The 72,089-nt window shown below is 36.2% G+C and overlaps 1 non-coding gene across 1 annotated transcript; it reads left to right on the top strand.

Annotated features, from left to right (window-relative positions):
• Nucleotides 1-41,444: 41,444 nt before the first annotated feature.
• Nucleotides 41,445-41,551, top strand: LOC131169639 (small nucleolar RNA R71). The gene has a single exon (XR_009140525.1). It is a non-coding gene; the product is annotated as a small nucleolar RNA R71 (small nucleolar RNA).
• The last annotated feature ends 30,538 nt before the right edge of the window (nucleotides 41,552-72,089 follow it).

Here is a 72,089-nt window from a genome sequence, read left to right as displayed (position 1 = left end):
GCTCGAGGTGTAAGTAGATCAGGTTACGCAATGAGTATGGGATCTGACAATGCACGATATTCTTCCATAGTGGGGACCGTATCAATGTCATTGAAAGAGAATACCCGTGCTTAGGATTCCAAGCCGACAACATGGCTTTTAATGCGGGATTTGGACCTTGACTTGCATTAAGGTTGCAATCTTCCCGTACTTCTCTTCAAAACGTACCTTGGCCGGATCGGGAAGCGACCTCCATCCGTAAGACAGACCCTCTAGACTGTTCATTCTGACCTCTATTTTATTAGGATCTAGCGAAGGTAGCGAGCTAGCAGGTGCCTCGGAAGCATCATTTTGCGAGTGCAGGACTATGGTGATTTGGACCAAAACTTAGCATTACAGACCTTTTACGCGGTGACTCGAGGATGCCATGATAAAAATGATGCCTATCCTTTTCTGGACTCTTGGTTTGGTAATGCTGTGAGAAAATTCGTTAGTAAGACAAATTAGGGTAATTTTGAATCATCTTATTGTGAGTGACACGTACACATTTATCAAAGTAGGAAAATGTGTAGGTGTTCTAGTAGGATTCAAGATTACCCTCAAAAAAATGAACAAAGGAAATTAAAGCGAGAATAGGGTAAGAGAAAGTATGCCCCTTTTGTCCTATAGTAGGAGACTCTAACAGGGTGGCGCTACCTACGGATAGTTCTATCTTATGAGGTAGTTTACTACGGCCTTCAACTATTGTGATAGTTTAGCTCGGGAACTAATTTTCTAAAAGCCACGGGTTCCCAAATTGCCCCTCATAGCAGTAGAGCCCCATTCTACCCACGTGATGTTATCGGGAAAATTCCACGAGTATCACGGTGGATAGAGCGAGTTTCAATTTGGCGAAGCCTTCACGGATACTAAAGGGGTAAAACCCACGAATGCGCTACATGACTCCCTCCTACTTTCCTAAAAGGGTAAGAAAGCCGGGTTAGGACCATAGTGTGTGAGGACATTGTGTGAGTGTTCGGTGTGTGAAGGACACCTTTACCTCTTCCCAATTTAGGGGATTTTATTTTTCCATTTTTTCCTTTTTTCTTTTTGAAATGAAGAAACCTTTGTAAGAGATAGAGCAGGCAAAACAAAATAGTTAGCGATAATAATAATTAACATATAAGACATCGTGAGTGAGCCCATCTAACTATAATTTGATCGGACAAAATTAAATCTACTTTTGGACCACTAGGCCAGGATAGTCCCGGTAGTCGCCAATGTCATGCAATAGATTTTGCGATCGCACAGACGATCACTCACGAAGTGGGAAAAAGTGAGAGTCGCCACCTTAGTTTTGAGGAAACTAAAGAAAACCATTTGAGAAGTTAAATTAAAAATGAAACCACTTCAAAGCAGAGATTCTAAGTTAGAGTCATGTAGCGGGTGGGGAAGGTGTTAGGCACCCCACCTCGTCCCTTAATAAGGGTAAGTAGATTTAATCTGCGTCCTTTATAAATTAGTTAGGAGGGCTTAGGCGGCAATGTTAATCCTTTTGGTAAAAGGAATATTTGATTTTCACTAAATTTGGATCACCCGGATACATAAGTAAATGAGACAACCTTAGTATGCGGGTGTGAGAATCGGATAAGAACTCTCCTCAGATATCTTTTAAGTTGTTTATTAAAATTTTGAGGGTAGACCGGATAATAACACTCCTCAGATCTCTTTTAAGTTATTTATTAAAATTTTGAGGAGGAAAGGATAAGAAACCTCCTCAGATCTCCTTTAGAGTTATTTATTAATGTTTTGAGTTGAGGCAGGATAAGAACTCTCCTCAGATCCCTATTTAATGTTTATTAAAATTTTGAAGGAGACCAGGATAAGAACTCTCCTCCGATCTCTTTTACGTTTATTAAAATTTTGGATTGAGGCAGGATAAGAACTCTCTTAGATCTCTTTCAGTTAACGAGGAGCACGGAAGGGATTTCTCCGATCTCGGATTTTTAATTTCAACTACATGACATAAGAACCTAAAGCTAAGGATTACGGCGTTCTAAGATCTTTGAGGATAAGGCTTCTCGATACCTTTTGACTAGATAGGAAAACTAGACTTGATTTACCGACCTTCCATGCGTTCATTTTACCGATATCTATTAATGGCCGATCTACTCTGTTTACGTTTACTTTGGTCTTATTCCACTTTATGACATCTTTGTCGAATTCTTTGTTCGTCGGCCTAATAGTTTGGCTATCTTCTGACGTGTTATTCATGTTCTCTCTTTTAAAGAGACCCTAAGTTGCGATTACCTCGTTTACCCAACCACTTACATACTACTAGGAGTTAGAAAACTTGCTTTCAAAAAAGATGAAGATTAATAAAATGGCTGATCACTAAATAGATGATTTGGGAGTGTCATTCTTTGGGGATCGTTTGTGCAAAAATAGTCTTGAAGAAAGTTGCGGATGTAAGAAGAACACGGAAAATGCGGAAAGTAAATGTAGACACTTTCGATAAAGCAGTGATATGAGCTCTTACGGTAACATTCTTTGGGGATCGTTTGTGCAAAAGTAGGAAGTCACGGATGTGAGAAGAACAAAGAAAATGCAGAAAGTAAATGTAAGCACTTAATAAAGCAGTAGTATGAGCTCTTACATGAGAGCCAAAGCTACTAAAATAACTATGGGGTGTCAAATAGTGATAAGGCAAGGATTGATTGGCACGAGGGTGGTGTTCCTCGTGGCTGGAGGGTGCTTAGCTAAAATGCGATCAGATCAAGATGAAAAGAACCGAATGGAATGAAGTTGAGCTTGGATGAGAGATGATAAAAGGCGAGAAAGTGAGAGTGTGACGGATAATGAACAAGCTGGAAATGTAGAGTTCGATGTATTGAATCTTTTCAAGAAAAACACTTGAGAAAACTAGTTTCAAAAGTCTTTTTGATTGACACTTCTAAGTAGCGAGTAGCAAACTAAATGAAATTTGAGTTCCTCTGCTATAATATGACCTCTTGTCTATTTTTTCTTGCAGTCCTTTTGAGCAGTTTTTATGCGGTATTTATAGGAATCGGGTGCTCTTCGTGAAGGGTCGAGATTTATTTGAGGAGATGGAGGGTCGAGATTTGAAGGACATGATCGGAGGTTCGGGAATTAAAGAGAATCAAAATGAATGGTTGAGATCACTCTTCATAATATTTGTCCTTTTCTTCTTTCCATCAGCGGTCCCAAATTTCCTTGTCGGAACGATCCAGAGCTTAAGAGCGAAAAGCATTTGTCTTGTCGTCTTCTCTCTTGATCTAAGGGTTAGGGTTTGTCCTTACAAGTGGGATCAACGGTGGAGATTGGGATGTCTGGGTGTCATGACATACCACGGCACTGTCGGCATTGCGAGGCGATTCTTAGGCGTGCGGTGAGATCTCGTGCGCAGCGCCTTAACTACCTCGGCTCACGATTCGGCGGCGGTTATTGGAATTTGTCTTATTCTTTTGCCTACCGATCCCTCCTCTTTCCGATCTCTTTCACATGTTCTTTCCGACCTTTCATGCTGGTCTCCCACCTTAGATCTACTATTAGATCTTTTCCCTTCTTGGTCGATGCTGGTCAAAGTATTAATTGTCCCTCGATTCGGCGTTAAGCCGTTTTACGCTCGACAATAAATGCTCATTTTCCCTATATATACTCCTGTCAGAGACATTTCTTTCATCGATTTTCCTCTCTTCCTTTCTTACTTTCCACTGTTCTATTGCTCGGTGGAAGTTACGGCTATAAGCGTGGCTTTGATCTTTCCGATGGACTTCTTTACTCACCAGTGAAAATTCACGATCCGGTGATCGAATGACCTTAGCGGCGATGGTGAGAGGGTGGATTTGACCGATCTGTATTGCGGACCTTGGTTGTACCGATCTCGAGTCGCTCAAGCGAGTTCATTCGGTTTCTCATCACATTGAGTGTTAAACGGCGGTTTTCCTCCACATTGGGTGTTCCGATAGTCGGTTTGGTGGTAACATCGGTGGCGATGTCTCTCATCTTCATGGGAGTCATAGTCACCCCATCTGCTGCACATCTATCCAGATGCCAGCAGTAGGTCTCTGGTCAAACACGTCTTTGATTGACCACGAGACTAGGCTTTGACATAGGCCTTTTAGATAGGATGTTCCACGGTCTCTAGAGATCGCCCAAATGATGTAATCCTAAAATGTAATCGGATCTCTAGAGATCGCCCAAATGATGTAGTTAGACCTTTATTGTAGTCAGATCCTAGAGATCACCCAAATGATGTATTTTATTTTCAATGCAATCCGATCTCTAGAGATCACGAAATGATGTGATCAATTTTAGTGTAATCCGATCCTAGAGATCGCCCAAATGATGTAATCCGATCTTTTGAAAATAAAGACTTTATTTTGTCGGTTATCATCTTATTATTTTGCATTGATTGTTTTCCGATCTCTAATGTGGTTATCCGATCTGGTTCTTTACGAATGACACTTAAGCGATCCTTTATTCAAAATATTTAACTTATTATGCGATCTCAATTAACCGATCTCTGAACATTCGGATATTTGAGAGAAGTGTCGAAACATTTGTCGAGTCCCACCAATCGATCTGTTGCCTAGAACCTCGCGAGCATTAAATGCTCGGACTAGTATAAATAGGGGTGGGAGGGTTAGCAGTTGTTCTCTCATTCGATTTTCAATCCCCTTCTCACAACTTCGAAGTTCTCTCGGTTTCACAAGTTCTTCTGACGCCGATCAGACTCCGGTAATGGCTTTGATCTTCTTTTAATTTAAATTCTTTGTTTCTTTTGAAAATGAGCGGTCAGAAGGTCGAGAAGCGGCGAGCCCTCCTTCCATTCGGTTCTCGTGGTCATCGTCGATGAAGAAGAAGCGATCGGCCAAGCGTTCAACAAGAACCTCCGAGCCTCCGCTCCAATTGGCGGGTCATACCATCAAGGCTCGCACCTTCTTGAGGAGAGACTCTCCTATAGACGAGCTACCGTCGGTTCTTAGAGAATCCGATCTGCAATCGTTTAGACAAGAAGATAACATTCGGCCTGCTTCATACGAGCTAATCAAGTGCCACGGCGATCTTCGTGTCGATCACTCCATTGAAGAGAATGACATGGTTATGGTGTACGAGGAACGATTAAAGGCGATCGAGGTTCCCTCTAGGCGATTTCTACAAGGAGGTCTTAAAACTTCACCGAGCATGCATTGTTCAAATTCACCCCAACTCGTGGCGGATCTTGGTAGCCTTAGGGTCTATGCCGAGCTAAGGGAATCGGACCTACGGCTAAGGTGTTCGCCGAGCTGCCTGGACTAACTCGTGAAAGGATGGCGAACACTTTGGTTCTTTCGGTGAAGCCTCATTGCGAGCTCTTTTCAGATCTGCCCTCATCCAATAAGAATTCGAAGAACAGTTTCTTCATTACGAGGAGCAAAGATCAGATTTGCTTTGAGGACTTCCCCGTGGTGGTGGTACCGGGGCCCTTGCTTCGAAGCACATTACCACAGTCGGGAGGAAAGTTTAATAGTGATGGATCTGAAGAGTCAGGCCGCCACTCAAAAGTATTCTTGTTTGGATGCGGTGACTGCCGAGCTGCACCATTGGACTATTCAATTGCTCACCGGCCAAGACCGCGAACTTCCGCTCTCTGACCTCGGCATTGGTATTTTCTATATCTCAGTTCTCACGACCTTAGCAATCTCACTAACCTTTTCTTTGTGCAGGTATGGCGGGTGGTGAGGGTTCTAGGAAGTGGAAGAAGGAAAGGGAGATCTCCCGGAAGATAAAGGAGATGAAGCGTTCGGAAATGCTTCGAACACCTGGTCGTGAACCTGGGGAAGTACAAGGAGACCCGCCTCCACCTTCGGATCTACCGACCACTGAAGCTGTCCGATCTCCTCCTAGATCGGAAGAGCAGCCTCCGACTCTTTCAGTTGTCCTAAGCACGGAAAGGGGGCCTTCTCAATCTTCTGGGAGGACCTCCTCTCGTGGCGCCCAGAAGTTAATGGAGTCTTTGAAGAATAACTTGGTATGCAGGAGAACCCGGTTTGCCCAAGTCTTGGGGTCTTCCATCTTTCTTCGGGAGGATCGGGACAGGCTATCCTCGAGCAGCCTTGATGACATCTTGACTCACTCCATGAGCCTGAATGTGGAGTGCCTGGTGAATCAGACCATGGTTTGGGAAAAGGTCCAGCGTCTGGGTAAGGAGATCGGGAAGAAAAATCAGGAATTGGCTTCCCTCCGATCCCAAATCTCATCCGCTCGGGATTATATATCTCAAGTTGAGGGATGGCAAAGTACTATGTAGTCAGTCTGGCCGAACAGACTCGTGTCCTGGCTGAAAGGGATCAGGCTCTCTGAGAAGTCCAGCGCTTGAGGCCATGAAGGCTGCTCAGTCGCCCAACTCATCGAGGAGCTTAAGGAGAAAGGCGAGGAGCTTAAGGCGAAGGATGAGGAGCTTAAGGAGAAAGACGAAGAGATGGTGACAGGATGGCGGAGCCTATGTGAATGCTCACAAGGACCTCTTGACCGAACTCGAGCGCTACCACGAAGAGGACTTCTCTGGATGGCCGACACGGCTCTGAGGCGGCGATGAGGGCGGTGAGGAGGAAGCCGAGGTGAGAGAGAGTGAGCGAGAATGTAAATCAGGTGGGGTGATCCCCAGTAGAATAACTTGTACAAATTATGAAATGAAATGGAATGCCTCTTTGTTCAATGAAGGGTTGTGATCGGAACATTTTAAACCATTGTTTATGAGTATTTGATTGTATGAGCACTGAAGACAAAAATGCAATTATTAATCTAAGTATAAGAGATCGGAAAGCACAATAAGCATGAGATCGGTGGGAAGAAATCTTTGAGCAGGACTTGATTAAAATTGAAAATTTAACTTGAAAACTTAAGATCGGAACCTTCGTTAAACCGAACCAAAACCTTAGCTCTTGATCTTCATAAAAGGAGATCGGCTATAAAACTGGTAAGAAAAGATCTAATGATAGTTCACTTCATTTATCAACAGAGATCGAGGATATACCAGTCGGAAATTCGACAGCGGGTTTGAGAGATCGGTAAATGATTTGAGAGATCGGCAGGGCTTTAACGAATGTTAGGACTTAGCATTGATTCAATTCCTTTTAAGGAGAGTCCGGAAATATGGTCATCTGGTAAAGAAAAATGAAGAGAAGTCGGAAATGTCATTGGGTGGCCCAGGGAGACCTAGTGCTGGGGATCGGTTTCAAAGTCTTGTTGATTTTGGGGATCGGCCAAAATATGGTGTCGACAGACACCAAAACTATAAATTATCAAATTTGCCTAAAAGACTTAGAATTTGAATAAACAACCAAAACCAACAAATTTAGTGACCAAAATGTGGTATGTGGGTGAAGTTGGAATTCCCATACCTATTAAGTCTTAGAAAGTCAACAAATTGACTTGAGTAGTACCATGAATAGTAACTCTAAAGTGAAAATTTCCAAGAATGTTAGTTTAAGCATATTTGTGCTAGAATTAAGTATTTATGAATTAATTATTGGATTTACTGTGAAATAAGATACTGAAACACTATAAATATTGTGTTTCAGCTGAAAAAGACCCAGAAGGTATAAGGGACTGAGTCAAGGCCTAGAGGCGACTCACATCAGGTTTGTGCTTAAAAATTTTAAATTATAGTTTTCATAATGGAAATTGATTTGTTATACATTATGAATGTGTTTGTTCATTATGAATTACGAGAATGTTGTGTTGCCTATTCTACAATGGAAATTTGGAAGGAAAATTAATTATTGATTTGTATGAAATATTTCAACAATATGGTTTTGAATTTAGTTATGGCTTTGAAAATCTTATTTGAAAAATAGTGTGTTGCCTACTTTGTAAATGAAAAGTTTGGAATGAAATATGATTTGTAAATTGTATGAAATATTTGAATAACTTGATTTAAATTGTTTTTAATTCACACTTGGCATGGCAATACTAATATGTTCCTCCTCCACTTGGGGGGTGAGTTTGATATTTGATCACTTTCCTCCCTCTCTAGCTTTCCAGTCTGAGGGGCGAGTTTGGATGAGTACTCATTAGCTAGCTAGCCACCTCCCTCATTGATTTCGATTAGTGGGGTGAGTATGCCTTGTCGTGATGTACACACGACATGTTTGAAAATTTTGTGTCATGGCCTAAGTTGTGTTATTGTTTGGCAACACTATGTTTATTAAATTGTTTGATCAAGTTGTGCTATATTAAGCTTTGAAAATTATGACTTGTTATAAATGTGATTTGAAAAAAAAAAATTGTGAAATGCGATTATGAGATTTTTGAATGATGATTTGTTCATAAATGTTTTATATTATGCATTTTATAATTTATTGTGCACCACTGAGTATTTATATACTCAGCGATAGCTTTAACTTGCTATCGCAGATAGAGAAAAGGACATAGCAATGAAGCGGTACTCTGATTAGAGAAGAGCACAATTGAAGAATTTTTGTACGGGTATTTGTCTATACCCTGGTAGTTTAGTTTGATGTAAATATGATAGTATGCATATGTATCTCTGTAATTTGAGCAGTTGTACAGATAAAATTATAATAATATTATTTTTGAGATTTTGCATCTGTAAATTAACTTATGATTGTACATTAATGATTTAAAATGTAATGTGCATGAGTTATGAAATGTTTTGAGATATTAATTCTTAATATGAAATTTGGATTTTGAATTGAAGTATTACTATTGCTGTTGATTTGAAGTTTGGTGATTGCAATTGGAGTTGTGATTGAAAAATATATTGGGAGTGTTTCTGTTTCTATTTTCAGGTTTTGAAGAACTGTTTTCTCAAAATATAGACAGCACTTTGCCAAAATTTTTACAAAAATTGCGGAGATTTTAAATATCTAAGAATTTCATTTATGTTTGGACTTTAAATAAAGGTTTTTAAAATTTGGAAAAAATTTTACCCACAAATTCCAAAATGAACGAAAATTGTTTTAAAATCCCTTGTAGTATATTTAATGGGTTACCGGTAGGTGAAGTACGGTAATTCATTAGGTGTACTACGGGAACATGTTACATCTTACGAGGAGTAGGGTGTGACATGTTTAGTGGTATTAGAGTAAGGTTTTAAAATAAATTTTGAACTGTGAATTTGAAATATTTTGTCAGTAAATACAACTGCTCAAATGTTTGATATATATGACATATTTACATCATGAATATGCACTAACGGAGGTCAACCTCCTTGTGTTTGTTATCAGAGAGTAAAAAATTTCTGGAAAACGGAATGGAAGAGGGAGATCATTCCGTAGAGCAATCTGTCAAGGCTGTGGCCCGAGGAGAAGCCCCAGCACTCTAGAATGTGAGTGGGTCAGCCACTCCAGCTCCTCCTCAAGCACTGCAATTCCCTGCTCAGTTTGCATAGCAGATGGCTGCATTCTTTCAACAAATGGCGGGAAATGTGCCACCTCAAGCATAGACACAAGCACCTGTAGCACAACCACAGCCTCCGGCTCAGCAATATGAGAAATTAATGAAATTTGGGGCTACAGAATTCAAAGGAACAGTGGATCCACTGGAAGCAGAATAGTGGTTAGAGAGGATGGAACGGGTTTTCAGAAAACTATAGTGTGCTGAAGAGTTGAAGTTCGAATATTCAGTATCACTTCTCTAAGGGGATGCATATAAGTGGTGGAAGACCATCCACTACAGTCTGGTAGAGCCACCAGTCCTCACATGGGCAGACTTTTTAAGGGAATTTTGGCAAAAGTGGGTCCCCAATACTTATGTAGACATGAAGCTGCAAGAGTTTTTAAATTTGAAGCAAGGGGATAGAACTGTAGCAGAGTATGAACGGGACTTTTCAAGGCTAAGCCATTATGCTGGAAGCTTAGTCTTCACTCCCAGAGACCAGTGTAAGAGGTTTGGGGCTGGGTTGAGGCCTAGCTTGAGAATGCAAGTGGTAGGGTTCCGACACCAGAATTTTTCTGAATTGATTTCACAAGCCCTGGAATTGGAAAGGATAAAATTAGAATAGGCAGTGAAAAAGAGTACACAAGAGAAAGAGAAAACTGAAAAGATTACTGGTCAAGCTACTGAGAGTGGCTCTAGGAAAAGAAAACATTTTGGAGGATCTAGCTTGCGCAAATCGGGTAGAGGTATATCTTCTAGATAGAAATCATCCCAATCCGATCAGCAAACTCAACAGAGACGCAGCAATACGCTATCGGATCAACTTTGTGAGACTTGTGGTAAACCACATAGTGGAGTATGTTATAGAGCTATAGGAGCATGTTTCAATTGTGGAGGGACTGGTCATTTTGCTAAGGATTGCATAAGTCCACGCCGTTATGGATCATTTACCACGGCAGAAGGATCAGCCCAAGTTTCTACCCCGAAGAGTTTACCAACAGTTGGTAGAGGCAGAGGTAGAGGTAGGGGTAGTATGCCTGGAAGTCAGAGTACTGTGAATCAACCAGGACAAGGTGATGCTCCAGTGAGAGTATACACTATGTGACAGAAGGATGAGGATGAGACTTCTAGTATGGTTGCTGGTATTTTCTCAATTCTTAACTGAGATATGTATATGTGTAAAAAAAAAAAAATCAATTTTGATATGTTAGTGACTAGTCTTTTTAAAATTAATTTTGGAAGAGTTTGTTAGTGAAAAGTATTTGCTAGCACACAAGAATTTGTAAAGTTAATTAGTAAGCCTAATTATGTAAGGAAAGAGAACCTAAAAGTAAGTTATAGTAATAAAGCTACCTTAGATGCGGGTAAGGGTATTACTGCTAATAGACGTCAGTGGGTACCATAATCAAAATAAGTTCAAGATATTAGTGAATTTAAAAGAAATAAGATATAGGGAAGTTTGTTCTATTGGGATGTATCATAGTAACTATGTAATATTCTTGATGTTTGTGCTGTAAGCTGCAGATTACAGTACTGACTTGGGATTTATTGTGTAGAGCTACGTACTACCCAATAATACACAAGAATAAGAATAGTTGCAAACGGCATCTGTTTTGGTATAGTTATGATAAGATAAAGTTTTCTTATTGGAAAGGAGTTTGAAAATCGTAACCTGGGATTTAAAACTCTGAAGTTAAAATATTGAAAGGTTATAGTTCAGTACAAAAGAAAATAATGACTACACATCAGTGCAAAATAAGCTATAGAATATCGATAGATAAAAATAAATAGAACAGTAAGAAATGAGAAAAATACTAGATGAGGAATTGCCACCAAGGCAAGCAATTTACTTAAGATGCGTAACGATATTCCGAATTGTTTTATCAAGAAAGAAATAAGTTAAACCAAAGCAAACAAGATAGTGCAAAATAACACATAGGCCTTGGTCATAAATGGAGATGGTAAGATAATGGTTATGGACCTATGGCCAAGAAAGAAAAGACTACAAAAGAAAATAATTGCTAAAACAACAACAAGAAAAGAGTAAAACTAAGTTCTCACCCATAGGATCACACGAGGTCCTAGAAAAGCGGATCCATTAGCACACAGATTTGCTTACCTCTAAAATTGAAATGAATTTGAATCTAACTTATGAAAGAAGCTCATAAGAAACTTGGCACACGAGGTAAGCAATCGATGAGTAAATAATATTGGTTAAAGTACTAAGGAACCATCATTCAGGCCAGGAAGCTACTTAGGAGCGTGAATAAGATATGAGGAGACAGCACCCACAACTGTTCAGAGACTGATACTAGGTAAAATTTCGAGGACGAAATTATTTTAAGGGGGGGAGAATTATAACACCCTTATTTGCATAGCACAGTATATTTCACATTAGGTGACCGAGTCGATGCAGACAATTAAGGGGATTAGGACCACATTTAAGACAACTAGATAAACCATAAACACAAATAATTAGTAATTGTCAATTAGTTAAGTATAAATAAGAAAAACAGAACATAAGAAGTTAAGCAGTAGGAGATTACAATGATGGGTGACCTTCTCGGGAAGGACTCCGAAGTCATTTTAAACTCAAATTTCAAACCATAAAATGTGACGCTGCGGTCCTTAGGACCATTACGAACATAGTGGAAAAGAGAAAATCATGGAAAAAGGTTGTTAAGCTTAGGTCAGGGATTTGGAAGAAATATTGAATCATTTGCAAACTGGGTTGAATCGGCGAGGGGCAATTTGGTCAATTGACCCCAAGAGCTTACTCCTGATCTAACTGTCAAATAAAATCAGAGAAAAGAAAATTTCAGAGTCGGGAATTAAATTAAAGAACTAATAGAAAAAAAAAAGAGAAAATGAAAAAGGTGTAGGGAGATGACATCATGCATGAAGCCATAAAGATTATAATTAATAAATTTAATTAATTTGATTTTTGGGTCATCCATAAGGATAAAAGTCATAAAAGAAAAGAAAAAAAAATAGCAAAAGTCTTCTTCTTCTTCCCATATTGCCGCCTCACCCTCTCCCTCACTTCATCCTCCATGAAAGCTCATCTTTGAGCTAGAAAAACCAAAAATCTCACCATAGAAAATTATTTTACCATGGTTAAAGCTTGTTTTGGCAACTAGAAGAGGAGAGTGAAGAACAAAGAGAAAGAAAAAAGAAGAGAATTGAAGAATTGGACATCAAAGATTGAGGTTAGTGATTTAAGTTGCAAAGTTAGTTTATTAGTTGTGCTTATAGCTTGAGTAACTTAGAAATAAACTTAAAATGAAATGAAATAAATTATTGAGGGACCATGAGTAAATTTCAGCCAGCATGTTGTGGAGGTGTATTTGCATGGGTTGATTGAATTTAATATGTTAAGCAAGCTTGTATGGATGTGGTAATGAGATTGATATGCATTGAATTGGTTAAATGCAAGAATTTGTGAATTAGCGTTTTGGACCCATAGGGTTTAGAGACAAAAATTTAAAAAATTGGTAAATGTTCTCTTTGACCTAATTTGAAGTAAGAAATGGTCAATGGTGACCAAATGAAATGTGTTGAAAGTGTTGGAGTTGAAACCAAATTCGGATTCGGTGTGGTCATGCTGCTGGCAACATGACCAAGGTCCCTTTGAGGGACCAAAAATGAAAATTTATAAGTCCAATTGGGAATGAAAATAAACACTGAATGACACAATTTTCATTTGGGAAGCATGCCCAAAAAGTGACCAAAACCTACTGAACAAATTGACCAAACTTGGAAAATCTCAGTCTGCCCTGTACAAACTGACCAAATGAATCTGTTCATTTGGCAATAACTTGAGCTAGGCAGGTCTAAATGACCTGAAATTCTACCAGTGGATAGTTTAGATATAGAATTAAAACTTTCATGAAGAACACAAACCCAAATTATGCCAATAACCAAGTCATTTGGCCACCCAAAGTACGTGACCTAAAACTGCCAAAACCAAAATTTGCCCAGAAAATTGGGTTAAGTCCAATCCGGAAGCCATGGTTCAAATGGCTATAACTTGAGCTAAAAAACTCCAATTGGAGTGATTCAAAAAGGAGAATAAACTTAAGGCAATAGGGAACATTTTCTAAGAAGAAAGTTTTTCCAAATTCTAACAGCAAGATGACCAATGGAACAGTGCAACCTTAGACAACAAAACTGAAAATTATCAAATTTGCCTAAAAGACTTAGAATTTGAATAAACTACCAAAACCAATAAATTTAGTGATCAAAATGTGGTATGTGGGTGAAGTTGGAATTCCCATACCTATTAAACCTTAGAAAGTCAACAAATTGACTTGAATAGTACCATGAATAGTAACTCTAAAATGAAAATTTCCAAGAATGTTAGTTTAAGCATATTTGGGCTAGAATTAAGTATTTATGAATTAATTATTGGATTTACTATGAGATAAGATACTGAAACACTATAAATGTTGTGTTTTAGCTGAAAAAGACCCAGAAGGTATAAGAGACTGAGTCAAGGCCTAGAGGCGACTCACGTCAGGTTTGTGCACAAAAATTTTAAATTATAGTTTTCATAATGGAAATTGATTTGTTATACATTGTGAATGTGTTTGTTCATTATGAATTTCGAGAATGTTGTGTTGCCTATTCTACAATGGAAATTTGGAAGGAAAATTAATTATTGATTTGTATGAAATATTTGAACAATATGGTTTTGAATTTAGTTATGGCTTTGAAAATCTTATTTGAAAAATAGTGTGTTGCCTACTTTGTAAATGAAAAGTTTGGAATGAAATATGATTTGTAAATTGTATGAAATATTTGAATAACTTGATTTAAATTATTTTTAATTCACACTTGGCATGGCAATACTAATATGTTCCTCCTCCACTTGGGGGGTGAGTTTGATATTTGATCACTTTCCTCCCTCTCTGGCTTTCCAGTCTGAGGGGCGAGTTTGGATGAGTACTCATTAGCTAGCTAGCCACCTCCCTCATTGATTTCGATTAGTGGGGTGAGTATGCCATGTCGTGATGTAGACACGACATGTTCGAAAATTTTGTGTCATGGCCTAAGTTGTGTTATTGTTTGGCAACACTATGTTTATTAAATTGTTTGATCAAGTTGTGCTATATTAAGCTTTGAAAATTATGACTTGTTATAAATGTGATTTGAAAAAAAAAAATTGTGAAATGCGATTATGAGATTTTTGAATGATGATTTGTTCATAAATGTTTTATATTATGCATTTTATGCTTTATTATGCACCACTGAGTATTTATATACTCAGCGATAGCTTTAACTTCTTTGTCATGAGATAGAGAATAGGACATAGCAGTGAGTACTCTGATTAGGGAAGAGCACAATTGAAGAATTTTTGTACGGGTATTTGTGTATACCCTGGTAGTTTAGTTTGATGTAAATATGAAAGTTCGCATATGTATTTCTGTAATTTGAGCAGTTGTACAGATAAAATTGTAATAATATTATTTTTGAGATTTTGCATCTGTAAATTAACTTATGATTGTACATTAATGATTTAAAATGTAATGTGCATGAGTTATGAAATGTTTTGAGATATTAATTCTTAATATGAAATTTGGATTTTGAATTGAAGTATTACTATTGCTGTTGATTTGAAGTTTGGTGATTGCAATTGGAGTTGTGATTGAAAAAAATATTGGGAGTGTTTCTATTTTCAAGTTTTGAGAACTGTTTTCTCAAAATATAAACGGCACTCTGCCGAAATTTTTGTAAAAATTGCGGAGATTTTAAATATCTAAGAATTTAATTTATGTTTGGACTTTAAATAAAGGTTTTTAAAATTTGGAAAAAATTTTAACCACAAATTCCAAAATGAACGAAAATTATTTTAAAATCCTTTATAGTATATTTAATGGGTTACCGATAGGTGAAGTACGGTAATTCATTAGGTGTACTACGGGAACATGTTATATCTTACGAGGAGTAGGGCGTGACAATTTGCATTATTATTCGATTAAAATTTGGTAAGATTTATTATCATTGCCTGAGTAACCCATACTAATTGACTGGACTGGATAAACAGGTAAATTGGCACTGGGTACTAAGTACCTCGGACCATCACAACATCGGTCACATTGTGTCTCCCGGTGTGCAACAGAACAACTAATAATCTGTAATAATTATTGGGGTTAAAACCCAAGTATAATAATTCAAATAACATAGCCAAAGGTTATTATGTCACAGAATGGCATGAAGCCATTTGCAGTACCGCTAACAGAATCCTATTGGCATGCCAAGCTATCCAAACCAATCTTGTTAGGTATACTAGGGTATTTTACACTTTTAAGTTTCACAATTTTTTGAAATTTAAGTTTTAGTGTTACTATTCCATTCATTGGTCAACAAAAATGTTGACTTTTGCATAGGCAATAGGTACATTGGTTCCAATATCATCAACATACCACATTTTGCATTCAAAATTTGTTGGTATTGGTTGCCATTACCATTTGTAAGCTTAATATTAGTTGGGCATAATTTTCAGTTTTTATGCTTTGTGTTTACTAGTCCATTGGTCAATTTTGCAGTGGGAATTTGGCAAACTGATCAACATGAAAGTTGTTCCTTATTTTTTCTAGTTCATTTCCTTTTTTGAATTACTCCATTTGGAGTTTTGTATCTCAAGTTATGATCCAAAAACCATAACTAGCCGGATTGAAATTACATCGAGAATTTACGGGTGACTCATATCTCTGATGTAATGAACAGTGAATGCAACTCACCTTTTGAATATGTTCTGGTCATAATTTGGGTTAGGTTTCTTCATGAAAGTTGTTGGTCTATATCTCATCTTGTTGATGGTAAAATTTCAGGTCAATTAGACCTTTATACACTGATTTATGGCCAAATGACCAAATACTATTCATTTGGTCATTTTGCCCAGGCAGACTGCAGGTCACCCGGATTAGGGCAAGCTTTTGGTCTACATGGTTTGGTTTTATGGGCATGGTTTCTTCACCAAAATTGTGCCATTATGTGTCTAGTTTCATGTCCAATTGTCCTTGCACCAATTGAACCTCTAAAATTCAAGTTATGGCTGCCCAAACCTGCTAGACTCATGTCCAATTCTGCAGGTCACCTAGGGCAGCCACACCAAACCTAAATCCCATCACTCAACACACTTCATTTTTGGTTTAAACAGAACTAAATGGTCACTAATTGACCATTAATACCTACTTTCATCATCACATAGTCAAAGTCCCATTTCTCCACCCGAAACCCTAACTCGACATTTCAAACCATGCATTAAGATTGCATTTCATCAATCTACATAAAAGAGACATATTGTGGGCATCCATACTACCCTTTTAACTTCATTAAAATCATCACCATCTTGCCTAACCAAGGCTGCCAAAACTTAGGGTTTACATGCAAATGGTATTCCATCAATTTCCTTATCATTTGCACTCATTCATAATTATTAAACATGAATTTAAAGTGAAATTTAAGTTCAAGTCATTAACCTCTATGGAGTGAGATTTTTCCCACTTGCTAAAGCACTTGTTTTCCTCTTCTTTTTGCTCCCAAAATACTCACCAAGTTGCAAGAATACTTTTTGGTGTTGACAATTAGGGTTTTTGGTGGAAGAAAGCTAGGGAAAATCAAGCTTGAAAAAGCTTGCAAATGGGTAACAATGGTGGAGGTTCACGGCAAGAGGAAGAAAAAAGAAAGAGAAATCTGATTTTTTTCCATTTTCCAGACCATTTGACCTCTTTTAAGTAAGTTTATGCCATGTGTCAACACTAGATTGGTTGGGAGAATCTTAATGACATCATAATGATGTCATAAGTCCATTTTATTTCATTTTCTCTCCATTTCTTGTCTATTTAATTTCAATTAAATTTTTAACAACATTTATTCATATTTTATGTTATATAAATTATTTATTTAACTGGACAAGTTGGCCAAAAATCATCTCTAAAGACGAAATGACCAAAATGCCCTCCGTTTGGCTTAACTGGCCAAAATTGTCTGTACCGATTGAAAAATTTTTCTAAGCATTTTCTTGGCATTCTAATGCCATAAGAACCTCAATGACCCTTCTCTGGAGTCCCAATAATTATTTTATAATTTTTCCCCCGAGTCTAGGGCTCCTAGTTGCGAGAACCGCAACTTCTCACTAGGTTACCCATCGTTAGGGCACCGGCTCATTTAACTTGGATGTATTTTATTTCAAAAATTTTTCCTAAATTTTTCTTATTAATATTTGAGTTAATTATGGTTCGTCACTTTAGTTTAAATATTTTTTCGAACGTTCTAGCTGTCCGGACAGACATTGGTCATAGGAACAGTAGACTGTACGGACTAGCTAAAGTGAGGACGTTACAAAATTGATGGTTTATTTTATTTTATTATTGCATTATTTTTTGATCTCTTATAACTGTATTCGATCTAATCTCATAACTCACACTCATCGACCGATCTCTCCTAATCGCTATTTAAATATCTGATCTCCCTGCCATGTTTCTGGAATTCTCCTTTAATGAGTCATCAAAACAGCCCAATCCCATTAACCAATGCGTCTCTTAGGGCTGCGTGAGTGTTGGCCATTTTCCTACTTATGCCATTTTGAGATTCCCTGAGCAACTACTACGTTCTTTCCTACCTTCTAAAGTTTTCCGGCATTATTTTACACTCCGATAAGAGCTTTAATCTTTTTTCCGATCAATTTTATTTTTATCTTTGAAAATGAGTGGTACAGACAGTCAGAGAGCTGCCAGTCCTCCTTCTATTCACATATCATGGATTTCGGACGAAGGTAAAGTAGCAAGACCGAGTGAGCGACCTGAACCTTCTACAACTACTGTCCCGGTCCATGATTGAGTGACCAAGTTAAAACAAGCATCGTCTTCAAGGAAAGAGAACTTACCCGTAGAAGAGTTGCCATTGATTCTTAAAAAGACCGATCTCCAGTTTATTAGCCAAGAGTACAACCTTTCGACTGACTCCTTTGAACTTATCAGATTTTATGGCGATCTTCTGGCTGAGCTCATGAAGCACTATCCTAAGGAGGACTTCTCTTGGATGGTGGATCTCGTCCCAAGAGCTGAAGAAGACAGCAAGGAGGAGCCTGAGAGAGAGAGAGGGAATGACGAAACTGAAAATGTACCTGAAGAGTAGGTTAGGAGAGACCATCCTGCCGAATGACTTATATATTTTTACATTTTAAAATGAATCTAAGTCTTTTTCATGCTCAATTTTTTTGATGAGATCGGAAAACATCCAAACCAAATTGGCTGAGTACTTGAATACAATTGAACATTAAACCTGAGACTGGTTATTAATCATAAAACATCAAGCCACTTCAAGAGATCGGAAAACCATTACACGTGAACATGAGATCGGACAGTGCTGTGACCGAATATCGACTGAAACCTTGAAACATTTCAAGAGTGATTTGGTAGAATTGTGAAGATTTGAAAATGACTTGAGCTTATTAGGGTTGGAATCATTATTTAGAGATCGGATAAAACCTTAGCTTTACTGAGAAATGTTTGGACAATTCGAGCGAGATACCTGATCACAAAACTATACACAGATTTGGAATTTTGAGGTATTTAAACATAGTGAGAGCGGAAAACAATAGCATGAAAGATTAAACGGTTCAGAGATCCAATATCAATCCGAACACATTGTGTAACACCCCTATGTTCGGTAGTGCGTTCTATTGTTCCGGTGACCAGTGTTGTCCGGACAGCTAGGATGCCTAGAACTACACTTCGATATGAGTGAGGAGACATAAAATAATGAAATACAAGAAAAGAAAATACAAGAAAAACAAAGGAAAAATAATAGCAAAGAAATGTAACCAAGTTAAGCGAGCCGAGAACCCTAGCGATGGGTGACCGCACCGGGAAGTCACGATGTGGACCGTTGACTAGCCCTGGACCGCGGGGAACCTTGAAAAATAATTTTAGGACTTAAAGAGACATCACTTGAAGTATAAATATCATTAGAAATATCAAAGAAAAATTAATTAATTAGTACAAAGAAAAGTGAGAAATCGAAAAACGGACAAAACCCGGTGTTACCGAAAAATCGCGAATGCAACCCGAACAGGGGCATTGTGGTCATTTGACACCCCGAGTTGTCTTTTGACCTAAATGTCCATTAAAAATACATGATATTATATTTGGAAAATATCATGAAAAAATAAATTAGTGGTACATAATGTAAATAGCAAAAATAGGATATAAATTGAGTAAATAACTCTTTAAAACATATATATAATTAATTTGTGGTGAGTGGAGCATTATGGATTAAATTAAACATTAAGTGGGCAGGTGTACTTCCACTAAAACTTCATCTTCTTCATTCCTCCTTCCATGCCGAAATGAAGAGCTTGAAAATCCTCCATGGCCGATTTGCTTGAAGCTTCTTAATCTCCATCATTTCCACCTCCACACACCAAAGTCATTTCACTAATTTTGATCTCCACCTCACAAGGAAGAAGTAGATACTAAAATCAAGGGAGTTTGGTGAAGATTTAACAAGCCTCATCAATAGGTAAGTTTATTTTTTTGATTTTTGTTTTATTAAAATTTGTAAGGATGTTATGGGTATTTGATTTATGGAGAGATTTTTGAGGTTTGATGTTTAAAGGGGGATGTGTACTTTTGGCAGCCATGGAAACTCCTTGAAGACAGTTTATTTTTTCTTGTAAATGGTGGATTAAAGGATTGATTAAATGTTTATGTGTGTAGGAAATTATTTGGGTGATGTATACTTAGTATATGTGAATGTGTATTTGAAATTTGAAGCTTGGGAATTAATGGAATGTAAATGCATGAATTGGCAGCCTGGTTTGGTGAACCATAAGGATGTTATTTTATGTTTGGATTATGGTATAATAATGTTGAATTGTGATGGTTGTTATGGCAGCTTGGGTATATGTGTGATGGTGTGAGGTTGGACATGTAAATGAGCATGAATAGGTGGTTAAATTGTTGTAATTGAGTTTGAAAAATTCTACACTTTATGGTGTATGTTGAATGTGATTATAAGATGCCAAAATGATCAAAAATATGTGGGAAAATATGTTTAGGTTAAGGTACAAACCAGAATGGGCATGAATGTGAAGTTTGGTAAGTGTTAAAGGTGACCTTTGATGAGTATGAACAAAATACAATAGGGCAGTTTGTGTTTTGGGCTTAGAACCTTAAATGTGTAGCTCCAATTGGTATGAGACCAATTGGAGGTTAAACTAGGCACAAAATGTGCCAACTTTCATGAAGGAAGCTTGCCAAAATTCTGCTTGTAAGGTAGCTTGAAAAATGACCAAATCCGGATTAGTGCGATTAAGGCCTGAAAATTGACCAATTGGGCAGCAGTTAGTTTTTAGGCCATAACTCACTCACAACAGGTCCAATTGATCTGAAATTTTGACCATGAATAGTTAAGACCTATATCTACAAGTCTTATGAAGAAACCAAAGCCCAGAAATGACCATAAGCAAGTCAAACAGCTTGCACAAGTTCGGGTCCAAAAATTGGCCGAACCTAAAATGACCTAAAATGACCTAAAGTGACCAATTTTGATGCATTTTGACCAGCAATAGTAAAATGACCATAACTTGGTCTACATAACTCAGAATGACCTGAAATTTTGCCCCGCGTGCAATAAGACATAGATCTACAAGTTTGTAGTTTTGACCAAAACCCGAAAACTGAGGGAACTAGGTCGTCAAGTTAGGTCAAACTAGTATCCCAGAATCCAGCAAATTGCAAGAAAATGCAAGATATATGGAAATGAGTTTGGTAACATGTACCAACCCTAAAAGACTATTGAATGTGACATATTAGTAATATTAAAACCTAATTTACCGAGAATGCATCGAGGGTTGACATATTAGGTTGACTAAGCAAATAGTAGAATTCAGTGAATTAATTATCAAGCATTATCATTAGAGACAGTTTAAATGAGTACTGAAACACCTCAAATTGTGTTTCTCAGTTAGCAAAGACTCAGGGAAAGGGAAGGAAACACTGAGTCAAGGCCAGGAGACAGTTATCAGAGGTTTGTGCACAACAATTATTTCTTTTGAATTTTTCAATTAAAATAAATTATGACTACTTGTATATTATTGTTTTCAATTATGGAAATGTGTTTGAATGGATACTTATTGCTTGAAAAGCATTGTAAATGGTTTGAAACTGTGGAAAAATTGATTTAGTGTGATTTGTGAAAATTGAAGTTAATTATGAATTGTGTTGCCATTTTGTGAATGAAATTATGACTTTGGAAATTTATTGGTTTCTCACGAATCATTTGAATAAAATATTTGGAATTGATTTTGTGTTCAAACTTAGCATGACAGTATCACATCATTCCTTCTCCATTTATGGGGTTGTGATCGTTTATTTTTCTCCCTCTCTGGTTTACCAGTTGAGGTTGTTGATCGGATAAGTACTCATTATATAGCTAGCTTCCTTCCTTATTGATTTCGATTAGTGGGGTTGTGATTGCTTTGTCGTGGTGTACAACGCGGCATTGATCGGAAAATTGTGTCATGGCTTAAGTTGTGTATGAATTGGCAACACTGTATTCTTAAATTATTTGACTAAATTGTGTTATTATGAGCTTCGATAATTTGTGAAATGGAGTTTAAATTCTTATTGACATTTACTGTCTTTTGAATTTAACTATGTTTTGATTACTGAGATTTATTGTGATATTGTGTTAAATTCCTTATGACATTCATTGTCTTGAATTTAACTATGGTTTTACGTATCCATCATTTATATGATTTATGAATTGTGATTTAAAGTTGTAATTGATTAATGTTATGTACCACTGAGACATTGTCTCAGCAATAGCTTTTCATTGCTGTCGCAAGTAGACAGACGGACAGGGCAGCAGACTAGGCTGCTAGTGCATTCAGCGAGAGATCATCGGGTATATTGAGTATACCACATTTTGCATTTTGTACTGTAATGTATGTTCACTGTATGTATATAGTGTTCTTGGTTTTGAGCAGTTGTAAATTAAAGTTGTACATTGAAGTTGTAAAATAAATTATGAATTATTTTGACTTGTAAAATTTGTACTATATTTCTTTTATCTCAGCCTTTGAAAATACTGAAAAATTATTGTGGATTTGAGTTGAGAGACATATTGAGTTGATCAAATATTGGAGTTGAGATTGAGAAATATATTTGAAGTGCTTTTTACAGGTTTTTAAAGAACTGTTTTATTCAAAATATAGATGGCACTCTGCCAAAATTTTTACAGAAATTACTAATAATTCAAATGTGTTAGCTGTTTCACTTCAGTTCAAAAAAGTTTTTAACACTTGTAAATAGTGCTCACCACTGTAAAAAGAAGTAAGAAAAGTTTTAAAATCCCTTGTAGTGTACTTAATGGGTTATCAGTAGACGAAGTTGGTAATTCATTAGGTATACTACGTGATCATGTTATGCCTTACGGAGGGGTAGGGTGTGACACATTGAATAAAAATGAAGAGATTGGAAAACAATCTAACTTGAACGTGGGATCGAGTTATTCCGAAGACAAACCATTGTTGAGTTCAGAAAGGCAACCTGTGATCGGGTCATTGGTTGAGAATGGATAACATTAAGATGGATAATCCATTCAAGAAAACATAATGAAATTTCAATCTCATTACAACTTTAAAAGAAAATTGTATATTAAGTTATGCATTTGAGGTTCGACCAAAATATGGTGTCTACAATAGTGATGCTACTCACAATGGGCTAGGCTGTGTACTGATGCAAGACCGAAATGTCTTTGCTTATGCATCTCGTCAGCTGAAAACCCATGAAAGAAACTATCCTACACATGACTTGGAGCTTACAGCCATTGTATTTGCTCTGAAGATCTAGAGACACTATTTGTATGGGGAGAAATGCTACATCTACACAGATCATAATAGCTTGAAGTATTTAGGCACACAGAAAGAGCTGAATTTGAGGTAGAGGAGATGGTTGCTTTTGGCGAAACCCTTTTTCTACTAGCCTTGCTTTATAGGTCTCTACCTTTCCATCAGAACCAATTTTCTTCTTGAAAACCCATTTGTTTCTTATAGGTACAATACCTTTAAGTGGGTCAACAAGAGTCCAAACTTGATTCTTATACATGGAATTAATATCAGATTTCATAGCATCAATCCATTTTGAAGAGTCTATATCTGATATAGCTTCTTCATAGTTAAGTGGATCATTTCCATGATCTACTTCTTTATGAGTAGATAACTCTTGTTCTTCTTCATGAAGAAAACCATATCTCACTGGTGGGTGAGATATCCTGGTTGATCTGTAAGGAATATCTGTAGATGTTTCATTAATAGGTATAGGTTGACTAGATGGATCCATACCTATCTGATCTGTTGGTTGGTCAGAATTCTCCAATTCTAACTCTATTGGCCTTCCTTTGCCTCCTTCTTGAACAAACTGCTGCTCAAGAAATGTGGCATCTCTACTTACCATAACCTTTTGTGATGTAGGCAAATAAAAATAATATCCAAAACTCTCTTTTGGATATCCAACAAATTGACCCTTTTCTGATCTAGTTTCCAATTTATCAGTGTTCAGCTTTTGGATATAAGCTAGACAATCCCAAATCTTAACATGCTTAAGACTTGATTTTCTTTCATGCCATATCTCATAAGATGTGGAAGATACTGATTTTGATGGAATCCTATTCACAATATACAAAGCTAATTCTAATGCAAATCCCCAAAACGAGATTGACATATCAATATAGCTCATCATACTATGTACTATATCCAATAGGGTACGATTTCTCCTTTCAGATACACTATTCAGCTGTGGTGTTCCTGGAGGAGTCAGCTGGGAAATAATGCCATGCTCTTTCAAGTATTCATCAAATTCAGTACTTAAGTATTCACCTCCACGATCTGATCCAAGTCAAGTATTCATCAAATTCAGTACTCAAGTATTCACCTCCACGATCTGATCGAAGAGTTTTAATACTTTTTCCTGTTTGATTTTCTACTTCAGATTTAAATTCTTTGAACTTTTTAAAGGATTCATGTTAGTATTTCATCAAATACAAATACCCAAACCTTGATTTATCATCCGTAAAGGTAATGAAATAATAAAAATCGCCTCTAGCCATTTCTTTAAATGGACCACATACATCACTATGTATTAGCTCAAAAATATTTTCAGCTCTTAGTCCTTGTCCAACAAAGGGTGATCTAGTCATTTTGCCCTGAAGGCAGGATTCATAAGTTGGAGTAGGTTTACAACCCAACGAGGATAGAATCCCCATTTTCTCTAGTTTTGCAATCCTATCTTCTGCAACATAATCTAATCTTAAGTGCCAAATATATTTTGAACTTGAGTTGATTTTCACCATGGCGTTGCATTCATTTAGATCATTTGCATTCAATTTGTGTTTGTAATTATTATCCAAATAATAAAGACCATCATGCATATAACCCGAGCCAACATATTTATTTTCAAAATAAATATTGCAAACATCATCTGTGAACTGAAATTCATAGCCATTTCTAGTCCAACTAGATATAGAAATGATTTTCTTAAAAACATCAGGTACATATAAAATATTATTCAAACAAAAAACATGTCCAGACATGTAAAAAGATTTAGATCCTATGGCTAAAGCTTCAACAGTTGAGCCATCACCAATCCGGAGTCTAACATCTCGAGAACGCAAGCTGCTACTGTTTGCTAGTTCCTGCATATCATAAGAAATGTGAGAACTGGCACCAGTATCTAAAACCCAAGGTGTATATGAACTATGAGCATCATCAACATCTAAATAACAAGATATATACGTACCTTCTGAAGGTGTATCCTTCTTGTCCTTCAAAGAAGCAAGATACTTTGGGCAGTTCCATTTCCAGTGCCATCTTTCTAGCAGTGGAAACACTTTCCTTTGCCTCTATCAGCTTTGGTCTTCCCTTTCTGTTTAGCTATCTTCTTGGAAGGACCAGGAATTTGAGGTTTCTTTTTCTTATTGCCCTTCTTCTTGTTGGACTTTCCAGCAGAAGAAGATGCAATCAAAGCTACCTCTTTCCCTTTATTGCCTGGCATATTCTTTTGGGCAATAACTAGCATGTTAAGTAGACCAGCCAAGGTGTATTCCTGCTTAGTCATATGGAAATTTATCACAAAATTCTCAAATGACTCAGGAAGGGACTGAAGGATCAAATCCATCTGCAGTTGGAAATCCATGTTAAAGTCAAGATGTTCCAGCTGCTCAATAAGCCAAATGATCTTGTGGACATGATCCCCAACATTTTGTCCCTCAAACATCCTCATACGAAATAGCTGCCTAGATATCTCATACCTGGCATTCCTGCTATGTTCACCATACAACTCTTGTAGGTGAAGGAGGATCTCATTTGCATATTGCATGTTCTCATGTTGCTTCTGTAACTCATTACACATAGAAGCAAGCATGTAATACTTGGCTCTCATATCATGCTCCTTCTACTTGTCCAAAGTTTCATGTTCCTCTTAAGTGGCCTCTGGAGGTAAGGGACCAGGAACCTTTGAGTCTAGAACATATCCTATATGTTCAAGGTTTAAGACATGTTTCAAATTTCTTAGCCAATCAGAAAGATTAGGTCCTGTCAACTTATTATGATCAAGTATGCTCACAAGAATATTGGATGGTGGTGGTTGTGGTGTGCTTATTATTATCAAAAAATTAATTGCAGAAAATAACCAGATTAATTAGTAAATGTATCATGTATTTAACCAAAATAATTGTGGTCTTTTAATCAAATTGGTCCTCCCACTAACTTAGCGAATCCTACACTTCCCAAGTAGAAAACGAAAATCCTAGTTGGATGGATTTCTAGTGGGTGATTGAATTCTTATAATCTTATTGATCATCCTCAGGCACATCCATTATTGGAATTGCAATAAACTATAAGTGAGCAACTCCTTGCTCATCACATCTCATGTGAGGTTCAATCATTTACCTAGGCCCCTAATGCTCAAAATCTCAGGCACATCCATTATTGACTTATCTTGCATTAGTTAAGTTGATCCCATTGAGCGAGTAAACATTCAAATAATTTTAATATCCTCAGGCACATCCATTATTGGCCACCAAACCATTTACATATTTACAACATCTCATGCTTAACAATTATTCTTAAAAAAATCTCTTAAATTAATTGCATCATATGCAAGTATTTAAAATTTCTTAAAATAATTGCCTTAATGGAGGGCCCATGATATAATTACCTTTAATTATACCATTTCCAACTTAATCATTTGTTTGGAAGATTTTGTGGTCAGCCTAATTACTATTATGGTCTCACTTTGCACATTATCCAATTAGAATGCATATATCATATACTTGCATACATTCCCATACATCTCATGCATTCATGGATAAACATATAAATATGGTATGATCATGGACTTTCTAAGGGATTGAATTCTGAGCCACCAAGAATTGAATCAGGGCATTCCTAGGTAGATTTCATTCATTCATATTACAAGAGTTGCTGAAGGAGTACATAATCAACACTTGATCTTGAATTCCTCCCACTAGTCCCACCAATGCTCTTGACCTCCTTGATCTTTTTGCAATCTAATTACATAGTAATCCTTGGCATACCAAGGCGAATTTACAAGAACCAAATAAATGAAATTACAATCCAAAAATATTACAACCTTTATAATACATACCAATAAAATAAATTAATTAATTTACAACCCAAGGAAACATAAAAGAAATAAATCCAATCACATTGGTCTTTTATTGTCCATGATCATCCATCATGCATGTCACTATTTAACAATTAAATAAAACATATACACTAAAATTAAATTGAATATCTCATATTCAACTTAAAAATTCAGATTTGAATATGATTAAAACAAATTTAAAAATTCAGATTTGAATCACATTCAAACAAATTTAAAAATTCAGATTTGAATTAAAATTTAATTATGTGAATAAAACTCCTAATTAAACATTTTAATTAGTCATGAGTCTAATTATCGATCTTGAAAACAAGCCCACACTCAAGCCCAAGTCATGCGCACCCTAGGTTTGCACAACCATGCAAGCCGCCACCATGGTGACTCTAAACAAGCACGTCGCCATATATTTCTTTGCAACCAGCAATGAATCAATCATCTTATGATCAAATCACACAATTAAATCATATATTAAATAATCTAAATGGCAAATATAGTGGCTTTGATACCAATTGAAGGAGTGAAAGCATGAAAATTATTAGTTTAGAACATTGAATTCAAAAATTTTCTTCTAGGGTCTCATGCATCATGCAAGATTCATTATTTACCTAATTGATTTCAATGTTCAATAGCATATTAAAACACTTTTAATATGTTTTTGGATCTACCTTTGCTATTTAAGATTTTAAAATTAATAGATTAATTCATTAGAACCCTAGATTAATTCAAGAACCTGTGCACTAACCTTTTGATGCACTGTAGATGTGTTTGGTACCTTTAGGAAGCACCTAGGACCCCAGATGTTATCCCTCTAGCTTGTCCACACCAAGATCACCAATGGAAGCCCCTTGAATAGCTTCTCAAGCCTTTGCAATCAAATAGAAATTAAGGATTTACCTTTAGTGAGGTTGTAGATGTATATAGGACACTAGAAACGATTTCTAGCAATTTTAATTCAAGAAAATATGGGCAATTTTCTTTGAATTGGTGAGAGATGAAGAAGAAGAGAGGAAGAAGGATGAGAGGTGGAGGCACACTTTTGATAAAAATCAGAATGTTTTTCCATTCTTTCATAACATCACATTATATAATTAGGTCATCACTTAAAACCCTTGCCACATGTCATCTTCTGATTGCCTCTTAGTTTAATTGACCTAATCACATTGTGCCAAGTGTCAAACCTCACTTTAATCTTGACTTTGATAATCTTACATGATTAAAAGACAAATGGCAAGCTTATATGGTGCCATGTGTCACCATCTCATGGTGCCACATGTCACCCTATGAAATGACCAAATTACCCTTACGTTGTAATTTTGAGTTCTTAACCCAAAATAATTATTTCTCCTCTTCTAATCAATTTATATCAAATATAAATTAATTAATTAATCTCTTTTAATTAATTTCTCATAATTAAATTCATATTTAAATACTTTAAATATAAATTTAACTTATACTATACATCCAATAACCTAGATTTGGTTTCAAGCTATGCTAGGGACTTTGCAATCTAATTGCAAACCAAACCTACATAATTAATCAATTAAACTCTTTAACTAATTAATTAAATCACATTTAACTTGGTAATTACTTGTGCATGTGTGTGACTCACTAGGCTCATCACTAATTAGCAATGATATATGATATTAACTCTTAATATCATCATAACTCTTTCTTACCATAAATGATTTCTCTAAATCATTTTAGGCACCTCATAGACCATGGTTAACACCTAGCATAGCATGCCATGGCCACCCAATTAGTAATAAGGAATACCTTAAATGAACCTTTAATCATATGTTACCATGCACAAGAATCTCTCTGTTATAAAATGCCTTTTATTAATAAAACATGTACAAGATGCATACTACTAACACAATGTTGATTGATCAAATTAAAATGGCAGCACTAAATGATGAAAAGTATTAGAAATGGATGGAGGAAGCTCGAGATACCAAGAAACCTAGACTTTCAATGGGTGATGATGGCTTACTATTACACCAAGGCAGAATGTGCATTCCAAATGATGTGGAATTGAGGCAAATTATTATGAAGGAAGCACATGACTCTCTTTTTGCTATGCAACCTGTTGGAACCAAAATGTACAAAACTGTCAAGGAGAACAATTGGTGGATGGGTATAAAGAAAGATATAGCTGAGTATGTATCCAAATGCCTGACTTGTCAGCAAGTGAAGGCCGAACACTAAGTGCCAGCTGATTTGCTGTAGCCATTACCAATTCCTGAGTGGAAATGGGAATGGGTCACGATAGACTTTGTGATGGGACTTCCTAGAACACCGAAGAATCATGATGCAGTATGGGTCATTATGGATAGATTAACCAAGTCTGCTCACTTTTTGCCAGTGATAATGGACTATAGCCTAGACAGATTAGCTAAACTGTACATTGATGAGATAGTGAGACTTCATGGAGCGCTAGTATCAATTATGTCAGATAGAGATCCAAGGTTCACTTCTAGATTCTGGGGTAGTTTGCAAAAAGCCTTGGGAACTAGATTGAACTTCAGCACTACATTCCATCCACAGATAGACGGCCAGTCTGAAAGGGTAATTCAGATCTTGGAGGATATGTTATGGGCTTGTGTGATTGAATTTGAAAGTAGTTGGGACACATACTTTCCTTTGATTGAATTTGCTTACAATAATAGCTATCAATCAAGCATTGGGATGCCTCCGTATGAAGCTTTGTATGGCAGGAAGTGCAGAACTTCTTTGTGTTGGGATGAAGTGGGTGAAAGAAAACTAATTGGCCTAGAAATTGCTCAACAGACAAAGGAGAAAATTAAACTTATCAGAGATAGACTCAAGGCTGCATCTGATCGTCAGAAGTCCTATATTGATCTAAAAAGAAGAGATATTGAGTATGCAGTGAGGACAAGGTATTCCTCAAGGTTTCCCCTTAGAAGAAAATTATGAGATTTGGCAGAAAAGGAAAATTGAGTCCTCACTTTATTAGACCTTATGAGGTTCTAGAAAGATTAGGTCCTTTGGCATATAGATTGGCACTACCTCTAAAGTTAGAAAGGATACACAATGTCTTCCATGTATCTATGTTGAGGAGGTACAGATCAGACCCCTCTTATGTTCTACCAGTAGAAGAAATTGAAGTGAATCCAGATCTCACATATGAGGAAGAGCCTATAGAAATTCTGGCACATGAGGTGAAGCAGCTGAGAAACAAGCAAATACCACTAGTTAAAGTGCTGTGGAACCATCATTCAGGCCAGGAGGCCACTTGGTAGTGTGAGGAGGATATGAGGAGACAGCACCCAGAGCTGTTCAGAGACTAAAACCAGATAAAATTTCGGGATAAAATTTGTTTAAGAGGGGGAGAATTATAACTCCCCGATACTAAGTAGTATATACATTCGACTGTTCCGGTGACTAGTGTTTGTCCAGATAGTCAGGATGTGTAGAACCATATTTATGTCACCTAGAAAAGCCATAAATAAAAATTAATAGAAATTATATGAAGGTGAAATGGAAATAAGAAAAATAAAGCATAATCAGTTAAATGAGCCGAGGTCCCCGCGATGGGTGTCCATACCAGGAAGTGACTGCGAGCTCAGTTGCTACCCTAATTTCGTGTGGAATCCTATGACACCCCCAAGCCTAGGGAAAATTTTGAAGCTAATGGTGTTGTGAAAACCACAGAAAAGAATAGAGAACAAGCTCAAAAAATTAAATCAGAGTTCAGGAAGTAACTCAGTGTTACTAGAAAAATTGATCAGACCAATAAGGGGCAATATGGTCAATTCACCCTTAGAGGTGGCTCTTGGCCAAAATTTCCATTAAAATGTAGGAAATTAAAATTATCAAAAATAGATTAAAAGTGAAGAGGTGTATGGAAGAAATGAAGAGGAAAAAGAAAAATTCAATTTTAAAGTGAATTATGACATCACTTACATGTAAGCATGACATAATAAAAAAATTTATAATTTAAATTTTTGAAAATTTGGGATAATTGTCTACATAAAGAGAAAAAATAAAAAGAAAAAAAAATTGTTGTCTTCCTCATCACAGATTTCCGCCCTCTCTCTCTCTCTAAAGTTCTCTCTCATTTCCACCAAAGCCAAGCCAATTCAAGCTTTCAAAGCCTGATTTCTTCCTATAAACCCTAACAATAAACCATAGAAAACTCTTAATTGGCTCTAGAAGAGAAGAATTGAATCAAGAAATTTGGGAGAAAAGTGAAAGAAAAGAAGATTTAGAGAGCATCATTGAGGTGGGTTGTCTCTCTCCCTAACTAAGTGCATATGCATGAATTTAATTTGAGATTGATGAATTTATGTGAAGAAACATGAAAATCATGCATGATTGAGAAGCCATTAATTTCAGCCAGCCATGGGTTACTAGGGTTTTAAGGTGTTTTAGTTTAATTGGATGTGAATTGGAATTTAAATGAAGTGGTATATGTGTTTAGTGAAGTGAAATTTCATGAAATTGCATGGATTAGTAAGATGGCAAATTAGGGTTTATGGAAATTGAGGGAAATTGGGGATTTTTGAGAATTGGTGACCAATTGATGTTTTAATGCTTAATTTTGGTCATTTGGTGTGCTTACAATTGTGAATTGATGATTGGAATCAAGATAAGTTATGAATGTTAAATGGTTAGATTCTGGACTAATGGTTAACAAGCCATAAGTTGAATTGTATTGTTCCAATTGGTGTGAGGCCAATTGGAGATGAAATTAGGGTCATAATGCTAGATTTTTTTATGAAGAAACGTTGCTAAAAAATTGACCATAAGTTGGTCTAAAATTAGGTTAAATCCAGAATTGGTGCCCTGATTCTGGGCAGAATTGACCAAATGAACAATATATATTCAAATGGTCATAACATTGTGTAGAGAGGTCCAAATGACCTAATTTTTAAACCATTGGAAAACTTATAAATAGTAGAATAACTTTCATGAAGAACAGAAACTCCTTAAGATCTTTGATTAATTTTAAAACTCCACAAAGGTTATCAACCTATCTCTAGGTCAGATTTTCTAGGTTTAAAATCTTGATTTTCTAATATTAATCTTCACCTTTCAGTTCTTCAATTAATATTTATAATCAATACTAGGTGGGTACCAACACATAGCATGCATTAAGATCACAAGAAATTAAATCAAGGGACAAATCTCAAATCCAATAAATAAAACTTAATGTTTGTCCATAATAATGATTACAATCATTACTCTTCCAATTCCATAATATAAAAGTTACTCACTCATGATGAGTTTAGCAAACATAATAAAAATGAAGTAAAAAAATAATAAAAATCTGTTTAAGGAAATGGAATGAAAGAACCGAAGACGATTTGCAACTTTGATTTTATGGAACTTTGGCTGAAAAACTCCTCCTTGATACTGATATTCTTCTCTTCAAGACGGCTGAAGAGAGTGCAGAAGCAAGCACTCTTCTGAAACTCTTAAAAAGCTCTGTAAAAAGATTCATCCCCCTTTCTTGATATTTTATACTTCTATTTATAATAGCAGTTCTAGGGTTAGGTTATTTTGAGTCCAAAAAGCCTTAGGAGTCTGTTTTGAATGTATAAACAAGAGCGAGAATTCAGGTTAGGAAACTGGCTGGAGCATGATACACGGCCTGTGTGTCACTACACGACACTGGAGCGGAATGGCAGAGTCTTGCATTGGCACAGAGGTTTACATGGGTCTGCATTGGCTATACAAGCCTAGTTACATGACCCGTGTGCTTTTGTTCTCAGAAAATTCTGCAAGCTTGCTCCCGGGAGAGACTTACACGGGTCCTTACAGATTACACAGGTCCAATTACACGACTCGTGTACTTTTATTCCTCCATTGGCTCTCTAGCTTTCATCTGGCAAAAGGTTACACGAGTCTGTGGCTTTGCTTACACGACCCCTGTAAGGTGTATCAGCAGCTTTTCATAATCCTTTGGCCTTTCCAAGTTTCCTTTTGGACTCCTATGCCCTGGGGCTTCACCCAAACACTTGAAATGATGCAAAAAACATGGAATTACGAGATTGACAATAGAAATTACAAAAACTAATGAAATCAACTACTATGCATGAGATTACTTACTTAAAGGCTATGAGATAGTATATAAATGTGCTTAGAAACATCTATACAATTCAAGTGTATCAAATGCCTCCAAACTCAAACTTTTGCTTGTCCTTAAGCAAAATAAGACTTTGTTTTAGAATGCACTTTAGGGAAAAACTTAGGAATATAACTAACTATTCGATAAGCGCATAATTGAACTTCTCCAATCCTTCATACCATTTACCCTCTTTCAAGACATAAGGGTTCTAATAGCTGCCTGTTTGGAACTTTACCTCCTTTCATGGTGTTTCGACTAGTTATTCCCCTATGCAAGGCTATTAATAAGTCACAAATAACTTGTTTATCCGGATAAATTTGAGAAACACTTACTCCTCTAAATTTGCCTCTATTATGGACAATTATAGTGAGTTTAATTTAATTCCAACTCCATAGGCATATCTGGATTCTCTATCTCCACTAATGTAGCATACTTTTCAAATGATCAAAAGGTCTTTAAAAGGGTTGTAATGGGGCTAAAGGGATAATGACTTGGTTGTCAATGAAAGGTTTTTAAAGAATGCAAATATGAGGGTAGCATGTGTGCATAAAATATCAAGTATACTAAGTTTATTCTACTGATTTTGTATGGAGAGGAAGTGCCAAGCGTGCTTCCATGATACTTATCTTGGGACTCTTTTTCCCTTTTGCTCTTTTTTCTCTCTCTCTCTCTTTTTTTTTTTTTTTTTGGTATGTTTCTTTGTCCTCTCCCCCAAACTCATTTCTTTTACTGGGTTAGGAAGGCAAATTTTTCTTTGTTTTCAATTCACACTTGCACTCTTTCTCGAGTTCTTCATCCTCTCTCCATTTTCCTTTTTGCACTTAATATACTTTTTACTTATGCATTTAGCTTTCTCAAAATGGTAGGGTAGGTGTTTAGGCTAGGGGTTAGGTAAACATTTGTGGTTGGACTAGGAAAATCATATCGGTAAAAATATAGGATCAAGTTGGGTGCAAGGGACATATTGTGACTAAGGGTGGCTAAGGCTTAATTAGGCTATATCAAAGAATGCCTTAATCATTTCTTTATCAAGCATATGCTAGGATTTCGCCTTGATAAGTTCAAGAGATATGTTCTAGAGTAGGTGAGGCATTTTCAGTTTTGTTTATATTTCAAGAAATTTCTCCTAACTTCACAAGTTCGAGGTGATAAATTAATAGTTATGAAGGGGGTTTAACTAGTCTAATTCCACTAAAGAGATTAGGTTTTTCATAGATAACATGTTAAAATCCCTTTTTGCCTATCCAGATACGTTCATTCCTCTATCTCGTGGAGTCCAATTATTAGCTTACTAGAAATTGGTTATAGTTCTAAGTTTCACAATTCAAAGTTCAAAATTTTCAAAAATTTTTCAATATTTTTCTGGAATTTTGATACACAAGAATAATATAGTTGAAATTAAGCAATGTAATGATATGCAAAACATGAAATGCACTTGTACCCCCCTAAACTTGAATCAGACATTGTCCTCAATGTCAACATAATATGCAAAATTAGAGAAAACCGTACAAAAATAATAAGAAAGCATATTATGTATTAAGCATGGAAAGGTTAGACAAAAAGCAAATAAAAGAGACCTATGATTGCAGTTTAGGACTAATGTATGTAAGATTTTACAATAAAGAACCTATCCTATAGTCCTAGCTCTAAAAGGTCTCTGATGGTGATGATGGCGACGATGGCTCCTCTTCATCGAGCCTCTCCATTAGCATGTCCAGCTTATTGTGGGCTTCCTAAAGGCTGTCCTTGATTGCTCTCATCCTGTTGTTGATGGTGGTCTCCATATGCTATAGGTATGCGAGGACTGGGTCTATGGGTGGTGGTGTGTATGGTGGCACTCGAGTGAGGGAATCATTAAAGAATGGCTCTTGGGCTTCCGCCTGTGGCTGCGAGGTCTCGCTAGGTCCTTCTTGTGCTTTGTCTCTTCGAAGGATGGCATTCCCTTCGGCGTCAAGCAGGTAGCAGGTGTTGCTGACCTTTTTACATATCCCCATGGATATGCAGATGGTTTGATTGATTTTTGATGTTCCGCTGATAGAACGCAGCTTGTGATGTCCTAGGACGAATCTGAAGTGGAGGGCGATGGTTGTGATGAGGCCACCAAGCACGATGTGCCCTGTGGGCTAGTGACAGAGTTGGAAAAGATGGTTGTAGAAAAAGAAGCTAGTGCTGTAACACTGTCCAGTCACCATACACCAAAGAAAAAATAGCTCATTGGCATTTACTACACCTAGGCTATCCCCACAGCCCATGATAGTGTGTGCGGCCAACCGGTACATGTAGCGCAGAGCAGGGCTGGCGATACCCGAGAATTTTGAGTTGCTGGAGTTATACGGCTCTGTGTTTGGGGCTATGAAACTCCAAAAGTCAATACTGTTGTAGAGCATGCAGTTCCGAGGGATCTCTTAGTGGCCGGTGCTGTCGAAGCCGAAGATGGCATTGAACTCATCTACATTCATTACCAGGTCGACACCAAGGAGGTGAAATTCAATTCTGCCTCTATCTTCCCTATTGGTAGGCCATAAGGTGGCCTTAAAAATGCTCAAAAACTCTAATGTGGTGTCCCAGTATGCGGTAAATTAGAGTTGGGCAAGCCTTGTCCACCCGATGCTGTTGAGGAGTTTGTTGATTTCGCCTTACAACCCGATTTGTCCAGTAGCATGAAATCCATGTATTTTGTGGAGCCAATTTTTCAGGTGTGAAGCCAGGTGCACATGACCTTGTGGGCATCGTCACGGAATTCCCAAGGAATGGAGATTACAGGTTATGGAGCGGCTCGTGGCTGACTCTTCATTTCATGAGTTTTGCGCCCCAAGAGTCACATCTGCGACATGATACATGGGTCGTGTATCACTATATGGGTCCCGACTTGTTGGGCTATGTAATTTTTTGCTCGAAATTTCATCACTTCTACTGAGTTACACAGACCATGTAATTCCATTCGAGGATCCGTGTAACTTACTGCCCAGAATTTTGTTACTCATGCTAAGATGCATGGGCTGTGTAAATTGGCTCAAGGACCCGTGTAACTTACTGTCCTCCAAGTTACCTTATTAATGATGTTACACAGATCGTGCAATTTACCCGGGAGACCCATGTAACTTTTTGTATCCTTTTTCTGGGTTCCAGAATGCTACACGTGGTGTGTAAATTATTACACGGGCCATGTAATTTTCTGGCTTTTCTTTTCTCTCCTGTTTTAAGTTCTTGATTCACACTAGAGAATTCCTGTTTATATGAATGAGATGAATGCAAGGATTAAGTGCATGGTTACTTCCCTAATTGTGTTCAAATTCCTCTAGTATGGAGTTGACTTAATGTTTTCTCTCCTTTCTTATTCTCTTCTCCCCCTTGCTTTTTCGGATTTGAGATTTTTGGGGTTCCTACAAAAGAAAATGTGAACAAATATTAACAAAATTAAAATAAGAAACAAAGAAAGAAAATTTAGAAATTTTGGGTTACCTCCCAAAAAGCGCTTGTTTATAGTCATTAGCTCGACTCTGCCTTTGTTCTATCACGGTCTGTTTGGAGGATGGTCGAGGGTGCAGTTGACTCCCTTTTCTATGGGTTCTCCTTGAATGTAAGGCTTTAGTCTCTACCCATTGACTTTAAATGCTCCTGAGGTTTCGCTCCACACTTCTACTACTCCATGCAGGAAGACTTGAGTGACCTTAAAAGGTCCAGACCATCTTGATTTTAGTTCCCTGGAAAGAGTTTCAATCTAGAGTTGAATAATAGGACAATGTCTCCTTCTTTTATTTCTTTCCTTGCTATGCACTTGTCATGCTATCTTTTGGTTTTATCTTTGAAGATTTTGGCATTTTCGTATGCATCCTATCGGATTTCTTCCAACTCATTCAGTTGTAAGAGCCTTTTTTCACCAGCAGCTTTGAGGTCAAAGTTTAAGATCTAAATTGCCCAGTAAGCTTTATGCTCAAGTTTGACAGGAGATTGCATGATTTTCTATAAACAAGTCAGAAGGGTGTTGTGCTAATTGGGGTTTTATATGCAGTGTGGTATGCCCACAGTGCATCATCTAACTTCATGCACCAGTCCTTCCTGGATCAGTTTATAGCTTTCTCTAGAATCCACTTCAGTTCCCTGTTTGAGATTTCTGCTTGGCCGCTGGTTTGAGGATGATAAGGTGTGGCCACCTTGTGAGTCACTCTATACTTTTTTAATAGTGTTTCGAATTGTTGGTTACAGAAATGACTTCCTGCATCGCTGATTATTGCTCGTGGTGTGCCAAATCTTGTGAAGATATTCTTCTTAAGGAACCTTGTGACCACTCTAGCATTATTGGCTGGTGTGGCTATTGCTTCTACCCATTTTGACACATAATCAACACCAACCAGAATATACTTGTTTCCATGGGAAAAGGGGGATGGACCCATGAAGTCTATCCCCCATACATCAAACAATTCTACCTTAAGTATACCATGTAGTGGCATTTCATTCCTTCTTGAAGTGTTACCTGTTCTTTGGCATTGATCACATGCTAGCACAAAGGATCTCACATCCTTGAACAGATTAGGCCAGTAGAATCTAGCTTGCAAAATTTTAGTTGTTGTTTTTGTGGTGCCAAAGTGTCCTTCATATAGTGATGAATGGCAGTGCTGGAGGTTGCTTTCCATATCCTCCTCTGGTATGCATCTTTTTATTAGTCCATCATTGCATCTCTTATATAGCAGAGGTTCCTCCCATGTGTAGTATCTCACATCATGTAGGAATTTCTTCCTTTGCTGGTAAGACATATTGGGTGGCAAAACCCTGTATATAAGGAAATTAACAAAGTTAGCATACCATGGAGCTTTGGAAAGTGCTAGTAATTGCTCATCAGGAAATGAATCATTGATTGGCAAATCTTTAATGTCCCCTATGTCTTTCAGTTTCAGTTTGGAGAGGTGGTCAGCTACTACATTTTCAGATTCCTTGTTGTCCTTGATTTCAAGGTCAAATTCTTACAGGAGTAGAATCCATCGAATCAGCCTTGGTTTCACCTCTTTCTTATTCAAAAGGTACCGGATGGTAGCATGATATGTGAATACAATGACTTTTGACCCAATTAAGTAGGATCTGAATTTGTCTATTGCAAACACCACTGCTAGGAATTCCTTCTCTGTGGTGGCATAATTGATTTGTGCATCATCGAGTGTCTTGCTGGCATAATAAATGGCATGGAGCTTTTTATCTTTTCATTGCCTGAGCACCGCTCCAACTGAAAAGTCACTGGCATCGCACATCACCTCAAATGGTAGTTCCTAATTTGGTGGTTACATTATTGGTGCTGAGATCAAGGCCTCTTTTATCTTGTTAAAAGAAACAAGGAAATTTTAATCAAAATCAAAGGGAACATCTTAACTTAACAAGTTGGTAAGTGGCTTAGCTATTTGGGAAAAATCTTTAATGAATCTTCTGTAGAACCCTGCATGTCCCAAAAAGCTTCGCACTCCCTCGACTGATGTTGGTGGTGGCATGTTTTCAATGATCTCAATTTTTGCCTTATCAACCTCCATTCCTCTTTCTGGTATTAAATGTCCCAGAATTATACCTTCCCTTACCATGAAGTGGCATTTTTCCCAATTTAGGACCAGGTTTGATTCTTCACATCTTTTCAACACCTTAGATAAATTAGCCAGGCAATCATCAAAAGTAGTTCCATAGACAGAAAAATCATCCATAAGAACTTCCATGATATTTTCAATATAATCAGAAAAAATAGCCATCATGCATCTTTAGAAAGTGGCAGGGGCATTACAAAGACCAAAGGGTATCCTTCTGTATGCAAATGTTCCATAAGAGCATGTGAATGTGGTCTTTTCTTAGTCTTCTGGGTGAATGAGAATTTGGAAAAATCTCGAGTACCCATATAGATAGCAGAAGTAGGAATGTTTCGCTAACATCTCTAACATTTGGTCAATGAAAGGGAGAGAAAAATGGTCTTTTCTGGTGGCACTGTTCAATTTCATATAATATATGCACATTCGCCAACTAGTGACTACCCTAGTAGGGATCAGTTCATTATTTGCATTTTGGATAACAGTTGTCCCACCCTTTTTAGGAACTACATGTACTGGACTAACCCATTTACTATCAGAAATTGGGTATATGATACCTACATCTAATAGTTTCAAAATTTCTTTCTTGACTACTTCTTTCATGCTTGGGTTAAGTCTTCTTTGGTGCTCGATAGTGGGTTTACTATTTTCTTTCATAGGTATCCTATGCATGCAAATCGAGGGGTTAATCCCTTTCAGGTCTTCTATTTTATACCCTATGGCCTTGTTATGGGTCCTAAGTTCTCTTAGCAATTTTTCCTCTTCTATCTTAAACAGGCTAGCATAGATTATAATAGGATATTTAGAGTTTGAGTCCAGAAATGCATACCTTAGTGAGGAGGGGAGAGGTTTAAGCTCTACCTGTTCAGTGGTGCTCTCTGGTTTGCTTTTGGTTTGTTCCTCCTTCAACTTCTCCATCTCGGAAGCTTGAGCTAAGGGTAGGGGTGGATGAGCTGCTAACTATTATGCACAGGTTGTTTTTTCTGTGTTTTCATTATTCATTGTGTGGCTATGCATAATGCATGCTTCAAGAGGATCTTTAGGATGTATCCTATGAAATTCCTCTTCAACTTATTTATCCATTATGTCAACCTTGAAGCATTCGTCAGGTTCGAATTTGTGTTTCATTGTGTCGAACAAGTTGAATTCCACTTCTTCTTCTCCTACCTTGAGGGTTAGTCACCCATTTTTGACATTTATGATTGCTCCGGCGGTTGCCAAGAATGGTCTTCCTAAGATGATAGGGATCTGAACATCTTCTTCCATCTCAATGACAATAAAGTCTACTGGAATGATGAATTTGCCCACTTTAATGGGGATGTTCTCAAGTATGCCCACAGAATATTTAACAGATCGATTAGCCAATTGCAGTGAAATTGTCTTGGGCTTCAGTTCTCCGATCTCCAGCTTTTGGCATATTGATAGAGGCATTAAACTCACACTTGCCCCAAGATCGCAGAGGGCCTTATCTATTTTCTTGTTGCTAATGAGGCAGGGTATGGAGAAGCTTCCTGGATCTTTCAAATTTGGAGGCAGTTTGTTTTGCAGTATGGCACTGAATTCCTCTGTTAGAGCAACTGTCTCATAGTCTTCCAGTTTTCTTTTCTTTAATAGAATTTCTTAAGAAATTTGGCATATGATGGCATCTGAGAGAGAGCTTCAGTGAAGGGAATGTTGATATAAAGTTTCTGTAAAACTTCTAAAAATTTCCTAAATTGCTTGTCCAATTTGGCTTTCTGAAATCTCTGAAGAAAAGGTAGGGGAGGCTGGTATGGCTCTGGTAACTTCTTTTTCTTCCCTGCTTCCTCTTCCTGATCTTTCTTGGCTTCTTCCTCCTTTTTCTCTGCTTAGCTTTTAGATTTTTCTGAGGTTTTCTCTGTCGGTTCTTCCTATGGTTATACTAGAGTTCTCCCACTCCTCAATGTAACTGCCTTACAATGCTCCCTTGGGTTCATCTCTAGTTGACCATGTAGTTTACCAGCAGCCTTACTTGAAGAACTTGCTTGCTGAGCAATTTGATTCTTTAGCATCTTGTTATGGGTAGCAAGTTGGTCCATTCTGGAAGTCAGCTATTTAATCAATTCATTCTGTTGTTGTTGACCTGCTAGGAAACCTTCCATCATGGATTCCATGGTCATCTTCGGTTCAGGTTGCTGAGGTTGAAGAGGTAGTGGTGGCTATGTAAAATTTTGGCCTCTATTCTGAATTCCTAGGGGTGCTAATTTTTTGTACCCCTATTGTTTGTTTATTGGCTAATTTTGTTGGTTTGACTATGAGAAATTTGGGTGGTTCCTCCATCCAGGGTTGTAAGTGTTTGAATATGGATTGTTGGGCTGCCTCTGGTTGAAGTTTCCCCCGTTATTGTGATAGTTCATTTGTTCTATGGAGGGTTTATTGAAGCTATTGAATTCTGAGGTTGTATATCCTCCTCCATAGTCGTCGCAATGCTAGTTGCTTGTACCAACTGTGTTGGCTTGCATTCTGTCCAGTCTCTTTGTGAGCTGATCAAATTGAGCATTTATCCTGCTTAGGGCGTCCACTTCTAGGACCCCTGCTATTCTCCTTATGGTTCGTCTTTCATTTGACCACTCATAATTATGATATGTAACCCTCTCTAGAAGTTCAAGTGCTTGTGTCACTATTTTCTTCATTATGTCACCTTCTGCAGCTGAATCTACTATGCTCCTTGTAGAGGATAGTAACCCATTATAGAAATTTTGCACTAGTAGCCAATCCTCTATGCCATGGTGTGGACATTCCCTCTGCAGGTCCTTCTATCTTTCCCATGCATCATAGAGTGATTCACCTTCCTTTTGTCTGAAGGTGTTGAGCTCAAGCCTCAGTCTTGCAGTCTTTGCAGGTGAGAAATACCTTGTCAGAAAAGCTTGTGAGAGGTTTTCCCAAGTGATGAACATTTCAGCTGGTTGAGAAAATAACCACTTCCTTGCTCTGTTTCGAAGGGAGAATGGGAATGCTCTGAGTCTTATAGCTTGATCAGACACTCCATTCATCTTAAACGTGTCACATAGGGCAAGAAAGCACTGGAGGTGATAGTGTGGATCTTCTGTTGGTGAACCTCCAAACTGGGTTTGTTGAATCATTTGAAGCCATGCTAGTTTTAACTCAAAGTTGTTAGCTTCCACTATGGGTCTTGTGATACTGGCTGAAATCCTTAGACAGATGGAGCTCTATAGTCTCTCAAGAGTCTTGGCCTATCATTATTATCAGCCATGGTTGGAATTTTGGGATTTTCTTGATCGTGCTCTTGATGTTTCCTTTCCCTCCTGATGGCTCTCAAAGTTCTATCTATTTCGGGATCACAGTCCAAGATTTCTTCTTTTGGTCTTATTCTGGTCATATACCAGGTCAGGCACCTGAGAGAAAAGAAAAGAAATAAAATAAATCAAATAAAATTAGATAATAAATATAATTTCCTAAATCAGCTAAATTGCCTATCGCTTGATATTACTAAAGCCAAATTCCTTGGCAACGGCGCTAAAAACTTGTTTTGCTGGTTTTACAACCCCGCAAGTGCATGGATCGCTAACAAGTAATAAAGTAGTGAGTAGAGTATTGTCTCACATTGAATGTGATTAGTAAGTACCAATCTACACAGTAATTTTGACTGTCTAGGTAGTCGAATATAATGGGGAAGTGAAATTTGTCTATTTTGAAAGCTGGGATAAAAAGGATAATAAGTCTAAATTGGATAATCTATTTTGAAATGATTATAGAATTAAGATTTCATACTTGAATCTCACTATGGATGTGACTTCATTTATTCATTGGATTGAGAATCAGTTGCCTTGATAGAAATTAATCCTAAGATATCTTAGGTCCTTTCTCAAGGCACCCAAGGTGTGTTTGAATCAACCTAAACCCTACTTTCATGGTGATTAAATTAATTAAAACCTCTTAAGATTTTTTATTAATTTTGAAACTCCACAATGGTTATCAACCTATCTCTAGGTCAGATTTCCTAGGTTTAAAATCTTGATTTTCTAATATTAATCTTCACCTTTTTGTCCTTCAATTAATATCTATAATCAATACTAGGTGGGTACCAACACATAACATGCATTAAGATCGCAAGAAATTAAATCAAGGAACAAATCTCAAATTCAATAAATAAAACTTAATGTTTGTCCTTAATAATGATTACAAGCATTACTCTCCCAATTCCAGAATATGAAACTTACTCACTCATGGTGAGTTCAGCAAACATAATAAAAATGAAGTAAAAAAACAATAAAGATCCATTTAAGGAAATGGAATGAAAGAACCGAAGAGGGTTTGCAGTTTTGATTTTGTGGAACTTTGGCTGAAAAACTCCTCCTTGATACTGATATTCTTTTCCTCAAGACGGCTGAAGAGAGTGCAGAAGTGAGCACTCTTCTGAAACTCCTACAAAGCTCTGTAAAAATATTCATCCCCCTTTCTTGATATTTTCTGCTTCTATTTATAATAGCTGTTCTAGGATTAGGTCATTATGAGTCCAAAAAGCCTTAGGAGTCTGTTTTGAACGTGTAAACAAGAGCGGGAATTCAAGTTAGGAAACTGGCTACCGCATGATGCACAGCCTGTGTGTCACTACACGGCCCTGGGCTATGTAACTTACTAGAGTAGAATGGCGGAGTCTTGCATTGGCACAGAGACTTACACAGGTCCAATTACACGACCCGTGTACTTTTGTTCCTCCATTGGCTCTCTGGCTTTCATCTGGAAAAAGGTTACATGAGTCTATTGAAGGAACGGAAGCGTGAAAAACACAAGATTATACCATTGAATTCAAAAATTTTCACCTAGGGTCACATGCATCATGCAAGATTTATTTTTTTCTATTTGATTTCAATGATAAACAACATATTAAAACTCTTTTAATATGTTTTTGGATCTGTATTTGCCATTTAAGATTTTAAAATTAATCAGATTAATTTTAGAACCCTAGATTAAATCAAGAACGATTACACTAACCTCTTGATGCCTTTGCAGCGTGTCTGCGCCTTTGAGATCGTCTTGAGGACACGGATGTTGTCTCTCTAGCTTGTCCACACCAAGAACACCTATGGCAGCCCTTGAACAGCTTCTAAAGCCTTTTCTATTAATTAGAAATTCAAGTTCTGCCTTTTAAGAGATTAGAGATGTAAACAGGACACTAGAAACAATTTCTAGTGTTCTTAATTCAAGAGATTGATGGCTAATCTCTTTGAATTGATGAGAGATGAAGAAGAATGGCTGGAGAGGCTCAAAGTGGCGTGACATATGAGAGGAGAGGCTGCTGGTTATGTTTTCTTTTCATAACCACACTTAAATAGCTAGGTTAACACATTAAACCCTAGCCACATGTCACCTTTTGATTAGCTCTAGGTTTAAGTGACCCAATCAAATTGTGCCAAGTGTCAAACTTATATTTAATCGTGATTTTAATCATCTTACATGATTAAAAAACATTTGGCAAGCTTATGTGTTATGCCATGTGTCACCATCTCATGGTGCCACGTGTCACACTGCAAAATGACCAAAATGCCTCGTGTCTTAATTTTGAGTTCTCAACCCAAAATAATTATTTTTCTTCTTCTAATTAATTTATATCAAATATAAATTAATTAATTAATCTCTATTAATTAATTTCTCATTAATTAAATTCATATTTAAACACTTTAAATATAAATTTAACTTATATTATACATCTAATAATCTAGATTTGGTTTCAAGTCATGCTAGGGACTTTGCAATCTAATTGCAAACCAAACCTATTTAATTAATCAATTAAACTCTTTAATTAATTAATTAAATCATATTTAATTAGGTGATAACTTGTGTACGTGTGTGACTTACTAGGCTCATCACTAATTGGCAATGAGACATGATATCAACTCTTAATATCATCAGAACTCTTTCTTACCATAAATGATTTCTCTAAATCATTTTATGAACCTCATAGACCATGGTTAACACCTAGCATAGCATGCCATGGCCACCCAATTAGTAATAAGATTTACCTTAAATGAACCTATAATCATATGTTACCATGCACTAGAATCTCTCTGTTACAAAATCCCAACTCAAGCTGGAGTCATGGTTTATGTCAAACTCCATTTGCTATGAATATTATGTTCTCTTTTAATTCCAGTTCTTGATTAAAAGATTTTTCTCATCAGAAACTCTTTTCTGAATAAATCTATCTGTCTGGCAGAACTTGAAAACATCAAGAACAATTAAATGAACATAGGATTTTATCTCTATTTACTTAGAGAACAGATTCCTTCTTGATCAACACCTACCTCCATATATAACTAGCAGGAGCCAACACATGCCCATATACCCATACATAGTACAAGTATGAAAGCGTATCAAACTCAAACTACCTATATACAAGATAAGCGTGCTATCTCAGGTCTAAAGATTATATGCCTCGATATGATTTATGACAAAACATTGACAAGAGTAAACTCCATGTGCTTGTCATAAGTGTCACCGGTTGACCTACTTATCATTTATAAGTGCCTATCATGTTTGTTATATGGCATGAGACTCACCATTCCATCTTATTTACATCTCATATAAATAACTTGGGAACAAACATGAATAAAATCTTTATGGATAAGTCATGTCGTTATTATGAAGTATCCTCGATTGTGAACCTATTTATGATACTTTGTGCTAGAAATATTGTCACTCATATTCTTAACAACTTAAGAATAATATTTCTAACAAAATATCAATGGACCTTTTCTATTACACATAAATATATTATGTAAACGGAAAAGTGGAAATGCCTTTTATTATTAAAAATATGTACAAGATACATACTAAATGATATGCTCTAGGGCATACTACTAACAATCTCCCACTAGCACTAGAGCCATTCATTACAATATCTTAGACCCATCTTCTCAAGATGTCGGTCTAAGCGAGCTTGTGACAAAGGCTTAGTGAATGGATCAAATTTGAATTTTTCGGTGATGTTATTTTTCTGCATGGCTATATCGACTTTGCACAACTATATGTCTGATAATGTGGTAGTGCCTTTATATGTGTTTGGATTTTGGTGAGACCTTAGTTCCTTAACTCAGTATGTTGCTCCATTATTGTCACGGTGTAGTGGGCTGTGACTCAATGGAAGGAACTACTGTAAGTTACGTAACGAACTTCTTTATCCAACGACTTCCTTTGCGACATCGATGCGACAATATACTCGACCTCTGTAGTGGAATCTGCGATCGTGCTCCATTTGGAATTCTTCCAACCGATCGCACCTCCATTACAAATGAACACATATCCAGGTAGACTTTCTATCATCGATATCGATTGGAAATCGAATCGGTATAACCATCCAATTGCAAGTCTCCACCTCCATAAATCAAGAATAAATCCTTAGTTCTTCTCAAGTACTTAAGAATATTCTTGTGATTATCGATGTTCCAAACACGGATTGGATTGATACCTGCTAGTCAAACTAACAGCATATGCGATATCCGGCCTAGTACACAACATTGCATACATTAAACTTCCAATAGCCGAAGCATATGGAATCCTGGCCATCTTATCTCTTTCTTCAAGTGTCTTTGGAGACATCTCTTTAGAAAGATGGATACTATGTCTCACTGGTAACAATCCTCTCTTAGAATCAAGCATGTTAAACCTCTTTAACACCTTTTCCAAGTATAGACTTTGGGATAAACCAATTATTCTTTTCGCTCTATCTCTATAGATGCGAATCCCAAGAATATAGGTTGCCTCCCCTAAGTCTTTCATGGAGAATGTATTTGACAACCATACCTTTATAGTCGTCAACATACCTGTATCATTACCCATCAACAGTATGTCATCCACATATAAGACAAGGAAAGTGATAGCACTGTCACTAACCTTCTTATATACACATGGCTCATCCTCATTTTTGATAAAACCAAAAGATTTAATGGCTTCATCAAAACGGATGTTCCAACTCCTCGAAGCTTGTTTCAACCCATAAATGGATCACTTTAGCTTGCATACCTTGGAACCATCTTGGGATTCAAATCCCCTAGGTTGTTCCATGAAAATGTTTTCTTCAATGTATCCATTGAGAAAAACATTTTGACATCCATCTGCCAAATCTCATAATCATAGTATGCAGCTATTGCTAATAAAATCCGAATTGATTTAAGCATGGCAACAGGCGAGAAAGTCTCCTCATAGTCTATTCCTTGCCTTTGGCGAAACCCTTTCGCTACTAGCCTTGCCTTATAGGTCTCTACCTTTCCATCAAAACTAATTTTCTTCTTGAAAACCCATTTGTTCCCTATAGGTACAATACCTTCAGGTGGGTCAACAAGATCCCAAACTTGATTCTTATACATGGAATCAATCTCGGATTTCATAGCATCAATCCATTTTGAAGAGTCTATATCTGATATAGCTTCTTCATAGGTAAGTGGATCATCTCCATGATCTACTTCTTCATGAGTAGACAACTCTTGTTCTTCTTCATGAAGAAAACCATATCTCACTGGTGGGTGAGATACCCTGGTTGTTCTACGAGGAACAGTTGTAGATGTTTCATCAATGGGTATAGGTTGACTAGATGGATCTATATCCATCTGATCTGTTGGTTGGTCAGAATTCTCCAATTCTAACTCTATTTGCCTTCCTTTGCCTCCTTCTTGAACAAACTGTTGTTCAAGAAATGTGGCATCTCTACTTATCACAACCTTTTGTGAAGTAGGCAAATAAAAATAATATCCAAAACTATCTTTTGGATATCCAACAAATCGACCTTTTTCTGATTTGGTCTCCAATTTATCAGTGTTCAGCTTTTTGATATAAGCTGGACAACCTCAAATCTTAACATGCTTAAGACTTGGTTTTCTTCCATGCCATATCTCATAAGGTGTGGAAGAAACTAATTTTGATGGAATCCTATTCAGAATATATAAAGCTGATTCTAATGCAAATCCCCAAAAGGAGATTGGCATATCAGTATAGCTCATCATACTACGTACCATATCCAATAGGGTACGATTTCTCCTTTCAGATACACCATTCAGCTGTGGCATTCCTGGAGGAGTCAGCTGAGAAACAATGCCATGCTCTCTAAAGTATTCATCAAATTCAATACTCAAATATTCACCTCCACGATCTGATCGAAGAGCTTTAATATTTTTTCCTGTTTGATTTTCTACTTCAGACTTAAATTCTTTGAACTTTTCAAAGGATTCATGTTTGTATTTCATCAAATACAAATACCCAAACCTTGATTTATCACCAGTAAAGGTAATAAAATAATGAAAACCCCCTCTAGCCATTTCTTTAAACGGACCACATGCATCACTATGTATTAGTTCCAAAATATTTTCAGCTCTTAGCCCTTGTCCAACAAAGGGTGATCTAGTCATTTTGCCTTGAAGGCAAGATTCACAAGTTGGAGTAGGCTCAGAGCCCAATGAGGATAGAATCCCCATTTTCTCCAATTTTGCAATCCTATCTTCTGCAACATGACATAACCTTAAGTGCCAAATATATTTTGAACTTGAGTTGGTTTTTACCATGGCATTGCATTCATTTAGATTGCTATACTCTGGCCAGTGGAAACACTTTCTTACTGGCAATGGAAACACTTTCCTGTTGGCAGTGGAAACACTTTCCTTTGCCTTTGTCAGCTTTGGTCTTCCTTTTCTGTTTAGCTATTTTCTTGGAAGGACAAGGAATCTGAGGTTTCTTTTTCTTATTGCCCTTCTTCTTATTGGACTTTCCAGTAGAAGAAGATGCAACCAAAGCTACCTCTTTTCCTTTATTGCCTGGCATATTCTTTTGGGCAATAACCAGCATGTTGAGTAATTCAGCTAAGGTGCATTCCTGTTTAGTCATATGGAAATTTGTCACAAAATTCCCAAAAGACTCAGGAAGGGACTGAAGGATCAAATCCGTTTGTAGTTGGAAATCCATGTTGAAGTCAAGATGTTCCAACTGCTCAATCAGCCGAATCATCTTGTGGACATGATCCCCAACATTCTGTCCCTCAGACATCCTCATACGGAATAGCTGTCTAGATATCTCATACCTAGCATTCCTGCTGTGCTCACCATACAACTCTTGTAGGTGAAGGAGGATCTCACTAGCACTCTGCATGTTCTCATGTTGCTACGTAACTCATTACTCATGGAAGCAAGCATGTAACACTTAGCTCTCATATCATGCTCCTTCCACTTGTCCAAAGTATCATGTTCCTCTTGTGTGGCCTCTGGAGGTAAGGGACCAGAACATTTGAATCTAGAACATATCCAATATGTTCAAGGTTCAGACAAGTTTCAAATTTCTTAGCCAATCAGACAGTTAGGTCTGTCAACTGTTGTGATCAAGTATGCTTGCAAGGATATTGGATGGTGGTGGTTGTTTTGTGCTCATTTTTATCGAGAAAATTAGCTGCGAAATTAACCAGATTAATTAATAAATGTATCATGTAATTAACCAAAATGATTATGGTCTTTTAATCAAATTGGTCCTCCCACTAACTTAGCGAATCCTACACTTCCAAAGTAGAAAGCGGAAATCCTAGTTGGATGGATTTCTAGTGGGTGATTGAATTCTTATAATTCTATTGATCATCCTCAGGTACATCCATTATTGGAATTACAATAAACTATAAGTGAGCAACTCCTTGCCCATCACATCTCATGTGAGGTTCAATCCTTTTACTAGCCCCTAATGCTCAAAATCTCAGGTACATCCAATATTGACTTATCTTGCATTAGTTAAGTTGATCCCATTGAGCCAGTAATTATGCAAATAATTTTAATGTCCTCAGGTACATCCAATATTGGCCACCAAACCATTTACATATTTACAACATCTCATGCTTAACAATTATTCTTAAGAAAATCTCTTAAATTAATTGCATCTCATGCAACTATTTAAAATTTCTTAAAATAATTGCCCCAATGGAGGGCTTATGTTATAATTACTTTAATTATAGCATTTCCAACTTAATCATTTGTTTGGAAGATTTTATAGCCAACCTAATTACTATTAAGGTCTCACTTTGTACATTATCCATTTAGCATGCATATATCATATAATTGCATACATTCCCATACATCTCATGCATTCATGGATAAGCAGTAAATATGGTATGATCATGGACTTTCTAAGGGATTCAATTCGAGCCACCAAGAATTGAATCAGGGCATTCTAGGTGCATTTCATTCATTCATTTTACAAGAGTTGCTGAAGGAGTACATAATCAACACTTGATATTGAATTCCTCCCTGGTCCCACCAATGCTCTTGACCTCCTTGAACTTCTTGCAATCCAATATTACATAGTAATCCTTGGCATACCAAGGCGAATTTACAAGAACTTAAATAAATGAAATTACAACCCAAAAATTATTACAAACTTAATAATACATGCCCAAAATAAATTAAAATAAATTAATTAATTTATAATCCCAAAGAAACATAAAAGAAATAAATCCAATCACATTGGTCTTTTATAGTCCATGATCATCCATCATGCATATCACTATTTAACAATTAAATAAAACATACATACTTAAATTAAATTGAATATCTCATATTCAACTTAAAAATCCAGATTTGAATATGATTCAAATAAATTTAAAAATTCAGATTTGAATCTCATTCAAACAAATTTAAAAATTCAGATTTGAATCACATTCAAACAACTTTAAAAATTCAGATTTGAATCTCATTCAAACATTTTTTAAAAAATCAGATTTGAATCACATTCAAATATTTTTTAAAAAATTAGATCTGAATTTTATTGAATCAATTTTAAAAAATCAGATTTAAATATGATTCAAACAACTTTAAAAATTCAGATTTGAATCACATTCAAACAACTTCTAAAATTCATATTTGAATCACATTCAAACAATTTTTAAAATTCTGATTTGAATCATAATTTAATTGTGTGATTGAAACAACTAATTAAACACTTTAATTAGTTAAAGAATAGGCCTTAGATCATACAACAATTGCAGAATTAAAAGCCAAACCTTGAATCACCCATGGAACCATTGTTGCCGCCACCAATGGTGGCTTCACCATGTGTGCCGCCACACCTCTTGATCCAACCAGCAATGGATCACTTGATCTCATGATCAAACACACAATTAAATTATATAATCAACAATCTAAATGGCAAATATAGTGGCTCTGATACCAATTGAATGTGCGGAAGCGTGAAAAACACAAGATTATACCATTGAATTCAAAAATTTTCACTTAGGGTCACATGCATCATGCAAGATTTATTTTTTTCTATTTGATTTCAATGATAAACAACATATTAAAACTCTTTTAATATGTTTTTGGATCTGTATTTTCCATTTAAGATTTTAAAATTAATCAGATTAATTTTAGAACCCTAGATTAAATCAAGAACGATTACACTAACCTCTTGATGCCTTTGCGGCGTGTCTGCGCCTTTGAGATTCGTCTTCAGGACACCAGATGTTGTCCCTCTAGCTTGTCCACACCAAGAACACCTATGGCAGCCCTTGAACAGCTTCTAAAGCCTTTTCTATTAATTAGAAATTCAAGTTCTGCCTTTTAAGAGATTAGAGATGTAAACAGGACACTAGAAACAATTTCTAGTGTTCTTAATTCAAGAGATTGATGGCTAATCTCTTTGAATTGATGAGAGATGAAGAAGAATGGCTGGAGAGGCTCAAAGTGGCGTGACATATGAGAGGAGAGGCTGCTGGTTATGTTTTCTTTTCATAACCACACTTAAATAGCTAGGTTAACACATTAAACCCTAGCCACATGTCACCTTTTGATTAGCTCTAGGTTTAAGTGACCCAATCAAATTGTGCCAAGTGTCAAACCTATATTTAATCTTGATTTTAATCATCTTACATGATTAAAAACATTTGCAAGCTTATGTGTTATGCCATGTGTCACCATCTCATGGTGCCACGTGTCACACTGCAAAATGACCAAAATGCCCCTGTGTCTTAATTTTGAGTTCTCAACCCAAAATAATTATTTTTCTTCTTCTAATTAATTTATATCAAATATAAATTAATTAATTAATCTCTATTAATTAATTTCTCATTAATTAAATTCATATTTAAACACTTTAAATATAAATTTAACTTATATTATACATCTAATAATCTAGATTTGGTTTCAAGTCATGCTAGGGACTTTGCAATCTAATTGCAAACCAAACCTATTTAATTAATCAATTAAACTCTTTAATTAATTAATTAAATCATATTTAATTAGGTGATAACTTGTATGCGTGTGACTTACTAGGCTCATCACTAATTGGCAATGAGACATGATATCAACTCTTAATATCATGAACTCTTTCTTACCATAAATGATTTCTCTAAATCATTTTATGAACCTCATAGACCTTGGTTAACACCTAGCATAGCATGCCATGGCCACCCAATTAGTAATAAGATTTACCTTAAATGAACCTATAATCATATGTTACCATGCACTAGAATCTCTCTGTTACAAAATCCCAACTCAAGTTTGAGTCATGGTTTATGTCAAACTCCATTTGCTATGAATATTATGTTCTCTTTTAATTCCAGTTCTTGATTAAAAGATTTTCTCATCGAAACTCTTTTACGAATAAATCTATCTGTCTGGCCAGGAACTTGAAAACATCAAGAACAATTAAATGAACATAGGATTTTATCTCTATTTACTTAGAGGCAGATTCCTTCTTGATCAACACCTACCTCCATATATAACTAGCGAGCCAACACATGCCCATATACCCATACATAGTACAAGTATGAAAGCGATATCAAACTCAAACTACCTATATACAAGATAATCGTGCTATCTCAGGTCTAAAGATTATATGCACTGATATGATTTATGACAAAACATTGACAAGAGTAAACTCCATGTGCTTGTCATAAGTGTCACTGGTTCGGCCTACTTATCATTTATAAGTGCCTATCATGTTTGTTATATGGCATGAGACTCACCATTCCATCTTATTTACATCTCATATAAATAACTTGGGAACAAACATGAATACAATCTTTCTGGATAAGTCATGTCCTTATTATGAAGTATCCTCGATTGTGAACCTATTTATGATACTTTGTGCTAGAAATATTGTCACTCATATTCTTAACAACTTAAGAATAATATTTCTAACAAAATATCAATGGACCTTTTCTATTACACATAAATATATTATGTAAACGGAAAAGTGGAAATGCCTTTTATTATTAAAAATATGTACAAGATACATACTAAATGATATGCTCTAGGGCATACTACTAACATCTATGGCTTTGCTTACACGACACATGTAAGGTGTATCAATAGTTTTTCACAATCCTTTGGCCTTTCCAAGTTTCCTTCCGGACTCCTATGCTCTGCAGCTTCACCCAAACACCTGAAATGATGTAGAAAACAAGGAATTAAGGGCTTGACAATAGAAATTACAAAAACTAATGAAATCAACTACTATGCATGAGATTGCTTACCTAAATGCTATGAGATAGTATACAAATGTGCTTAAAAACATCTATAAAATTCAAGTGTATCAGGTTGTAGATTGCTTTATTATGGTGTACAACACGACATTGATCATGAAATTTTGTGTCATGACCTAAGTTGTGTATTAATTATCAACACAATTGTTTACAATTTATTTTGATAAATTGTTATTAAAAATCTTGACATAAACTTTGTGAACTGTGATTATGAAAATTTTTAATTCCTATTATCAATAAATGATTATATTTTTGATGACTTTAGAAATTATTATTGTGCACCACTGAGTAAATTACTCAGCAATGGCTTTTTCTTGCTGTCACAGATAAGGAGAAGGGTATAATATTTTATACCCTTGTAAATTTCTTTTGATGTAAATTATTGTTCATATGTATCTATAGAACTAGTTGAGCAGTTGTACAATCAAAATTATAATATTAATATTTTGTTCTCTTTTCTGGAGTTACAAAGTTTTATATTTGAGTTGAATCGAAGGAAATGTTATTAAAATTGCTAGAATTTGTGTTGATTGACTTGGATTGTGTTGACTATAAATGGAGTTGTGAGTATTATATGCATATTGGAAGTGTCACACCCTACCCCTCCGTAAGGCATAATATGATCTCGTAGTATACCTAATGAATTACCAACTTCGTCTACTGATAACCCATTAAATACACTACAAGGGATTTTAAACCTTTTCTTACTTTTTTTTTTTTTTACAGTGGTGAACACTATTTACAGGTATTAAATTTTTTTTTTTTAACTGAAGTGAAACTAGATAACACATTTGAAGTATTAATAATTTCGATAAAAATTTTGGCAGAGTGCCATCTGTATTTTGAATAAAACAGTTCTTCAAAAACCTGTAAAAAGCACTTCAAATATTGTGTTCAAACCCCAAACTCCAATATTCAATCAACATAATAAGTTTCTCAACATTTGCCAACTCAAATCCACAATAATTTTCCAGTGTTTTCAAAAGCTGAAATAAAAGAAATATATCACAATATTTACAAGCCAAAATAATTTACAAATTTAGTTTACAACTTTAATGTACAATTTTAATGTATAATTTTAATTTACAACTGCTCAAAACCAAGAACAATATATACATATAGTGAACATACATTACAATACAAAATGCAAAATATGGTATACTCAATATACACGATGAACTCTCAATGTAGTACTAGCAGCCTAGTCTGCTGTCCTGTCAGTCTGTCTACCTGCGATAGCAATGAAAAGCTATCACTGAGCCAATGTCTCAGTGGTGCACAACATTAACAAAATGCAACTTTAAATCACAAATCATAAGTCACATAAATAATGGATACTTAAAACCATAGTTAAATTCAAAGACAGTGAATTTCATAAAAAATTTAAACTCCATTTCACAATATCACAATAAATATCAATAAATCACACACACAGCTTAATCATGTTCCAAAGTCCAATTCATCCCAAGAGCCGATGGCTAATGAGGAATAACATAGCTAGCTAGCAATAATATGAGTACTCATTCTATTCGTCCTCAACAGGCACACAACTCAATACTTCAGCCAGAGAGGGAATTCAAAGTCAATTCATCCCACAAGACAAGCTAGCGAGGAATTCAATCAATATACATGATAGCTGTGGTTTCAAACCATTTACAATGTTTTTTAAGCAATAAGTAACCATCAAATATCATTCAAACCAATTTTCACAATTTAAAACAATAATATACAAAATTCTCATAATTTATTTCAATTGAAAAGTCAAAGAAATAACTGTTGTGCACAAACCTCTGATAAATGTCTCTTGGCCCTGACTCAGTGTTTCCTTCCCCTTCCTTGAGTCTTTGCTAACTGAAACACACAATTTGAAGTGTTTCAGTACTCATTTAAACTGTATCTAACAATAAAGCTGTAACACCCCTATTTGTATAGCTTGGTATATTTCATTGTTCCGGTGACCGGTGTCGGTCCGGATAATTAAGGGGATTAGAACCATACTTAAGACAACTTGAGAAGCCATAAACACAAATAATTAGTAATGTTTAATTAGTTAACTATAAATAAGAAAAACAGAACATAAGAGGTTAAACGAGTCGAGAGTCACAGCGATGGGTGACCTCCTCGGGAACGACTGCGAAGTCATTTTAAACTCAAATTTCGAATCGTAAAAAGTGACGCTGCGGTCCTTAGGACCCTTATAAACATAGTGGAAAAAAGAAAATCATGAAAAAGAACTGTTAAGTCAGCCAAATAATTAGGTCAGGGAGCCGGAAGAAATATGAAATTATTTGCAAACCGGGATGAACCGGCGAGGGGCAATTTGGTCAATTGACCCCGAGAGCTGACTCCTGACCTAACTGTCAAATAAAATTGGAGAAAAGAAAATTTTGGAATCGAGAATTAAATTAAAGAACTAATAGAAAAAAATAAATAAAAAAAAAGAAAGAAGATGGAAAAGTCAAAGGTGATGACATCATGCATGATGTCATAAAGGATTAATTAAATTATTTATTAAATGGGATTTTTGGTCTTCAAAAAGGGGATAAGACTAAAGAAAATAAAAGAAAAAAAAAATTAGAAAAGTGTCTTCTTCTTCCCTTGGTTTGCCGCCCCACCTTCTCCCTCTCATCTCCATGGAATCCTTCCATTTAAGCTTACAATTAAGCTTGATTTTCTCCACTTAATCAACATAACTCCCTTAAATACCTCACTAGAACTTGTAATATCAACTTAGGAAGAAGAGTATAAGAAGAAAGAAGGGCTAAAGCTAGAGATTGAAGCTTTAAGTTAAGGTTAATATGTTAACTCCTTATTTTTCCATTTAAATGCATAATTAGTGTTTGAAATGAGCTTGGAACTTGATTAAATGAAACAAATATGGGGGAAGGACCATTGCTGAAATTTTGGTCTGGTTGAAGGGAGTATGAATTGCATGAATTAAATGAGTTTGAATGTAACACCCCTCACCCGACTACAGTGTAGCCGAGCAAAGTGTGCTACATTCGGTGTCGGAGCACCCTATCTTATCTTACTTTATTCCTTTCATAATTTGATCTCATTATATTTTAATATTAATTATTTTTCGATGGAGAAACCAGCGGAGTTTCCCCTATTTTATTACCAGTTGACGTATTTTACTATTTACCTGTTTGAAAATTTCAATAATATTTTACAAATAAAATCTCATCAATTATTTTCATAACCATCTCATAATTCACATCTCATTCATATATCTCAATTTCATATTCATTTCCATGCATTATCTATATATTTCAAATCTGTCTTTGAATCCATACAATCTCATTCATGCTCAAATCACATAAGTAAAATTTTCAAATTTCTTTAATTTACATAATTTACAAAATAATTACAAAATTTCATAATTTACATCATAATGCAATATCTAGCATTTTATACAAAATACAAAATAGGATCTATATGGGCCCTATCTACATGCATTGTTGAGGAGGTGACAAACTTGAATATTTCAGATACTTCCGCAGATCAAAACTCCCAAAATTCCTAGTCAAATGTCCATTGGGTTCTAGCTTCAGTACCTGCGCGAAGGAAACAATTCCATCGCGCTAAGCATTGCTGCTTAGTGGTGCAATAATATAACAAGGAAATAATATACAAATAAAGATAGAAATAAAACATAATTCAAATAATCAAGATTTATTTATATTTCACATGCGGTTTCTAAAATTTAATGTGTTATATCCTAATTTAGTCTTCTTTGAAAGTGTTTATTTGCCAATGTACAGTAATAATGTACAAAGAAAAATGATTTGAAAATAATAAATTTATGCTTATATTGTTATATAAGCACATTTGCAATATTTATTTATGTTATAATTTTCTTTGCTAATCTTTTAGCATTTTCTCTATACTTGCTAGGTTGTCTCAGATTATTTCATAATAAGTAAATTTTGATATCTGTCCAGTTCATTTCGATTCTTTCTAATAAATAACTATCATAATTTATTTTAGGTCATCTTACTCATTTATTTTATTTAATTTCTAATAATTTTAATTGCTAATATTCTTAACTTATCTCAATAAATTACACTGCCCAAGTAACCTACGACAGGCTGACTAAACTGGATAACGGGTCGTTGGCACTGGACACCGCGGTGCCTCGGGCCGTCATACCATGGGACGCAGAACGTCAACCACGTATGCAGTCAGTATGGCTAAAAAGCCATGATAACACATAATCAGGCATAAAAGCCATGAATGTTGGCATAAAGCCATGAATACGGGCATAAAGCCATGAATACAGGCATAAAGCCTTTCGCAGTACTGCTAAAACAATACCCTATTGGCATGCCAAACTATTCAATCTGACACACATGTCTAGGCAATACAAGGGCACATAATATCATTAAATATTAATATATTGTGTTTTATGACTTTATTATTTCATGATAAATTTCAATTATAATTCATACATTCATTTGATCATTTATATGATCACAATTCACATCAATTATCCTTTTATACCATTTTACTCAAAATACTTCTCCTTTCTACAATAATGAGAACTAATGTCTCATTCATACATTAATATGGTTCATTATGTTATTCATATTGATCACAATTCTAAACAATGGTTCACATGTACCATTGTATTCAAAACATTTTTCCTTTCTCATTTATACATTCAAGAATTTACTTATGTAATTACAAATTTTATATTTCAAGTTGAGTTACTAATATTTTATGAATTCCATTTGTGATGGGCATATAAGCCCTAACTATCTATTCACATCAATTAGGTGACTTATTTTTCATGTTTCAAGTAATCCATGAATATTTTATGGATTTTAAATTTATTGCCTTAATTTCTTTTTAACAATTTTGACAAGGATGCATAGTCCATATTTGTCATACAATTCTAAGCATTTAAGCTTAGAATTGGTTCTAGGTCTTCATCTTAATTTACTAATCATTTTGATTACTATTCACCTTACTAGTCAACTAAAATGTTGACTTTTTCATACTTAGTGGATATATTAATTCTAATTACACCAAGATCCCACATTTTGAGTTTTACATTTGCTAGTATTAATTGCCAATTGCAATTTAAAGTCCCCTAGATGCATTTCTAATTTCAAATTTTGAATTTCAAGTTTTGGTGTCACTATTCACCTCATTGGTCAACAAAAATGTTGACTTTTGGATAGAAAATAGGTAAATTGGTTTTAGCACCCCTAATGTACCACATTTTACATTTAAAACTTATTGGAATTAACCACCAAATCCATTTCCAAACCTAAAACCAAAAGAGCAGAATTTTCAGTTTTTGTGACCCAACTTTACTATTCCATTGGGTCCTGTTACAGTGGGAATTTGAGGAAATGGTAAACATGAAAGTTGTTCCTTATTTTGTCTAGTTGAATTTTTTTTTTTGAATTACTCCATTTGGAGTTTTGTAGCTCTAGAAATGGTCCAAAAACCACAGCTGGCCGGATTTCAATTTTGTAGAATTTACCAAATCTACAGTACTATGAACAGTGACTGTGACTGCCATTTTGATTAAGTTCTGGTCATAAGTTGGGGTAGGTTTCTTCATGAAAGTTGTTTGTCTATGTCTTAACTTGTTGCTGTAAAAATTTCAGGTCAATTGACCATTTCTACAGTGATTTATGGCCAAATGAACAGTTATTGTTCATTTGGTCATTTCTGCAGGTGCTGTTGCAGGGTATCCGGATTGGGGCCAACTTTTGGTCCTCTTGCTTTGGTCTTTTGGGCATGGTTTCTTCTGAAAAAATGTGCCATTATAAGCCTAGTTTCATGTCCAATTGGCCAAACACTAATTGGACCAACACAGCCAAAGATATGGCAGTCCAAGTGGACTGAAATCTCAGCCACTCTGCTGCTGTCCTTAGGCAGCCTACACATTCACTTTGCCATGCTATATTTCAGTCCAAATTGTGGTCAACTTACCTAAAATGGTCACTAATTGACCATTAAAATGTTCTCTAACAATTTCCTAAGCCAAGTCAAATTTTCACTTCTCAAAACCCTAATTTCCATTTCCATTTCACACTAGTTACCCAAGTTAACTAGCTAAGTCATTATCCACATAATTATGTACTTCAAACATGATCTCTAGTCCACTTTAAGTCCATTAAAACCATCAAAAACACTCCATCATTGTTCCTTCCTTAGGGCTGCCGAAATTCATGGTGGACATACACATATATTTGGTTCATTTAACTCACAAATTCTTACCTATTTCAAGTGTCTAACATAGAAATAAAGGGTTTAAGGTATATATGTGCACTAACCTCTTGTAGGGCAGATTTTTCCAAGCTCAAACTTCACTTTCTTTCCTTTTCTAGGCTGCCAAACACTTTCCCAAGATGAGTGGACAAGTTTTAATGAAGAGAAGAAGGGATTTTATGGTGGGAAGTGAAGGGAATCAAGCTTGAAATCTTCAATAGAGGGAGAGGAAGATGGGTTTTGGCTGGTTGTAAGGAAGAAGATGGCTGCTGTATTTTTTTTTTATTTCTTTGGTCATATTTATCTCTTTTATTGGTTAATTAATTGGTTGTTTAGTTATAATTGGTGGAAGCTTTTAAGTGACATCATAATGATGTCATATTTGGCATTTTATTGATTTTCTTTTCTTTTCATCTCTACTCATTTTCAATTTAATTTTTAGTAATGTTTATTCATATTTTATGTCATAATAATTATTTACTTAACTGGACAAGTCGGCCAAAAATCACCTCTGAAGGCGAAATGACCAAAATACCCTCCGTTTGGCTTAACGGGTCAAAATTGTCTGTACCGATTGAAAAATTTTTCTAAGTATTTTCTTGGCATTCTAATGCCATAGGAACCTTAATGACCCTTCTCTGGAGTCCCAAAAATTATTTTATGAATTTTTCCCCGGGTCTAGGGCTCCTCGTTGCGAGAACTGCAACTTCCCTCTGGATACCCATCGCTTGGGCACCGGCTCGTTTAACTTGGTTGTTTTTTATTTCTAAAATTTTTTCTAAATTTTTTCTTATTAATATTTGAGTTAATTATGGTTCCTGACTTTAGTTTAAATATTTTTCCGGACGTTCTAGCTGTCCGGACCGACACCGGTCACCGGAACAGTAGAATGTACGGAGTTGCTACTGAGAGGGTGTTACATTGAATGAGTGTAGAAACCTTAATTAGTTGAATGATTAGCATTAAAACCATTAATGTAGTTAAATACAATGAATTAGTGAGATTAGGGTTTGAATGTTAGGGTTTGTGAACTAAATTTTGGAGAAATGCATAAATGATATCTTTGACCAATTGTGGACTAAAAAATTGTCAATAATGACCAAAGGAAATGTATGGGAATTGTTAGAATGGAAGACAAATTCGTAGGTCAATTGCAGCATGACCAAACCAACTTTGAAGGACCAAAACGAAAATTTTACAAGTCCAATTGATATGCCACCAATTGGGGATGAAAATAGACATAAAAGGGCACAATTTTCATTAAAGAATCATGCCCAAAAACTGACCAAAACTTAGTGAAACAATTGACCAAAGTGAAATGAGAGCAGGCTGCCACTGCAACAAACTGACCAAATGAACAGTAATCATAATTTGAGCTAGACAGGTCAAATTGACCTGAAATTTTACTAGCAATTAGATAAGATATAGATCTAAAACTTTCATGAAGAACACCAACCCAAATTATGTAACACCCCTATGTTCGGTAGTGCGTTCTACTGTTCCGGTGACCAGTGTTGTCAGGACAGCTAGGATGCCTAGAACTACACTTCGTTATGAGTGAGGAGACATAAAATAATGAAATACAAGAAAAGAAAATACAAAAAAAACAAAGGAAAAATAATAGCAAAGAAATGTAACCAAGTTAAGCGAGCCGAGAACCCTAGCGATGGGTGACCGCACCGGGAAGTCACGGCGTGGACCGTTGACTAGCCCTGGACTGCGGGGAACCGTGGAAAATATTTTTAGGACTTAAAGAGACCCCTATTGAAGTATAAATATCATTAGAAATATCAAAGAAAAATTAATTAATTAGTACAAAGAAAAGTGAGAAATCGAAAAATGGACAAAACCCGGTGTTACCGAAAAATCGGGAATGCAACCCGAACAGGGGCATTGTGGTCATTTGACATCCCGAGTTGTCTTTTGACCTAATTGTCCATTAAAAATAAATAATATTACACTTGGAAAATACAATAAAAAATTAAATTGGTGGTACCTAAAGTAAATAGCAAAAATTATGGGTTTAATGTGGGATAAATGAAAGTTAAACTTATTATATGATTTAATTTGAGTAAGTGGACCACTATAGAATAAATTAAGAACAAAATGGGCAGGTGTAAGTTCATTAAACAATCTGCAATTTCATTCTTCTCCAAGTCCTTCATCCATGCCGAAATGGAAAGGTGAAGAACCTCCATTGCCGTTTTGCATGAAGCTCCATTAACCTCCTCATTTCACCTCCAATCACCTAAGTGGCTTCATTAAGTTTTATCTCCACATCATAAGGAAGAGTTTGATACCAAAATCAAGAAGTTTAGTGAAGGTTTAGCAAGTCCCAACCATAGGTAAGTTTGTATTTTTGAATATTGCTTTGTTAAACTTTGTATACTTGTTATGGGTGTTTGATTTGTGAAGAAAATTTTCAAGTTTGAGGAGTTATTGATATATCCAGTTTGGACAGCCATGGGGTTGTATGTTAATGAAATATTCATACATATATTTGATGAGAATTTATGTTGAGTAGGGTGATTTAATGTCCTAGTAAGTTATTTCCATGTATATGTGGTGATTGGGCATTTGAAATTGAAGTGGAGGAAGTTGTGTGAAACTTTGGCAAGGTGAAGCAATTCGGCAGCCTTGGGACTCTTTAATGAGTGTTTTAATTCATGAAGATATTGGGTGAATTGTGACATTGAGGATTGATGAAAATGTATGTAAATTGGTTGTGGAAATTGTATGTAATAATGAGTAGTGTTTATGTGAGTATATTGTTGTATTTGGACTTTATGAATTATAGTTTTATTTGGTGTATTGAGGATGTTTGTATTCTGCCCAAAATGATTTTAATGTGAAGTGGTAAATGGTTTTGGTAATGTACCAAAACAGAATGGGGTTGAGAGGTGGATTTGTAGCAAGGTAAATGTGTAATGAATAGATGTTTAAGCAATGTAATTAAGGGCAGTGTGCATTTTAACCTATAAAACTAAATGTGTAACTCCAATTGGTATGAGACCAATTGGAGGTGAAACTAGGCACAAAATTTGCCAACTTTCATTGAGAAAGCATACCAAAATTCTGCTTGCAAGGTAGCATGAAAAATGAGCAATTCAGATTAAGTGCAAATGAGGCCTGAAAATTGACCAATTGGGCAACAGTTAGTGTTTAGGCCATAACTCACTCAAAACAGGTCCAATTGACCTGAAATTCTAACCATGAATAGTTAATACCCATACCTACAAGTCTTATGAAGACACCAAAGCCCAGAAATGACCATAAGCAAGTCAAACAGCTTGCACAAGTTCAGGTCCAAAAACTAGCCGAACCAAAGTTATTCCTCATTAGTCATCGACTATTGGGACGAATTGAATACCTCTTTAGCCATCGGCTTTTGGGACGAATTGAACTTTGGAACATGATTAAGCTGTGTGTGATTTATTGATTTGTATTATGAGATTGTGAAATGGAGTTAAATCCTTATTGACATTTACTCTCTTTTGAAGTTAAATATGTTTTGATCTCTGAGATTTATTGTGATATTGTGTTAAATTCCTTTTGACACTCGTTGTCTTGAATTTAACTATGATTTTACATATCCATCATTTAAATGATTTATGAACTGTGATTTAAGTTGTATTTGGTTAATTTTGTGCACCATTGAGACATTGTCTCAGTGATAGCTTTTTATTGCTGTCGTAGGTAGACAGACAGACAGGGCAGCAGACTAGGCTGCTAGTACCTCCAGCGAAAGATTTTCGGGTATAACGAGTATACCACATTTTGCATTTTGTACTGTAATGTATGACCACTGTATGTACATATTATTTTTGGTTTTGAGCAGTTGTAAATTAAAATTGTACATTGAAGTTGTAAAATAATTATGAGTTATTTTGGCTTGTAAAAATTGTATTATATTTCTTGTATCTCAGACTTTGAAAAATCACTGTGGATTTGAGTTGAGAAATATGTTGTGTTGAGAAATATGTTGGAGTTGAGATTTGGAAAAAAAATATTGAAGTGCTTTTGACAGGTTTTCTGAAGAACTGTTTTATCCAAAATACAGATGGCATTCTGTCAAAATTTTTATAGAAATTCCAAATAATTCAAATGTGTTAGTTCTATCACTTCAGTTCAAAAAGGTTTTTAACACCTGTAAATAGTGCTCACCACTGTAAAAAAAGTAAGAAAAGTTTTTAAAATCCCTTGTAGTGTATTTAATGGGTTATCAGTAGACGGAGTTGGTAATTCATTAGGTATACTACGGGATCATGTTATGCCTTACAGAGGGGTAGGGTGTGACATGTTTTAGTGGTATCAGAGCTAGTTTTTAAATTCTGTTTTCACCTATTATTTGAATATTCTTTCTTCATAGTACAACTGCTCAATATCATTGTTGATACATACAGTACATTACATTATAAATATGCACTAACCGGAGGAAATCTCCTTGTGTTATTGGTTATGGAGATCTAAAATCCTTGCATTGACTATGGAAGAGGGTGATCATTCAGTCGATCAATCTATTGAGGCTGAGGTGCAAGGGAATACCCCAGGCCTACATAATGTCAGTGGTTCAGCAGCACCAGCCCTTACAGTACCGCAGTTTCCTGCTAAATTCGCTCAGCAGATGGCTACAATGTTCCAACAAATGGCTGGTAATGTGCCTACTCAAGTCCCAATACAGACACCAGTGGTACAACCACAATCTCCTACTAGGAAGTATGATAAATTGATGAAGTATGGGGCTACAGAGTTCAAGGGGACAGTAGATCCTCTAGAAGCTGAACAGTGGTTAGAAAGGATGGATAGGGTATTCAAGAAACTGCATTGCACAGAGGAGCTCAGGTTTGAATATTCTGTATCTTTGTTACAGGGAGATGCTTATGACTGGTGGAAAACCATTCCCCACAGTCTGGTAGAACCTGCAGTGCTAACATGGAATGACTTTCTCAGGGAATTCAGGCAAAAGTATGTCCCTGATGCTTATGTAGACCAGAAGCTACAAGAATTCCTAAGTCTGAAACAGGGGAGCAGATCAGTGGCTGAGTATGAAAGAGAATTTTCCCGCCTGAGCCATTATGCAGTAAGTTTACTTGCTACCAGCAGGGAGAGATGCAAGAGGTTTGAAACTGGCTTGAAGCCCAGTATCAGACTACAAGTAGTTGGCTTCAAACACACTAACTTCTCTGAACTTATTTCTCAAGCTCTAGAGTTAGAAAGAATTGAGTCTGAAGCTGCTCTTGAGAAAAAGAAATCAGAGAAGACAGAGAAAGAGGGAAAATTTGTAGAACAGAGTTCCAGTGGTCCTACTGGAAAGAGGAAGAACTATGGGGGACATGCCAAAGGTGGCAAGAAATCTGGTAGGGGAAGATATTCAGGACAGAAGCCTCCCTATCTGGTCAGCAGAGTACCAGAGGTTCCTATCCTCCCCGCTAATGTGAAACTTGTGGAAGAAATCATGGTGGGATCTGCTACAAGAATATTGGAGCCTGTTATAACTGTGGAGGCACAGGACACTTTGCCAAGGACTGCACCAGTAGTCGCAGAGTTGGACCACCTCCTACTACTGCAGAAGGGTCAGTTCAGAGCCCTGTCACTAGAAGTTCACAACCACCCAGTAGAGGTAGAGGCAGGGGTAGAGGTAGCCCAGCAAACAGCCAATGCAGAGTGAAACAATCAGAGCAAGACAGTGCTCCAATCAGAATGTATGCAATGAGACAGAGGGAAGAGGCCGAGACATCTGATGTTGTGGCTGGTACCTTCTCAACTTTTAATCAAGATGTGTTTGTGTTATTTGACCCGGGTTCTACCCATTCTTATGTGAGTGCTAGCATCATTGATTGCATTGATTATGATATCATCTTGGGCATGGATTGGTTAGCTAGGCATCATGCCATGATTGATCAGGGTCAAGATACCACTTTTGGCCTTCCTCGATGATGATGTGGTAATACATGGGGAAAGGCAGTTATTGCCATCAAACATCATTTCGGCTGCACTAGCCAGAAAAAATGATCAGAAAGGGGTGTGAAGCCTACTTGGCGCATGTGGTAGACACCCAAGTGGGGAGTCCAGCGTTGAAGGACATTCCTACAGTACATGACTTTCCAAATGTGTTTCCTGATGAATTGCTAGGATTACCTCCGGAAAGAGAAGTGCAGTTTGAAATTAATGTTATGCCTGGTGTGGATCCAATCTCCATAACGCCATACAGAATGGCACCAGCAGAGTTGAAGGAGTTGAAGATACAATTGCAAGAACTATTTGAAAAGGGCTTCATCCGCCCTAGTGTGTCACCTTGGGGAGCACCAGTGTTGTTTGTTAAGAAGAAGGATGGTACTCTCCGCTTATGCATTGACTGCCGACAGTTGAATAAGGTGACAATAAAGAACAGATATCCATTGCCTCGCATTGATGATCTGTTTGATCGATTGAAGGGTGCATTGTATTCTCCAAAATTGATTTGCGATCAAGTTATTATCGATTGAAGGTGCAAGAGCGAGTATTCCAAAAGCGCTTTGAACTCGGTATGGCCACTATGAGTTTCTAGTAATGCCATTCGGGTTAACAAATGCTCCACCGCTTTTATGGATCGATGAACACTATCTTGGACCATATCTTGATCAATTTGTGGTGGTGTTTATTGATGACATTTTGATATATTCAAGGAATGCAGAGGAGCATAGCGGACATCTGCGGATTATGCTGAGACTTTAAGGGAGAAACAGCTATATGCCAAATTGTCGAAATGTGAATTTTGGCTAAAAGAAATCTCCTTTTTGGGACATGTTGTGTCAGCTGAAGGGATCAAGGTAGATTCCAGCAAGGTAGAAGCTATCCTTAATTGGAAGCCGCCCAGGAACATCACAGAGATTCGCAGTTTTCTGGGTTTAGCTCGATATTATCGTCGGTTTGTGAAGGGGTTTTCTATGTTATCTGCTCCACTGACCAAACTGCTTCGGAAAGATGTAAAATTTCAGTGGACAGATAAATACCAGCAAAGTTTTGATGAGTTGAAGAGGTGTTTGACTGAAGCTCCAGTCCTCACTTTACCTACTCCAGGTAAAGAATACACAGTTTATAGTGATGCTTCTCACAATGGGCTAGGCTGTGTACTGATGCAAGATCGGAATGTCATTGCTTATGCATCACGCCAACTGAAACCGCATGAGAGGAACTACCCAACACATGATCTGGAGCTAGCAGCTATTGTTTTTGCTCTGAAGATCTGGAGACACTATTTGTATGGGGAGAAATGCTACATTTACACAGATCACAAGAGCTTGAAGTACTTAGGCACCCAGAAGGAATTAAATTTGAGGCAGAGGAGATGGTTAGAACTCATCAAAGATTATGATTGCTTAATAGACTATCAGCCAAGGAAAGCAAATGTGGTGGCTGACGCCTTAAGTCGCAAGACTATGGCAAGTCTCAGAGTTTCTCCTTTGTCCATGGTATGTGAATTGAAAGCACAGCATGCCAGTTTAGAGATTGATGATGAGGGACAGACAACAGTTGCATGGCATGTACAGCCAGTGTTGATTGATCATATCAGAATGGCTGCTCAGAGTGATGAAAAATATCAGAAGCTACTGAAAGAAGTCCAGCAGGGCAAGAAACCTGAATTCTCTGTGAGAGATGATGGTTTATTGCTACATCAGGGCAGAATGTGCGTTCCTAATGATGCTGAATTGAGACAGATCATTATGAAGGAAGCACATGAGTCTCCATTTGCTATGCACCCTGGTGGAACTAAAATGTCTGGAGAAATTTGAAGAGCATTCTTGGTGGATGGGCATGAAGAGGGATATAGTGAGTTTGTTTCCAAATGCCTAACTTGTCGACAAGTAAAGCGTAACATCAAGTTCGGTTTGGTTTGTTACATCCTTTGTCGATGCAGTGGAGTGGAAATGGGAACGAATAACTATGGATTTTGTTATAGGACTTCCAAGGACACAGAGTAGTCATGATGCAGTATGGGTTATAGTTGACAGATTGACCAAGTTTGCTCACTTTTTGCCAGTTCGGATGGACTATAACCTGGAAAGATTGGCCAGATTGTACATATATGAGATTGTAAAATTGCATGGAGTGCCAGTATCTGTCACACCCTACCCCTCTGTAAGGCATAACATGATCCCGTAGTATACCTAATGAATTACCAACTTCGTCTACTGATAACCCATTAAATACACTACAAGGGATTTTAAAAACTTTTCTTACTTCTTTTACAGTGGTGAGCACTATTTACAGGTATTAAAAACTTGTGTGAACTGAAGTGATAGAACCAATACATTTGAATTATTTGGAATTTCTGTAAAAATTTTAACAGAGTGCCATCTGTATTTTGGATAAAACAGTTCTTCAGAAAACCTGTAAAAAGCACTTCAATAAATTTCCAAATCTCAACTTCAACATTTTTCTCAACCCAACACATTTCTCAAGTCAAATTCACAGTAATTTTTCAAAGACTGAGATAAAAGAAATATCATACAATTTTTACAAGCCAAAATAACTCATAATTTACTTTACAACTTCAATGTACAATTTTAATTTACAACTGCTCAAAACCAACAACAATATGTACATACAGTGAACATACATTACATTACAAAATACAAAATATTGGTATACTCATTATACCCGGTAGTCTCTCATTTGGAGGTCTTGGCGGCCTAGTCTGCTTTTATCTGTCTGTCTACTGCGGCGGCAATAAAAGCTATCATTTGAGACAATGTCTCAGTGGTGCACAACATTAACCAAATACAATTTAAATCATAATTCATAAATCATATAAATAGTGGATACTTAAAACCATAGTTAATTTCAAGACAATAATTGTCAACCAGAATTTAAACTCCATTTCTCATTATCACAATAAATTTCAGTAAGTCAGATCATGGTTGAATTCAAAAGACAGTATATGTCCATAAGAGTTTAAATTCATTTCACAATCTCACAATAAATCTCAATAATCAGAACACAGTTAAATTCGAAAGACAGTAAATGTCAATAAGAATTTAACTTCATTTCACAAATTATCAAATCGCATAACAACACAATTTAGTCGAATAAGTTAAGAATACAGTGTTGCCAATTCATTCACAACTTAAGCCATGACACAAATTTCCGATCAATGCCGCGTTGTACACCACGACAAAGCAATCACAACCCGACTAATCGAAATCAATAAGGAAGGGAGCTAGCTATATAATGAGTACTCATCCGATCACCTCAACTGGTAAACTAGAGAGGGAGAAAAATAAACGATCATGACTCCAAAAATGGAGAAGGAAAATAAACGATCACAACCCCATAAAAGGAGAAGGAATGATATGATACTGTCATGCTAAGTGTGAACACAAAATCAATTCCAAACATTTTATTCAAATGATTCGTGAGAATCCAATAAATTTCCAAAGTTATAATTTCATTCACAAAATGACAACACAATTCATAATTATCTTTAATTTCCACAAAAACCATTTATAGTGCTTTTCAATCAATAGTATCCATCAAATCATTTACAATGCTTTTCAAGCAATAAATATCCATTCAAACACATTTCCACAATTTAAAACAATAATGTACAAATAGTCATAATTTATTTCAATTGAAAAATTCAAAAGAAATAAATGTCGTGCACAAACACAATTTAAAATAATAACATATAATTAATCATATGAAATATTATTCAGAGTAAAATCAGTTGAAAACTAGTTGTGCACAAACACAATTTAAAACAATAATGTACAATAGACATAATTCATTTCAATTGAAAAATTCAAAAGAAATAGCCGTTGTGCACAAACCTCTGATAATTGTCTCCGGGTCTGGACTCAGTGTTTCCTTCCCTTTTCCTGAGTCTTTGGTAACTGAGAAACACAATTTGAAGTGTTTCAGTGCTAAATTAATTTGTCTCTAACGATAATGTTCGATAAGTAATTCACTGAAAGCTATTATTTGCTTAATCACCTAATATACCGACCCTCGATGCGTTCTAGGTAAATTAGGTTTTAGTGTCATTAATATGTCACATTCGATAGGGTTTTAGGTTGGTATGTTTTACCAAACTCATTTCCTCGTTTAGTGCATTTTAATGCAACTTGCTGGATTTCGGGATACTAGTTTGACCTAACAGGACGACCTAGTTCCCTCAGTTTTCGGGTTTTGGTCAAACTCATTTCCTCGTTTAGTGCATTTTAATGCAACTTGCTGGATTTCGGGATACTAGTTTGACCTAACAGGACGACCTAGTTCCCTCAGTTTTCGGGTTTTGGTCAAAACTACAAACTTGTAGATCTATGTCTTATTGCACGCGGGGAAAAATTTTAGGTCAATCCGAGTTAAGTAGACCAAGTTATGGTCATTACACTATTGCTGGTCAAATGGCATCAAATTAGGTCAATTTTTGGTCAATTTGGTCAACTCTGGTTCGGCCAGTTTTTGGACCCGAACTTGTGCAAGTTGTTTGACTTGCTTATGGTCAATTCTGGGTTTTGGTGTCTTCATAAGACTTGTAGGTATGGGTCTTAACTATTCATGGTTAAAATTTCAGGTCAATTGGACCTGTTTTGAGTGAGTTATGGCCTAAACACTCACTGCTGCCCAATTGGTCATTTTTCAGGTCCTAATTGTACCTAATCCGAATTGGTCCTTTTCTTAGGTCACCTTGCAAGCAGAATTTTGGTATATTTTCTCAATGAAAGTTGGCACATTTTGTGCCTAGTTTCACCTCCAATTGGTCTCATACCAATTGAGGTTACACATTTAAACTTATTGGCTAAAATGTACACTGCCCTTAACTACCTTACTTAACATACATCAATTACACACTTCATTACTATATGTGCATTTCCCCTTACCATTTCTGTTTTGGTTCATTACCAAAACCATATTCCACTTTACATTAACATCAATTTGGGCAGATTACAAACATCCCTAATAAACCAATTAAAGCTCACATTTACAAAGTCTAAATACAATCACATACACACCTAACCATTACAAATTTTTACATATACTTACACAATCAATCTATACACATATCCATCAATTCTCAAGGTCAATATTCTGCCAATACTTTCATGAACATATACATTTATTCAAGAATCTCAAGGCTGCCGCAAACTTCCTCAACACCAAAGTATTCCACAATTCATCAATTTCCATCCAAATGCAAAAATCACCATACATATATGGAATAATTTACTAGGATATTACATCACCATAACCAACATAATTCTCATCAAATATATGTACAAATACTTCATCAATACATGACTACATGGCTGCCCAAAAATGGATATCTCAATAACTCTTCAAACTTAAAAATTTCCTTCACAAAACCAACACCCATAACATGTACACAAAGTTTAACAAAGAAATCTTCAAAAATGTAAACTTACCTTATGGTTAGAACTTGCCAAACCTTGATTAAACTTCTTAAATTTGGTATCAAGCTCTTCCTTATGATGTTTAGACAAACTTTCATGAAGGAACCTAAGTGATTGAAGGTGAAATGGAAGGGTGGATCAAGCTTGAATGAAAAACGTTAATGGAGGTTTTCTTCTTCTTCAATTCGGCAATGTTGAGAGAATTGGAGAAGATGAAGAATTCAGCTGCATTATGGACTTACACCTGCCCCACTTCATGTTTAGTTTATTCATTAGTGGACCACTTACTTAAGAAAAATGATTTAATAAGATTTAAGTGCTAATTACACAATTTTCACTCCACTTTTGGCTATTTATATTAGGTACCCCCAAATTAATTTTTCATTTTATTTTCTAAGTGTAATATTATTTATTTTTAATGGAAATTTAGGTCAAAAGACACTTTGGGATGTCAAATGACCATAATGCCCCTGTTCGGGTTGCATTCCCGATTTTTCGGTAACACCGGGTTTTGTCCGTTTTTCGATTTCTCACTTTTCTTTGTACTAATTATTTAATTTTTCTTTGATATTTCTAATGATATTTATACTTCAATAAATATTTATTAGAGTCCTAAAAATATTTTCCAGGGTTCCCTGCAGTCCAGGGCTAGTCAACGGTACATGCCGTGACTTCCAGTCTGATCACCTATCGCTAGGGTTTTCGGCTCGCTTAACTTGGTTACATTTCTTTGCTATTATTTTTCCTTTGTTTTTCTTGTATTTTCTTTTCTTGTATTTCATTATTTTATGTCTCCTCACACATATCGAAGTGTAGTTCTAGGCATCCTAGCTGTCCGGACAGCACTGGTAACCGGAACAGTAGAACGCACTACCGAACTTAGGGGTGTTACAGTATCAATTGTGTCTGACAGAGATCCTAGGTTCACTTCTAGATTCTGGGGTAGTCTTCAGAGAGCCCTAGGAACTAGATTGAACTTTAGCACAGCATTCCACCCACAGACAGATGGCCAGTCTGAAAGGGTTATTCAGATATTGGAGGATATGCAACGGGCTTGTGTGATTGAATTTGAAGGTAGTTGGGATACACACTTGCCTTTGATTGAGTTTGCTTATAACAACAGCTACCAATCAAGCATTGGGATGCCTCCATATGAAGCTTTGAATGGCAGAAAGTGCAGAACTCCCTTATGTTGGGATGAAGTAGGTGAAAGGAAGATGATTGGGCCAGAAATTGTTCAGCAGACAGAGGAAAAGATCAGATTGATTAGAGATAGACTCA

The sequence above is a fragment of the Hevea brasiliensis genome, chromosome 1 (genome assembly GCF_030052815.1).
Source record: "Hevea brasiliensis isolate MT/VB/25A 57/8 chromosome 1, ASM3005281v1, whole genome shotgun sequence".
NCBI classification, from domain to species: domain Eukaryota; kingdom Viridiplantae; phylum Streptophyta; class Magnoliopsida; order Malpighiales; family Euphorbiaceae; genus Hevea; species Hevea brasiliensis.
This window is presented reverse-complemented; position numbering and strand designations above follow the sequence as displayed.